Source organism: Helianthus annuus, chromosome 16 (genome assembly GCF_002127325.2).
Source record: "Helianthus annuus cultivar XRQ/B chromosome 16, HanXRQr2.0-SUNRISE, whole genome shotgun sequence".
Lineage (NCBI taxonomy): Eukaryota > Viridiplantae > Streptophyta > Magnoliopsida > Asterales > Asteraceae > Helianthus > Helianthus annuus.
Window position 1 is genome coordinate 10,812,001 of NC_035448.2, and position 72,089 is coordinate 10,884,089.

A 72,089-nucleotide genomic window follows, 5' to 3' on the forward strand; every position below is an offset into this window, starting at 1 on the left:
TTCAGTAGATAGATGTTGATTGGATGATTTGATTTGAGGCCTTATTGTTGATATTATTTTCATACTTCAACTGTCTTTAACATCGATCAATTAAGGGTTTAGACAAAACGAATTGGGAGGTAATTTTGTGGGATGATATAAACCCTAAAAATTTTGGGAAAGAAGAAGATTAAACGAGGTTAAATTTTAATAGGCTGTAGTAAAATTACCTAGTTACCCTCATGTGCTAGTTACATGACTAGAGCTAACTCAGAAGTTGGATAAGGTCGGTGTAAACGGCAAAAAGGGAGCTAACTTTTCAAATAAGGGTGTGCTTTTTACATGCAACTATTTGCATATTGGAATCTAAGATGTTAAGGTATATTTTATGTACATTTCAGAATGATCAAGTTATTTTAGCATAAATAACTTTAAATATTTTGCATAAATTTGGAATTTGTTGTTTCGTTAGCTACTTTGTGTTTTCCAGGTAAATGAGATTGCAAAGGACATAATTTCTTTTTTGAACGGCAAAATACTTTTATTCATCACCACAAAACTATAACACCTCGAAATTTTGTGTCCAATAATGTGTTGACACGTGTCACGAGTTTACACGTGGCATTAACTATTAAATAAAGGACTAAAGTTGACAAACCTTGAAAGTATGTAAATTCGAGGGTTATAAATGTCAACGAAGGGTAAATATACTGTATAGTAGCCCTAAATGATGCTCGTACCTTCAAACGAATAAATCATGGATCGTACGGAGCGAAACGCGGGAGAAAGTGAGAGATTTCAAGCTACAAGGGTTAATTATGTCAACATGTTTAATTTATACCTCTGAGTGACCCTTTGACGTTTGTAACAGTAAAATACGCTCACTAGAATATACGATATAAATTTCGCGAAGTTCCGTTTTAAAACGAGAAAGTTATGATCAAATTCGTATAAGAGGGGTTAAAAGCGTCAACAATAAAAGTTAAGGCTTTTCGGATAGTAATTAAACTAATCGGGGACTTAACAATGCGGGTAAAAGGCACGAGGCCCTTAGTGGTAAATAATCGAGGGCCAAATCGCAAAGTTACCCCTTCGAAACCGAAAGGTCAGGTTAATCATTACAAAAGATTTGAAAATCTTGGAAATCAGGTCTAATGCGGGCCGCGTTAAGGTTATGGGTGATTTAATGCAGGCCGCGAGCCACCTGCTGATTCGTTTTCTGACATTAGGATTCAGGCGGCCCGCGTAAAGGTTGCCTGATCCTAATGCGGGGCGCGTGAAGGTCCCAGATGCAGAATTCTTGGACAGATTCATTGTTTGAGCTTGTAAACGGTCATTGAGGCATTAATTGAAGCATGGGCGCCCCCTACATGTCCCCTAGCACCTTAGGACACCTGCTGATCATCCATGAGCAATCCTAGAGTGAGTTGTAATGATCTTGAGCATGGAAATTCACTATAAAAGGCAAGGCATTGCACCATTGTGAAACACACCTCAAACATGCCTTCAAGTTCATTTCTGGAGCTCTCAAGAATTCTTCTAACATCCTTAGTCGTGCACCAAGCTTCTGTAAGTGTGCCTACCCTTTTGTGGCTTAGTTTTTGCTTAGTTTAGCTTAAAAGTCAATCCGTCGTAATTAACGATTGACTTTGCGATAAATCACAAATGGTCCAGTGGTTTGTCGAATCAAAGATAGTTATATGTTGGTAATCATGTGGGCTTTAAACCCCTAAAAGGGCACCCTCTGATTCCCACTCTAACTAGTCCAAATGTCGAGTCAAACGTGCTTAGAAAAAGTCAACAGAAATGCCATTTTGCGATTTAATGCATAATCAGTAATGTAGATGATGTGTAACCTGTTTAAACACTCATAAAACATGATAATAAGTAAATTAACTAGTCTAAGCTTGTTTGATTCGACCATTTACTGTTTTGACCCGGTTCGGAGCCGAAAGTCGCAAAGCTTTGACTTTTGCATTGACTTCAGTTCTGACCCGTTAAAGTATGATTTAGATTTGCCTTAGGACTCTCTTAGGACCAGGTTACATGATGGTATAACCCTCTGTGACCGGTTCGTTGTTTGTCCGAGTCTTTTACACATTTCCGTTAAATGCTTAAAAGTTGACCGTAACGCCCTTTTTAATTTAAAACGAGAATTTCGGACATGTGAAAGAACCATAACCTTAGTTACTGATTTCTAAGCATGTCCCTAAAATTTCACGTCAATCCGAGGTCCAGAATAGGAGTTATGCTAAGTAGCGCAAATTACGGAAACTTTAGTAATTAAAAAGCGCAATTAGCATAACGCCTATCTAAACCCGGATTTTGACACCAAACCTTTTACACACTGATGTAAAATAATATTTTGGGATTTTTAAAGATTTTTAATCATTTTTAACCTGCTCATAACCTACGGTTATGGCAACGGTTCGTAATTACCGAATATACCCTTTTCGGCCATAACTTGAGTTCAACAATGTCTTTTGACCCGATTCCAGTTGCTACTGATTTTAAATAATAAATAAAGTATTTTGGACTTTATAAACTGATCGGGAAACTCAGATTTCCTGTATAACTCAGAAACCTCTTTTATAATCTTTAAAAAGACCGAAATACCTCTACGGGGCATAATATGAACTTAAACTCGTTACGGGCATTATGGAAGGTATCCTACTGATACCACAACCTCTTTAAAGCATACTGACTTAGGAAACCAGTGTAGGACTCTTACGGTTACCCGTTGCGCCTTTGCGCGCACGGTTCGGCTTATGTAACTAGTTTGCATAAACTAGCCGAAACGGGTCAAACCATATTGTTTTGACCCCAAAATCCAGAGTGTAGTTATTATACCCATATAAAACAAGGCTTCAAACTTGTTGGGTCAAAATCACATCCCATTCCCGGTTTTCGCCTTTCACGCGATTAAACCGTAACCATTCGTTGAAACTGACCGGTCTAAGCTACGGCTAAATTAAAGACCCGTTAGGATTCTAATAGGTTATTTTAAACCTTCGTTCCAGAATAGGAGACCAGTAAAAGCTATCTGCAATTTATTTCGATTAAGGATTTATACTTGCAAAGGTAAATACTTTTAACTTATTTTCCGTTCTACGGGCTTGGGTTACGGTATATAGCATACCGCTTGATCGAGCATCAAATTCTCCACCGTTGAGTGGGTAATTGAATAAATTTGATCGGCTTGTTTAAACAGTCTTGTTACTTAAAAGCCTTTGGGGGGTTAATGACCATGTCCCGGATATCCCTGGCATCATTTGATGAAATGGCCACGACCTAAGCGCGGAGTGTAGGCGTACACTCGTCAGTGCATAAATAGTCGCTGTGGTGTGTCTATTGATCTTTAACCCGGACTTGATCCGGGCTACTGAACGCATAAGGAATCACAAGATTATATATTTAAATAATTCTCCCAAGTTATAAAACAGTTTGTGCCTTGTGCATTCAAATCAATTTTAATAAACATTTTACAAAAGTGTCGGTTGAATGTATTTACCAGTGTAAACTGACGTATTTTCCCAAAAAGACTAAATGCAGGTACTATGCGTAATTGGCTGGATATTCTCCTTAGCATCATAAAGAGTCTCGCAAGCTTAAGATGCCTTCGTCTGTTGAACAAAACTTATATTTTTATTTGATCCCCTGTGGATACCTTTTTGACTATTCGTAATACATTTGATATTACAAACAATGGTTGAAATATAACTATCTTTATGCTTCCGCTGTGCATTCATATATTGTGTGGTTTGACTATATTGTTGCCAACTACGTCACGGTAATCCCCCACCGGGCCCACCGGTGAGACACGTGGAAATCGGGGTGTGACAGGTTGGCATCAGAGCCAACACTAAGTGAATTAAACACTAGCCTTTGTGTTTAATCTCAGTTACACAATTGCACATACTTGAGTCTAGACAAGAACATAGGACAAATTCGAATTGATATTCCAGTTTGTCTTTTTATTGTTTATTGTTATTTAAAGTTTTGAAAGCAGGAAATATGCCACCAGCAATCAGACGAGGAAGAGGAGGAAGAGGCAAAGGGACGATCATCACTCACAATGATCACGAGGCTGGACCTTCGAACATGCGAGCTCCTTCCAGTACAAGAAGTGAGGAACCACAGAGACGAAGAAGAAACCTCTTCGAACCTGCGAGACATTCTACCTCGCATAGCTCAACACCCTCATATCATCATTCTTTTGGACCAAACTCAGAAAATGACCCCAATAACCCTCAGCCATCATTCATACCTCTCCAGCGATCTGCTTCACACCGTTCTTATGGCGATCCTTCACCTTTCTTCGTAGGACAGTTTAACCCGGCGGATTATGTCCAAGAGCCAATAGGGTACAACCCTTTAGGACCAGAGGATCACTTTTCTGAAGATAATGCAGTGGATATGGACGAGGATACAGACCCCGTCGAGCCTGCAAGGGGTACTCCCAACCATCCAATCGAGATCTCTGATGGGTCATCCTTTCATGGAACACCCTATCAAGGTCCCGACAGTTATCAGGCGAGGTTTGACCAATGTAATTGGTACTTCACACCTTCACATCATTTCTCGCCTCACGATCAACAGCAACAACAGGATCCTTCTGAGGATTCGCGGTTCGTGGCAGTCACGCCACCGCCACCACTACCGGTTCAACCAGTAATTCCAGATCCACCAAGGCGTAGAAGATCAGGCGCACGGATGTCCACCCGAGGAGGGGAATTCCATTTCAGCACCCCTCGCCACTCGAGTGCGAGTCACTTCCCGTCAGTGCCTGAACAAGAACCACAATTAGGGGAACCTTCTGGTCACCCTGCAGAGGTGAATTCTGCACCAGTTGCACCACCTCCGCCACCTTTCGGATATGACAATCCGATACCAGCGTACGGCGGCTCCACGGCATACAATCCGTTTGAGCAGCTGACTCACACGCACTACAACTATAACTATGATGCCGATCCATATGTGGTAGCGGCTAATTACAATGCCCTCCATGGAACCTCTTGGAGACCAGATTACTCAGCTCATGGGTATCCAATACCTCCTAGACCTCCGGTTCAACAACCGTCACAGCAGCCACGTTTTTCTCCACCGGAGCAAGAAGAAATACTCCACCGTTTAAACCGTGTGGAACGAGACTTCGAACAAGAACGTAAGAGTAATCATGGATTTCTCAAGGGCCTAGCAAACCTACTAAAAGGGAGGAAGAAACGAGATCATTAGTCTCCTTATGTATTGTTGTATTTACAATTTAGTCCCTGCGTGGACATTTGTCGTATTTCAGTCCCTACGTGGACTTATCTTTTAGTCCCTGCGCGGACATCTATCTTGTATTGGTCCCTGCGTGGACTTGTTTTTCTATAAACCTCTGCGTAGGTATTTATTTATTTAAAAAGTCCCGTTTAGGGCAGCGTGTAATCATATTTGAAATTTATGGAATGTTGTGTTATGAATTTCAATTTTGTTATTATATATGAAATAAATCAGAAATCATTCCTTTTAAATTAAATCTGCCTAAATAAAGAATCTTAAGAGTGAAACCTAGCCAGGTGTCATTATAAGACCCGGCCAAGATGGTACGACCTGATTAAAAGATTCAGATTCCCTCTTAACCTCTGTAAACATGTTAACGTTCATGGCAGATGTGATTCGTTAAAATCGCACACGTCATTCTTATATAAGAATCCTATTAAGGATTCCAAAGCCCAAATTGATGATTTATAAATCATGGGTTAAATCGTCAATAAAGATGATCATTTATTAAACATCCATTAGTGATGCAGTGCCTACAGGCCAAACTTATAAACATCCATTAGTGATGTAAAGCCTACGGGCCATAATTATTCTCATATAAGACAAAAGGCAGTGGTAGTCTATAACTCCCTGTCAGAAAAGGTAAAAGGACTATGGTTCAAACCTTCATGCCTTGATTCTCTGTAATCCCGGCTAATATTATAAAAACGTCCTTGTGACTAGGCTTTTATGCCAATAACAATATTGTTTGTAATTAGGATAAGTTATGTTCAAATCCTAAAATAAAAGTGAGTAACAAATTAACCAGATATGGTCTCTGTTTACCATGGTTGATGAATTGCCATAAAAGACAATTCCATAATAAACTCCTAAATAAAATTTTTCGTTATCTTCTGTAGCAGATTCAAGTTACCATGGCTGATCCAAATGAGGAGAATAGTCATTCGAAAGAAGATGAATATGATAACGCCCAGGTTCATTTGACGGGCGCAGAATTGAAAGCTCTTGTCGACGGTGCTGTTAAGGCAGCCCTGGATCGACAATACGAGGAGTACACAGAATCCCGGAGCAGAACCATATCTAAACCACATTCAAAGCCAAAAACCCACTCAAAATCTCACAGCAAACCACCGTCTAAGCCTAAAAGGGACGATGATAACCACTCATCCAATGAAAACAGTGTTCGTCCAGAAAAAGTGTATACTGATGCATCCCGCGCCAGGGGCTGCACCTACAAGTACTTCGTATCATGCAAACCCCGAGACTTTACTGGGGAGAAAGGCGCGGTAGATTGCATGACGTGGCTAGACGAGATGGACACCGTGGTGGACATCAGTGGTTGCGCAGAGAAAGATGTGGTAAAGTTTGTTTCACAATCATTCAAGGGTGAGGCCTTGGCTTGGTGGAGGTCGTTGGTTCAGGCCTCGGGGAAGGCTGTTTTATACAGCATGACATGGGAGGAATTCATTTCTCTCATCAAGGAGAATTACTGCCCTCAACATGAGGTTGAAAAGATAGAGACTGACTTCCTATCGTTGGTTATGACGAACCTTGACTGTCAAGCTTACCTCACGAGCTTCAACACAATGTCCCGGTTGGTTCCGTATCTGGTAACCCCGGAGCCAAAGAGGATAGCTCGTTTTATCGGTGGTTTAGTCCCCGAGATAAAGGCAAGCGTAAAGGCCTCTCGGCCAGCGACCTTTAGATCTGTAGCTGACATTTCTTTGTCCCTCACTCTGGATGCGGTCCGACAAAGATCGCTGAGGAACAAAGAGGCTGAGAAGAGAAAGCGTGAAGATGATACTTCACGAAGGTCGGGCAAGAAGCACCGTGGAAACGGTGACAACAAGAGGGGGTCTGAGTCAAGGAAGGATGGGCAACAATCTGGTGAGAAGCCCAAGTGCAAGAATTGCAAGAGACATCACTTTGGAAAGTGTAGACTCGAATCGAACTCGCAGACTCAGTCGAAGTCATTTGCTTGCGGGTTATGCAAGTCCAAGGACCACAAGACCGTGGATTGCAATAAGATAAAGGATGCAACTTGCTATAGTTGCAACGAAAAGGGGCACATTAGAACCAACTGCCCTAAGAATGCCAAGAAGCCTGAAGAGGCCAAGAAGACCAATGCGAGAGTCTTCAGGATGGATGCGAAAGAAGCAGTGCTAGACGATAACGTGATCACAGGTACTTTTCTCGTAAATGATATCTTTGCAAGAGTACTTTTCGATTCGGGCGCTGATAAGTCTTTCGTAGATCATAAATTTTGCAAATTGCTGAATATGCCTGTCAAAACCTTAAATGTGAATTATGAGGTAGAGCTAGCAGATGGCACCATAGAAACCGTCTCCACTGTGTTAGATGGATGTGTAATATCCATTAAGAACCACTCTTTTCCTCTCTCTCTCTACTTCCCTTTAAATTGGCCGGTTTTGACATAGTATTGGGTATGGACTGGTTATCTCACAAACAGGCCCAAATAGTCTGCAACAGAAAACAAGTGGTGATAAAGACTCCGTCTGGTGACTCGCTTACCATTCGGGGATATACCCAGTACGGATTACCTGAGCAAGTGACTATGCTCAAGGCTTCAAGATGTCTAAAGAAGGGTTGTGTCATCTACATGGCACAGGTGATTTTGAAGAGCCTAAACCGAAGATAGAAGACATTCCCGTCATTTCGGAGTATCCAGAAGTTTTCCCTGAGGATCTACCTGGTCTGCCACCAGATAGGCAAGTGGAATTCAGGATTGATATCATCCCTGGAGCAGCACCTATTGCTAGAGCACCTTACAGGCTAGCACCAACCGAAATGAACTAGTTGAGGACCCAGCTGGATGAACTGCTAGCTAAAGGCTTCATCAAACCTAGTTCGTCTCCCTGGGGGGCACCTGTCCTGTTTGTCAAGAAGAAGGACGGATCGATGCGTCTGTGCATCGATTATCGCGAGCTTAATAAAGTCACGATAAAGAATAGATATCCCTTGCCGAGGATCGACGATTTGTTCGATCAGTTACAAGGGGCAAGTTATTTCTCGAAGATTGACTTGAGGTCAGGCTACCATCAACTGAAAGTCAGAGATGAAGACGTACATAAAACTGCATTTAGGACTCGATATGGTCACTATGAGTTCCTAGTGATGCCTTTTGGGCTCACTAACGCACCGGCTGCGTTCATGGATCTCATGAATCGCGTTTGCAAGCCGTACTTAGACAAATTCGTCATCGTTTTCATCGACGATATTCTTATCTGCTCGAAGAACCGAGCTGACCATGAGAAACACCTTCGTTGTATTCTCAAACTCCTGCATCATGAGAAACTCTTTGCCAAATTCTCTAAGTGCGATTTCTGGCTTCGAGAAGTCCAATTCCTAGGACATGTTGTCAGCGAGCGTGGTATCCAAGTGGATCCCGCTAAAGTTGAAGCTGTCATGAATTGGCAAGAGCCAAAGACGCCTACAGAGTTTCATAGTTTCCTGGGGTTAGCAGGATATTACAGGCGTTTCATTGAAAATTTTTCAAGGATTGCTGCGCCCTTAACTTCCTTGACCAAGAAGAAGGTAAAGTGTGTTTGGGGCCCTAAGCAGCAAGAGTCCTTTGATATTCTGAAGCAAAAGTTGAGCAACGCTCCTGTGCTGACATTACCCGAAGGTACCGAAGAGCTCGTAGTTTACTGCGACGCATCACACACTGGCATGGGATATGTGCTCATGTAGAAAGGCAAGGTTATTGCCTATGCTTCGAGACAGTTAAAGGTGCACGAGAAGAATTACACCACCCATGACTTGGAGCTGGGTGCCGTTGTGTTCGCACTAAAACTGTGGAGGCATTATCTGTATGGTATCAAGTTTGTGATCTATTCGGATCATAAGAGCCTTCAACATCTGTTTAATCAGAAGGAATTAAACATGAGGCAACGCCGTTGGATGGAGACTTTAAATGATTATGATTGTGAAATCAGATATCATCCCGGCAAGGCGAATGTAGTCGCTGATGCCCTGAGTAGAAAGGAAAGGGTGAAACCCATCCGAATCAATGCCAAGAGCATTGAAGTAAAGAATAATTTGATTGAAAGGTTGTTAGCTGCACAGAGAGAAGCTGTGTTGGAAGCTAACTATCCTAAAGAAAAGTTAGGAGTAATTGAGGAGCAGTTAACTCTTAGCAAGGACGGAATTTTACAATTAAACGGATGAATATGGGTTCCAATTTATGGAAGACTACGAGATGTTATCCTCCAGGAAGCCCATAGTTCCAGATATTCTGTTCACCCGGGAACTGATAAGATGTATCAGGATCTAAAGGCAAATTATTGGTGGATAGGCTTGAAAAAGTCTGTAGCCGCTTATGTAGCCAAATGCTTGACTTGTGCGCAAGTCAAAGCTGAGCATCAAAAGCCGTCAGGCTTGCTACAACAGCCTGAACTTCCCGAATGGAAGTGGGAATGTGTAACTATGGATTTTATTACCAAGTTACCCAAGACGAGGAAAGGAAATGATACAATATGGGTTATAGTCGATAGACTGACTAAATCAGCACATTTCTTACCCATCAAGGAGACTTATAGCTCCGACATGTTAGCCCAGCTATACGTTGATAAGATTGTAGCCTTACATGGCATACCTGTGTCTATTATCTCTGACCGAGATACTAGATACACGTCTCATTTCTGGAAAAGCTTCCAGCAATCTTTGGGCACACGCTTGAATTTTAGTACGGCTTACCATCCTCAGACAGACGGTCAGAGTGAGCGTACTATTCAAACGTTAGAAGACATGCTACGTGCATGTGCTATCGATTTGGGTGGTAGTTGGGATAAGAACCTACCACTAATCGAATTCTCCTACAACAATAGCTACCATACCAGCATTAAGGCTGCGCCTTTCGAGGCATTATACGGTAGAAAGTGTAGATCGCCTGTTTGTTGGGCGGAAGTTGGAGATGTCCAATTATCAGGACCAGAGATAGTCTTCGAAACGACGGACAAGATTGTCCAGATTCGAGACCGTCTCAAAGCTGCCCGAGATAGGCAGAAGAGTTACGCAGATCCAAAGCGTAAAGATTTTCACTTCGAAGTAGGTGAAAAAGTGTTACTTAAGGTATCACCCTGGAAGGGGGTGATGCGTTTCGGCAAGAAAGGCAAACTAAGCCCGAGATATATAGTACCTTTCGAGGTTATCGAACGTGTCGGGTCCGTTGCCTATAAGTTAAATTTGCCAGAAGAGCTCAATGGAATTCACAATGTTTTCCACATCTGCAATCTAAAGAAGTGCTTCGCTGATGAATCACTGGTAATACCACATACAGATGTGCATATAGATGAGAGCTTGAAATTTGTGGAAAAACCTTTGTCGATTGAAGATCGACAGGTAAAGAAGCTTCGAAGGAAGCATGTACCGATTGTTAAGGTCAAATGGGATGCCCGTAGAGGTCCCGAATTCACGTGGGAGGTTGAATCCACGATGAAAGAAAAATACCCTTATTTGTTTCAGTAAATCTCGGGTCGAGATTTATTTTAAGAGGGTGAGGATGTAACACCTCGAAATTTTGTGTCCAATAATGTGTTGACACGTGTCACGAGTTTACACGTGGCATTAACTATTAAATAAAGGACTAAAGTTGACAAACCTTGAAAGTATGTAAATTCGAGGGATATAAATGTCAACGAAGGGTAAATATACCGTATAGTAGTCCTAAATGATGTTCGTACCTTCAAACGAATAAATCATGGATAGTACGGAGCGAAACGCGGGAGAAAGTGAGAGATTTCAAGCTACAGGGGTTAATTGTGTCAACATGTTTAATTTATACCTCTGAGTGACCCTTTGACGAACCCGAGGCTTTGTAACAGTAAAATACGCTCACTAGAATATACGATATAAATTTCGCGAAGTTCCGTTTTAAAACGAGAAAGTTATGATCAAATTCGTATAAGAGGGGTTAAAAGCGTCAACAATAAAAGTTAAGGCTTTTCGGATAGTAATTAAACTAACCGGGGACTTAACAATGTGGGTAAAAGGCACGAGGCCCTTAGTGGTAAATAATCGAGGGCCAAATCGCAAAGTTACCCCTTCGAAACCGAAAGGTCAAGTTAATCATTACAAAAGATTTGAAAATCTAGGAAATCAGGTCTAATGCGGGCCGCGTTAAGGTTATGGGTGATTTAATGCGGGCCGCGAGCCACCTGCTGATTCGTTTTCTGACATTAGGATTCAGGCGGCCCGCGTAAAGGTTGCCTGATCCTAGTGCGGGCCGCGTGAAGGTCCCACATGCAGAATTCTTGGACAGATTCATTGTTTGAGCTTGTAAACGATCATTGAGTCATTAATTGAAGCACGGGCGCCCTCTACATGTCCCCTAGCACCTTAGGACACCTGCTGATCATCCATGAGCAATCCTAGAGTGAGTTGTAATGATCTTGAGCATGGAAATTCACTATAAAAGGCAAGTCATTGCACCATTGTGAAACACACCTCAAACCTGCCTTCAAGTTCATTTCTGGAGCTCTCAAGAATTCTTCTAACATCCTTAGTCGTGCACCAAGCTTCTGTAAGTGTGCCTACCCTTTTGTGGCTTAGTTTTTGCTTAGTTTAGCTTAAAAGTCAATCTGTCGTAATTAACGATTGACTTTGCGATAAATCACAAATGGTCCAGTGGTTTGTCGAATCAAAGATAGTTATATGTTGGTAATCATGTGGGCTTTAAACCCCTAAAAGGTCACCCTCTGATTCCCACTCTAACTAGTCCAAATGTCGAGTCAAACGTGCTTAGAAAAAGTCAACAGAAATGCCATTTTGCGATTTAATGCATAATCAGTAATGTAGATGATGTGTAACCTGTTTAAACACTCATAAAACATGATAATAAGTAAATTAACTAGTCTAAGCTTGTTTGATCCGACCATTTACTGTTTTGACCCGGTTCGGAGCCGAAAGTTGCAAAGCTTTGACTTTTGCATTGACTTCAGTTCTGACCCCATTAAAGTATGATTTAGATATGCCTTAGGACTCTCTTAGGACCAGGTTACATGATGGTATAACCCTCTGTGACCGGTTCGTTGTTTGTCCGAGTCTTTTACACATTTCCGTTAAATGCTTAAAAGTTGACCGTAACGCCCTTTTAATTTAAAACGAGAATTTCGGACATGTGAAAGAACCATAACCTTAGTTACTGATTTCTAAGCATGTCCCTAAAATTTCACGTCAATCTGAGGTCCAGAATAGGAGATATGCTAAGTAGCGCAAATTACGGAAACTTTAGTAATTAAAAAGCGCAATTAGCATAACGCCTATCTAAACCCGGATTTCGACACCAAACCTTTTACACACTGATGTAAAATAATATTTTGGTATTTTTAAAGATTTTTAATCATTTTTAACCTGCTCATAACCTACGGTTATGGCAACGGTTCGGTAATTACCGAATATACCCTTTTCAGCCATAACTTGAGTTCTACAATGTCTTTTGACCCGATTCCAGTTGCTACTGATTTTAAATAATAAATAAAGTATTTTGGACTTTATAAACTGATCGGGAAACTCAGATTTCCTGTAGAACTCAGAAACCTCTTTTATAATCTTTAAAAAGACCGAAATACCCCTACGAGGCATGATATGAACTTAAACTCGTTACGGGCATTATGGAAGGTATCCTACTGATACCACAACCTCTTTAAAGCATACTGACTTAGGAAACCAGTGTAGGACTCTTACGGTTACCCGTTGCGCCTTTGCACGCACGGTTCGGCTTATGTAACTAGTTTGCATAAACTAGCCGAAACGGGTCAAACCATATTGTTTTGACCCCCAAATCCAGAGTGTGGTTATTATACCCATATAAAACAAGTCTTCAAACTTGTTGGGTCAAAATCACATCCCATTCCCGGTTTTCGCCTTTCACGCGATTAAACCGTAACCATTCGTTGAAACTGACCGGTCTAAGCTACGGCTAAATTAAAGACCCGTTAGGATTCTAATAGGTTATTTTAAACCTTCGTTCCAGAATAGGAGACCAGTAAAAGCTATCTGCAATTTATTTCGATTAAGGATTTATACTTGCAAAGGTAAATACTTTTAACTTATTTTTTCCGTTATACGGGCTTGGGTTACGGTATATAGCATACCGCTTGATCGAGCATCAAATTCTCCACCGTTGAGTGGGTAATTGAATAAATTTGATCGGCTTGTTTAAACAGTCTTGTTACTTAAAAGCCTTTGGGGGGGTTAATGACCATGTCCCGGATATCCCTGGCATCATTTTATGAAATGGCCACGACCTAAGCGCGGAGTGTAGGCGTACTCGCTGTGGTGTGTCTATTGATCTTTAACCCGGACTTGATCCGGGCTACTGAACGCATAAGGAACATGTAATTCGTTCACAAGATTATATATTTAAATAATTCTCCCAAGTTATAAAAGAGTTTGTGCCTTGTGCATTCAAATCAATTTTAATAAACATTTTACAAAAGTGTCGGTTGAATGTATTTACCAGTGTAAACTGACGTATTTTCCCAAAAAGACTAAATGCAGGTACTATGCATAATTGGCTGGATATTCTCCTTAGCATCATAAAGAGTCTCGCAAGCTTAAGATGCCTTCGTCTGTTGAACAAAACTTATATTTTTATTTGATCCCCTGTGGATACCTTTTTGACTATTCGTAATACATTTGATATTACAAACAATGGTTGAAATATAACTATCTTTATGCTTCCGCTGTGCATTCATATAGTGTGTGGTTTGACTATATTGTTGCCAACTACGTCACGGTAATCCCCCACCGGGCCCACCGGTGAGACACGTGGAAATCGGGGTGTGATAAAAACTTTACAGGTGGATATTACCAGTGAGGTATTAGCAACATATAGCCATCCCCTTTGATAATCACCCAGTTTGAATATACAAATCACAAATACTTTAAAATACAGATTAGAGACTAAAATTTACCCAACTCTCCCAATCCATGAGCGCATCCTTTGATCTCTGTTTGATCCATGTGAACGCCAAGGATTGTAGTTCCCCGAAAATTCCCTCAACCGCTATTCTCTTCCCAAAATAAAATGGCGTCATTCCAAGCTTTCCAAATCACCCAACATGTTTTCAACACAATTGTTTGCATAGGACATAAATGAGATGTGTTCTTGATTATTGAAAATGGTAAGTTTACTTAATGTTGGGGTACTATTAAATATAGTGGTCTTAATTATGTAACCTTTCATAATGACCTGTTTGGTTGACTGCTTTGTTTTTCAAGTAAATAATAATGTTGCATGGGACATGACTTGAGATGTGTTTTTTCTTGATTATCAAATATTGGTCGCTATACTTAATTTTGGAGTAATTATACTTTCTAAGCATTAAATCTCCTTTCTAGTTTTGTTTCAACTAAGTTAGATTCTGATAGAAGCTATCTATTGTTTATCTTTTGATTTTAACTATTTGAATTGTTTGTTTAGCAAGATAAAAAAGTAGTGTAAATAACCATGTTGGATTCCATGTTTTGTATACCTTTATAATCAATTCTCTTAAAGTTCTTATTAATAAAAAAGGAGTAAAATGCACGGATAGTCTTTGTGGTTTGTCAAAATTTCACCTATAGTCCCAAAATTTCTAAAATTACACTCAGTCCCTGTGGTTTAACAAGTTTTTACTCGGATAGTCCCTAGAGTGGATGGTGGTTAGTTTTCCTTGTTAAGTCCATGTAAAATGACAAAATTACCCTTATATATAAATAAAATACTTAAAACATAAAAAGGAAATACAATTAATATTTATAATTTATGTGGGACCCACTTTTTAATTTAATACAAAACACCCCCACCACACACCTTCTTCACCTTCCTCTTCTCTACCCATCGTCTCCATCGCCGGAATCATCTCCGGCAACGACCACCTCACCAGCACCACCGCCCACTAACACATCACCACCACTGGTTACTTCTGCCCCACCTCTGACCACCCCTACCTCCCCTCACCCTCGACAACCCTTGTCACCCTCCCACCAGCACCTACAACCCTTACCGACGATTTCGTTTTTTTTTTCGGCCAGTCCATCACCGACAGCTGAAGCATCACAGCCGCACCACCACTATCGCCATCCATCACCGTCTCCTTCATATGATTTCGAACAACGACAAGCCCCTTCAACTGAAATCGAATGGCTATGGGTCCCTTTTATCTGCATCTGATCGGCGCATTGGTCAACTCTATCCCTGTCACACCCCAACCGATGGCGGAAACATCGGGGCATGGCATTGAGCGAAACAGATTGTCCATGTGTATCCATAACAACTATTAATTACCAGATATTTAAACGTCACGTCCCATACCATAACATATCCAAATAAAACAGTTATTACAAATAATTGTCCCAAAAACAAACACTGTTTCGACAACTCAGATTTAGCATGACATAACTAGAGCCCTAGCTTGATTCACCAAAGCACAGCATTCCTAGCATCTTAAGCACCGGTCACATACGTTAAAATAGAGGTCAATACACATAGCGTAAAGGTGAGCATACAGTTTAATAGTATAATAGTATTTGAAATCGTTTACGCATAACCAGCATGTAACATGTAGCAAAGTGAAGGCTAGTAGGTTATCGACAATGAAATATGCACAGACGTGACTGCAAGTTGTAGAATGCGCAACACATATCACCACTGTGACATATGAGAAATCCCTTAACAACCCTTGTCCACGACAGGTGCTGAGTCCAAACTATAGTACTATCGTTGCTAAGGTGTCAGGCAACAATCACTGTGTAAAAATAACATACAAGCATTCATCGAATACCACGTAGCATGCAATAACGGTCAGCGTATAAATAGTGTTTGCGTTATGTGTCGATTGTGATTTGAATAAGTAACGTATGTAACACCCAAAAGTGCGTAAAGCAAAAAGGGTTCGAGTATACTCACAGATAGCGCTTAAGTAAATAAACACTCTCTTGGACTGAAGGGAGCGCTGAGAGATTGGTCAAAATAGTTAATGGTAGTATAAGCGAAGAACGGCGCGTTAAACAGTGAGAAGTGACCAAGTGACGAATGGTAATTCGATCGGATGACAATCCGAACGGATGGTCATCCGTTCGGATGGCCATTCGGTCGGATTGACATTCGTTTGGGATGGATATGTTTGTGTATGATGGCTTTGAAGTTTTTGTTGTAGCATTTTTATATCAGAGAAGTATCTCTACCTTTCAGGTCGATCGATCGAACGGGCGTTCGATCGGATAGCGATCCGATTGGCGAGACATTTCAGTTGAGAACAAGTTCACAGCAGGATGATCATTCGATCGGATGGTCTTCTGATCGAATGGCAATCCGTCAGAATATATGATCTTTGAAAATTATGAAAAATGTTAAGTGTTGAACCCAAGTGCAATCCGATCGGACGACAATCCGTCCAACAACCTGATCGTCTTGAAACTTGATTATTTTGAAAAGTTTGCGGTTTGATCGAGACGGTATGACAACGTATTAAACAACGGAACCTCGTCACATCCAAGTCGTCCGATCGAAGTGGGAATCGCCCTAGTCCGTTCAGCTAACTGTTCATGACGGTTGTTCATGTTCATTCCGAAATTGGTTGTCTATCTGATAGGAATCAGATCTCAGACTGACACTTCACTAAGAATTGAGTAGAAGGCCTGAACGAGCTCCGATTCTATCGGTTTTGAGTGCATTGAGTGTAAAAGAATGAGAAAACTTGGGAATATTTCTTTCAACTCTTTTATCTTTCAAAAATGTTTAGATCTATGTGAAAACAATGTTAAATCATGTGGAAATCCTTCAGATCTAAGTTGTTCTTGGTGGAATGAAGCCAAATCTCGAAGTTCATAAGAACTCCATGATGACATCATCCTAGAACACCTCAAATCCACTGATATCACGGTTAAAAGTTAAGATTCAAAGGTGAAAATGATGGAGAAGTGTGTGTAGATGATAGATGTACAAGATTTGAGTTGAAAACTTACAAGAATCGCGAGAAATCGAGAGAAAGAAGGTCTGGAACGCTGGTCGAACGAGAGAGAGCTGTCATATCACTGTTGGTGATGTGACAAGGGTATTTATAGGTTGCCAAAAGAGGAAAGTGGCGCAGTGCAACGGATCGGATGGCACTTCGATCGGATGGCCATCTGATCGGATGGTCATCCGTACGGAAGACCAATCGATCGAATGGTCATTCGATCGAAGTGGCGCTGCGAGTTAGGTTTCGATGTTTCGATTTGCGTATTGAGCGTTGCAGTGCGTTTAAGCGAGGGTCGATTAAGCGATGCGATAGATTGATAATAGTCACACAAATACTATATCTAACATACAATTATTCTAAATACTTGCGTTTAGCGTTTGCAATAGAGTTGCGATTGCGTTTCGATTAATCACCACAAACATAAAGTAAACATGCACAAGTAACATCTAAATGGAACACACACGTAAAACAATATATAGAACCTATCAATCCAGTTGCGAATGCGATTGCGATGCAATTAGCGATAAAGCAATAAAACATGTGATTAAACCTCGATTATTAAAGATACTCAACATAATACAACTAAAGCAAATAAGTAAAAGAATCCGATTACAAGTCAATGACGTACAATCAATAGTTAAGCAAGGAGTAACAGATTGCAATTACCCATCTTTTCTTCCTTTGACTTTGACTTTGACTTGTACTTTGACTTTCTGAAAGCGGGTTGTTACAATCCCCTTCATCTGATTCTGAATCACGCGATGTTGTTAATCCCGTTCTTTAATCTTGTTAATCTGTTATGTGTGTATAAGTAGTTCTGTTTTGTTTGATTTTGAATTTTGTTAGTTGATTGTTATTGTGGTGGTGGTGGTGGTGGTGGTGGTGGTGGTGGTGGTGGTGGAGGAGGAGGAGGAGGAGGAAGATAAAGTAGGTTGTGGGTGGGTCCCACAAATAAACTAAAAGACTTTTTTTTTGTTTTTAATTCATAGGGGTAATTTTATCATTTTACATGGACTTAACAGAGAAAACTAACATTTATCCATTCTAGGGACTATCTGAGTAACAACTTGTTAAACCACGGGGACTAATAGTATAATTTTAGAAAGTTAAGGACAATAGGTGAAATTTTGACAAACCACAGAAACTATACTGTGCATTTTACTTAAAAAAAAAAAAAAAAAAAAAGTCGTACCAAGTTTTGCAACGACGTGAATTGGGATCTAAGTTTGGAGTTGAGTTACGACCACTCTGATTCATTCTATCCATACTTGGGCTCGAGATTCATTACACTTATGTGAACACATCACTAAAATATGTATATACAAAACTTGGGCCAAATTTGTGTTCTCATGGAGCCCAACTTGAAATCTCGTTTAGCTCAAAGCCTCAAACCTAACCCCAAGTTTATCGAGTCAGCCTCGAGAGAATCAAATCCATATTTTATAACCTTAATTTGATCGATTTAGATGCATGAATTACAATCAAATACAAAATCTCATAAAAATAAACTCACTTTACAAAAAAAAAAAAAAAAAAAAAAAAAAAACAATTAAAATCACCTATAAAGTCTTCTTACATTTCTTACAACTTGGAGATTTTGTAGAATAACTTAACCCTTAGATCCATATTTTATGAATAAAATCCAATTAAATTCACCTACTCTTGTGATCAATGTTCTTAGAAAGTCAAAGGTTTGACAAAATAGGGTTTATATATCGAGTAGCATTAGCTTGAACGCGAAGGCAGGTCCAGTTGGACCAATGGTCGGCACCACCTTTTGCTCCCTCTCCGCATTATTTGGACCATATTACCCTCACTTCCCTCACCTTATGTTTATATTATATTTCATTTTGAAAATATCAAAACTTCTATATACCCCATATATATTCTTCCATACATGCAAGTCTTTACTTTATTTTTACCAAGCTTTACCCCTCTTATTACCCTCCATGCTCCCCCCTCCACCATCCCCTCTTTTCCTCCACACGCTATGGTAGCCGGAATTTCACGATCACCCACTACTCTCATCGCTGCAATCGCTCTATCGATCCTCCTCATATGGTGCACCACCACAGCCACCATTGTATGGAAGCCACCACCAATTGCAACCACCTTTGGAATTGTAAAAGAACAAGAGGGCACACATTACCGGTCACTATCAACAAGGCGTGCTTTGACAAACAGCAACACATTGGCACCATTCGACTTCACGCCATTCATTCATGGACATCAACACCACCACCACCATCACCAACATCCCGCAGAGGGATCAGAAATCGACCCACGATATGGAGTCGAGAAGCGGCGCGTCCCAACAGGTCCAAACCCATTGCACCACTGAGGTTTCTTGGACCATACTTGATATATATATAGTTGTATATGTTTTTTATTAGAAAAAAAAAACTCTAAGAGTACTATATTATAACGGAATTTATTCTTAAATACATATAGTTTTTTCAACTTTCTTCTTGATCATCCACCTTGTATATTGGATTAATTTTCTTTACATTTTAATCATATGTGATTGCATGTATAGATACGTTACTTAATTCTGTATATGGTATCACGTTGTTCATCGTTATTCTTTCTAATTTTCATTATATGCATTTTCTAATTATTAAAAATGTCTTTTAAGTTACCATAAAAAGAATTTTTTTTTAAAGTCTACTATTTTATTAAAATAGTAAATTAATTAATTATAATCATACTAATCTGCAAGTAATGATGCATAGAATCGATAAAATCTAACTTTTACATGATCTATGTGATTAAAAAATGTTTTATATAATAAAATGATATAGGAGTATATTTTTAATTTATTACGTACGGTTTTTAATATAACATATTATTATCTAAGAGTAGCACTTGATGCTATGGAGGAGTGAATGTGACGGCAAGGCGTCTCCACGTTTAATTTTTATTTTTTTTTTAAGTTTATTATCAAAAACTTTTTTATAACGAATATGACTTTGATACTTTTGAAAAGAAAAGTTGTTTTGATTACCTTTTCTATTCGGTAAAATTGACAAAGTTATCAAACGGTAAAATAAATGAACTTTTTTCATCATTCTGTATGTTTTTAGTTAAATTAAATATAATCACAACTGAATTTGTTTTTAGTTAAATTAAATATAATCACAACTAAACACAAAATCAGGTAGCCTATAATTTAAGTTTTGCGGTTAAAAAATTATGGAAAGAAAACAGAGTAAAGTTTGGAGACGCGACCAAAGGTAGCATAGATTGAGAGTCGTCGTTAAAAAAACAAGAAGAACTAAGACCATGTGTTATGGTCAAGGATGGTGATATTGATAGTGGAAGGCATGCCACTTAGACGGATGGATGATCACATTCATTATCACTTGAGAGGTGTTATGGTTAGTGAATGGTGCTTTTTTACTTTTTAATGCTTTTTTTAATTATTTTCATACAATTAATATTAATTATTTATAAGCAATTACTTATTATTTGAAATGTCGATCAAGTACGTATCAAAATCACCTACCACACCTTTTCTTTAAAGAAAAACGACTTTTAGTTAAAATGTATATCGGAATATTGAGAAAAGAAAAGGAAAAGAAAGCAAAACTATACATTTAGTTTTTTATAACTAACGAGCACAAATTATTTAAGAAAAACCAGATTCACTCTTATATTAATTTAAATATTATAATGAAAAGGTAAAAAGGAAAAAAGTTGTATAGGTGAATGGAGATAATTGGCTAATTTATTTATAAAAAGGAATGAAGTTCTTTTCACGTCGTGACTCTAGCCATGTAAACCACTTTTACGACCACATCACACACCACCGGTGTGCTGTGTCGTGATCGTTGCGCCAATGTGGCACTGCTTGCCCTCACGATCACGTTCGACAACAGAAGTTCTAATGAAAAAGTTGATGACGTCTTAAAAGTTACATTAGCATTATAATTAAAATGCTTACAATATATAAATTATTCTATTCTCAAATATATCAAAAATTAATTTTTGAGTTAAATGTCATTTTAGTCCCTGTGGTTTGGACCATTTTGCCAGTTTAGTCCAAAGGTTTCATTTTTAACCTGTGGGTCCAAAAAGGTTTCACAGTTGCCATTTTAGTCCACTAGGTTAACTTTATCTATTTTTTATGTTAACGAGAAGGCCAATTCGGTCATTTTATATGGCTGAATTACCCTTTTAGTTAACAGAATTACATACAAAATGACTGAATTGGCCTTCTCGTTAACAGAATAAATGGATGAAGTTAACCAAGTGGACTAAAATGGCAACTGTGAAACCTTTCTGGACCCACAGGTTAAAAATGAAACCTTTGGACTAAACTGGCAAAATGGTCCAAACCACAGGGACTAAAATGGCATTTAACTCTTAATTTTTTTTTTTATTTTTAGTTTAATTTTATACTAAGTTAATTCCACAACTGTATAAAAAGACACATTTAAAAAGTTTATTAGGATACAACTTAATAAAAAAAAAAAAAAGTTGTTGATTATTATGTAAAATAAAGATAGTTGTTACAATCATTAGTTTAGAAAGTGTGGAGCGGGTTGACTTATGAAAATTGACTTAAGGCATAACATAACATGGATCCATCGGTTTTTAAATGATTACATAAATGGGAAACGGGTCGGTGGATGGGGTTAGAATCCATGAGTGGCCCATTAAGTACCGTGTTCGATCAACATGGTTGTTATGACTACTTGTGGAGGGGTAGATTCATCATTGACTTTTGTTTAGTGAAAGGTGAGTGAGTGGGTTGGCTAACACTAGCAAGTGAAGTGGGCACAAATCTCATTCTACATTATTATAATTGCTTTTACTGTACCTACATATTATTACTCTTACCACAAACCCATTAAGCACCGGTCCATTTGTTATCATGATATATCATACGAAGCATATTCTACAATATAGTAGATTTGTTATATGATGTGAGTAGGAAGTTGTAAGTAGTCTTAAGAAAATTCAAATCAAAGAAGTCATAACTTACAAAAAGTTACCGATCCTGATTCTTGTAACACATGGACGAAAATATTGTAATGAGTCGTACGCTATATATTGTAATGGGTCGACGCGATGCCATATGTGGTTGTGCAACTCTCGGAATTAGATTTATTCATGTCGACACAAATTTTAAAATTTTATCTAATTAATTCTTTTTGCAGAATTCCGTTTACAATTGTAAATATGATTCCATAGATATCATTGATTTTTACATTATCTTAGTTATCTAATGGGATTTTTATTATGTCAATTTCATTTTGGATATTGTGATGTAAACACTAAGTTGAACCGAGTTGCCTCGTTTAAATTTCAAGTCGAGTTAAGATCGCTCAGATAATTTTAATTTAACTTTAACCCGAATACTAAACTCATTACCTAATCCTAATCCACCATTGTCATTTCTTAATTCCTTCCATTCCTTTACTTTCATTTCACAACAACAAATGACCATGAGAACCATGAGGGTAGTATTCACGGTGCTTATTGATCGCACCATATCATCGAAGTGGTTGGTGACAATAGAGAAGGATAATTATTTTGGATGTTAACATAAAGATGATGAGGATAAATAGTTTGGAGGGTAACAAAAGGATAACCGACTGGATGATTATGTTTGATAACCAAAATATAATGTGTTGATCTCTAATACCACGTCAAGACCAAAATCCATAATTTCCATGTGAATATTTATCTTGTAGGCAACCTTGATTAGTTGCATGAGGTTGATATGTTTTTTAGCATCATGGATATCCTAAAAGAGAGGAGGAGTTGGGTAGAAAGTGGGTTTTTCCTAGAAAGCATATTCATACAGTTGTGTTTTAGCATTCAGATTCATACAGTTGTGTTTTAACAGCAAGCATCATACAGTTGTGTTTTAGCATTCAGATTCATACAGTTGTGTTTTAACAGCAAGCAGATTCATATAATTGTGTTTTAACAGCAAGCATATTCATACAGTTGTGTTTTAGCATTCAGATTCATACAGTTGTGTTTTAACAGCAAGTAGATTCATACAGTTGTGTTTTAGCATTCAGATTCATACAGTTGTGTTTTAACAGCAAGCAGATTCATATAGTTGTGTTTTAACAGCAAGCAGATTCATACAGTTGTGTTTTAGCATTCAGATTCATACAGTTGTGTTTTAACAGCAAGCAGATTCATACAGTTGTGTTTTAATAGCAAGCAGATTCATACAGTTGTGTTTTAGCATTCAAATTCATACAGTTGTGTTTTAACAGCAAGCAGATTCATACAGTTGTGTTTTAGCATTCAGATTTATGCAGTTGTGTTTTAACAGCAAGCAGATTCATACAGTTGTGTTTTAGCATTCAGATTCATACAGTTGTGTTTTAACAGCAAGCAGATTCATACAGTTATGTTTTAGCATTCAGATTCATACAGTTGTGCTTTGTATATAATCAGGTTGTGTTTTAACAGTTCTTTTGCAATTTAACACTCTGAATGTGTTTTATGTTATTGTCTATGTCACATTACATCACATTGTGTTTTTTGATGATCAGATTACATCATAATGTGTTTTACATCAGCAGTTTTCGCCCCAGCTTTCGATCGGCTTCCGGTAACTGTTCCGCTGCTATGTATCCTTTCCAAAGTTTCCTGCTTTTTGAATCTCTTCCCTGCAACCAACAAAATACCGTCAATGACAAACAAGAATCAGCCGTAATCGCTTTGTAAAACACGTAGTACAATGAAAGCTTGATCTTACGTATATAGAACAAGGAAAATCTCTTATCTTCATCCATGATTTTAGGTATATTTGGTATGATTTGGGGGGTTTCCAAATGTGGGTTTAGAGAGAGGGAAATTCGCGTGAAAATAGGAGTTGTGATGCCTGACAGTTTTTTTGATTGATTAAAAACACGGCCATTGACAAAATTTCCCCTACTCATTTAAAACAATCAATTAATTAAACTCAAATATTACAAGATTGCCATTGATTTAATCTCAACCCTTAAACACACCCATTGGATGGACCAGATCGCTTCCTAGACTTTCTAGGAAAAACACACTTTCCGCAGTATCCCCACTCTCCTAAAAGAACATGTGAAGATCTTGTCTTATATCACTACTAGAGAAATGGGTTTTTGCTATCACATTTTCGGTCGCAAAACGGTGGCAAAAGCCCTTTTGCTACCGTTTTGCCACCAAAATTTCGGTAGAAAAACCACACGTAGCAATTTCCCTATTGCCACTTATTTGCTACCGCTTTATTTTTTGCTACCGTTTATTTGCCACCTGCTACCGTTTTTTTTTCACCCTTTTGCTACCGCTCCCTTTTGTCACCGTTTTGCTACCGCTTTTTGTCACCATTTTGCTACCATTTCCGCTTGTTTGCTACCGCTTTTTTACACCATTTTGCTACTATATTTTTATTGTCACACCCCCAAAATCCACGTGCGGAGTATCACCGCTTGGGAGCGTGACATGACCAGGATCAAGCCACCAATCATATTGAACATGTAATTAAATAGTAAAAGTTATCCATCAATACGAAAGGTGTTTATCAAAACCAACATAAGTAAATGTAGCGGAAGCAATTATATAAAACCCAACATAAGTATTAATGTTGAAATGTCATAAGTGTTTAATAAGTAATCACGATCCATCTGCCCACAACGACCTGCTCCTCCTTGTGCAAGCTCCGTTAGTACCTAAGGTCCTGCAAGGCATGCAGCAGAGAGTCAACAACTAGTTGAGCGAGTTCACAGAAAGTAAATGCGTAACAGTAAGTTCATGAGTATCAAGTGGCTCTACTGGGCCGATAGTACGTTCTATAGGTGGGGGCTTCCCAAATATTAATCCACTAGACTATGCGTGACCATAAGTGTTCTTCACAACCGAGAACAGTAATACGTACAAGTTTACGCAGGATTTACGTAAGTATCCTTCATAACCGAGGATAGGGTACGTGGGGGTTTACGTAGGTTTTACGTAAGTGCCTTACACAACCGAGGCAGTAGTGAGTATCCATTCATGCAGGCTTTACGTGAGTATCCTTCACAACCGAGGATAGCGAGTAACATAGTTATACGTAGGTTTTACGTATGTGTCCTGCACAACCGAGGACGATGGTGCGGTAGTCTAGTAACAGTGTCCGTATGAGTCTATTCAACCTTATCCTTATCAATCCCATTCCCAACACCCCGGGAATTCCATGCCTTGGTAAGAGTGTGAACTCACCTTGGTTTGCTCGGCAGATACACAAAAGAGGGTTTCTTGAACTACGGTTGGTCAACCACGTCCTAACAGGGTTACCATACAAGTCAGGTTTTGACTTAAGTAATGCACGTATGATTCACATAAGCTAGCAGATAAAGAACACACACTGATCATGGCAACATACACTAACACGTTCAACAGTCTATAACATATGTAAGATTTGGACTCGCACAAGCCCAACAACCTTGTGCGGTCCACCCGATGAATTCAATAGTTCCCGGCCCAAATAAAACAACATATAAATGATTTTGTGCGATCCGGGGATCTTGTACGATCGGACTAGTCCAGCCCAAAATGCACACCCGGCCCAATTACTTATGACATTGTGCGATTAGCCTATTACCCAGCCCACTTCACTCATTCGGCCCAACAGTTAATGGACATAACACTTTGTGCGATCCATGAAGGCTTGTGCGATCGGCCCTGTTATACGATGGATGGTTTTGGGTCATTCGGCCCAACAGTTAAGCTGATCCGCTAACCTTGTGCGATTTAGGGGATCTTGTACGATCAATACCCCTTGTGCGACCGGACCAGACTTGTGTGATTGGACCTCTTGTACGCTTGAGAGGTCTTGTGCGATCAGTTACAAGTTTCCGTGAATTAAGCAATCAGTTACAACAATCAATTGTTTCCAAATTCAACATTCTATCAATTAACACAATTCCTATTATCTGCCTAGCAAACCATCGATCAAACAGGACTTTTATTGCCAATTCACATGAACCCTAACATCATATCATATTATCATCTAACAATTCATATAACCATATAGCCGAGAACATCAATTAACCCGATTTACCTAGCTCATTAACCAGTTATAATCCGATTAAATCTAGACACACACATGGCCGGTTATCATGAGTACTACCATTACGATTTAACAAGAATACCAACATCATCACGATCATGCAAACCGAACATGTAACCATACATCAATACTAAAATCACCATTCAATATCAACCCTAATCATTCAAGTCTAAGCAATGAAATCATGTAATCATTCAATTAAACAAAACAATACAAACACTAACCGATTAGGAGGTAACAAAGGTGATCCGAGTAGTATGAATCTTCGGTTAGAAAGGTATGTGTGCCGTCGGGTTTCCAAGCAAGACGAGAGAAAGAGAGAGAGAGTCTAGGGTTGTTGTGTGTTGTGAGTTTTTGGTAACAAATGAGAAACAAAACCCCCAAGGTTGTTTGTTCACGTGAAAGGGGAGTGGGCCGAGCCCAACTCGGTGCTTACTAATCCGAATGCAAAGTGTAGAGCCCAAAAGGCTTGTGCGGTCCGAAAGGTGTTGTGCGATTCGGGTTGTCTAGTGTTGTGCGGTTCAATACATACATGCACACATAATACACATAAAACAAAACATTCATTAAGTTATATAATTCAGTTCTCGTAAGCACGTAACGTTACATCAAGGTAAGTCTAAAGTTCGAGTTGTCCCAACTAAATAGAAATTCCGTCCCGAAATTTGGTATGCACTCACTGAGGAAGCTAGGTAAGTTCAATCGTTCACTGGTTTTCCTGGGGTGTCACATCCTCCCCCCGTTGATCTGGAATTTCGTCCCGAAATTCCGAAGTAGTAGCTTCAGCCTCAGTAGTGGTTGTATTGGTTCCGAATAACTGGGGGTACTTTTCTGTCATCCTGTCTTCGCGTTCCCAGGTGTACTCTGGGCCACTTTGGAGTTCCAACGTACTCGAACAAGAGGGATTCTCTTGTTTTTGAGGACCTTCACATCCCGGTCCGTGATTTCAACTGGTTCCTCGACGAACTACAACCGCTCGTCGATAGTGAGTTCTTTGAGAGGAATGATAAGGGTCTCATCTGATAGGCACTTCTTCAGATTCGACACGTGAAAGACATTGTGAACTGCACCGAGTTCAGCTGGTAGGTTCAATCTGTAGGCTACTTTGCCAATCTTTTCTATGATTTCGAATGGTCCGACGTATCACGGATTCAGTTTGCCCCGTTTGCCAAAACGAACCACACCCTTCCAGGGTGAGACTTTAAGTAAAACCCGGTCCCCGACCTGAAATTCCAATGGCTTTCTACGCTTATCCGCGTAGGCTTTCTGACGGTCGCGTGCTGCCGCCATGCGTTGTCGTATCTGTGCAATCTTTTCTGTGGCGTCCACTACAATCTCTGGACCCGTAATCTGACTATCCCCCACCTCTGCCCAACAGAGAGGTGACCGGCATTTACGTCCGTACAATGCCTTGAATGGAGCGGCTTGAATGCTGGTGTGATAACTATTATTATACGAGAACTCCACCAAAGGGAGGTGCTTTACCCAGCCGTTGCCGAAGTCTATAACGCATGCCCTAAGCATGTCTTCAAGTGTTTGAATCGTTCGCTCAGACTGCCCATCCGTCTGAGGGTGATATGTTGTGCTCATGTCTAACCGTGAGCCGAAAGATTTGTGCATTGCTTGCCATAGTTCTGACGTGAATCGTGCATCGCGATCCGAAATAATGGAGGTGGGCACTCCGTGCCTCGAAACAACTTCTTTAAGATAAACGTCTGCGAGAGTGGAGAACTTATCCGTTTCCTTTATAGCCAGGAAGTGTGCAGACTTGGTGAGTCGATCCACGATCACCCATATGGTATCATTCCCACGCTGGGATCTAGGTAGGCCTGTAACGAAATCCATGGAAATTTCTTCCCATTTCCATTGAGGTATTTTAGGCTGCTGAAGTAGTCCCGCTGGTTAATGGTATTCAACCTTGACTCTCGCACAGGTCAAGCATTTTCCAACGTACGTAGCGATGTGGGCCTTCATGCTAGGCCACCAATAAGTAGTTCTGATGTCGTGGTACATTTTATCCGACCCTGGATGTACCGAGTAGCGAGACTTGTGAGCTTCGTCCATCACAAGTTCGCGTAGACCGCCATAAAGTGGGACCCAAATGCGCCCCGTTACATAGTAGGCACCGTCTGCCTTCTGTTCCATTCGTTGTCGTGAGCCGCGTAAGGCTTCAGCTTTGACATTTTCGGGTTTCAATGCTTCTACCTGAGCATCTCGTATCTGTGCAGGAAGGCTAGACTGAATCGTAAGCTGCAGCGCTCGCACGCGCCGAGGTAAAGTGTCTTTCCGACTGAGGGCGTCAGCCACAACATTGGCCTTGCCTGGATGGTACTTGATAGCACATTCGTAATCGTTCAGTAGCTCGACCCATCGCCGTTGACGCATGTTCAAATCCTTCTGCTTAAGAATATGCTCGAGACTCCTGTGATCGGTGTAAATCGTGCACCTGGTACCGTACAGGTAGTGTCGCCATATCTTAAGCGCGAAAACAACAGCTCCCAGCTCTAAGTCGTGCGTCGTCTAGTTCCGTTCGTGAATCTTAAGTTGGCGTGAAGCGTAAGCAATAACCTTGTCGCGCTGCATTAACACACATCCAAGACCCTGAATGGATGCATCACAATAAACCACGAAGTCGTCTGTGCCCTCTGGCAAAGAGAGGATAGGTGCACTGCAAAGCCTATCCTTTAGGTGCTGAAAAGCAGTTTCCTGGGGATCTCCCCAACGGTAGGTGACACCCTTCTGTGTCAGTAGTGTAAGCGGCTGAGCAATCTTTGAGAAGTCTTTAATAAACCGTCTGTAGTAACCCGCCAAACCCAAGAATTGGCGTATTTCCGTTGGCGTACGTGGTGCAGGCCAGTTTCTGATCGAGTCTACCTTGGATGGATCGACATGGATCACATCCTTGTTCACTACGTGGCCTAGAAAATGGACTTCACGAAGCCAGAAGTCGCATTTCGAGAACTTAGCGTATAGTTGTTCCTCCCGAAGGAGTTCCAAAATAAGGCGTAGGTGCTGCTCGTGCTCCTCCTGACTCCTGGAGTAGATCAGAATGTCGTCGATGAAAACAATGACGAACTTGTCAAGATAGGGTTTGCACACCCTGTTCATAAGATCCATAAATACGGCAGGCGCGTTCGTTAACCCGAACGGCATGACAAGAAACTCGTGGTGGCCGTAGCGAGTTCTGAATGCTGTCTTGGAGACGTCCTCCTCCCGGACCCTCAGCTGATGATAACCAGACCTCAGGTCTATCTTCGAATAGTAACACGATCCTTGCAACTGGTCGAATAAATCATCTATGCGTGGAAGAGGATAACGGTTCTTCACCGTCACCTTGTTCAGTTCCCTGTAGTCTATGCACATTCTGAACGTACCGTCTTTCTTTTTCACAAATAGTACTGGAGCTCCCCAAGGCGAAGAGCTTGGACGAATGAAGCCCTTTTCCAAGAGCTCTTGTAGCTGTTTTGACAGTTCCTCCAATTCCGATGGAGCTAGACGATATGGTGCGCGAGCTATGGGTGCTGCTCCTGGAGCGAGCTCGATTTGAAATTCGACCTGACGGTGAGGCGGTAAGCCAGGTAAGTCTTCAGGGAACACCTGAGGGTAGTCGCGTACGATTGGAATATCCTCCAATTTCTTTTCCTTTACTGATGCGTCTGTAACGAGTGCCAGAATAGCAGTGTGCCCCTTTCGTAAGCATTTCTGAGCCTTCAAGAAAGAGATGATGCCAACCACAGCACCACTCTTGTCGCCTTGAACTTCAAGAGGTTCTTGACCAGAACGAGGAATGCGAATTATCTTCTCACTGCATAAGATTTCTGCCTGGTGTTGGGATAGCCAATCCATCCCAATCACGACGTCGAAGCTACCCAATACTATGGGAATGAGATCGATAGAGAAGGCTTGACCAGCTAGGATAAGATTACAACCCTGAACTACGTGCGTGGCTTCTAGACTTTTACCGTTAGCTAACTCTACTACATGTTTGGTGGGTAAAAGTGTTGGTGCACGTTTTAGTAGTTGACACATTTTCACAGACATATAGCTTGTATCCGCACCCGAACCAAACAAAACAGTAACGTAAATATTGTCGAGGAGAAACTTACCCATAACTACGTTGGGATCGTTCACTGCGTCGCCTCGACCTAGTACGAATGCACGACCCCTTGCCTCGTTGTCGTTGTTGTTTCCCCCGTTGTTGTTGTTGCCATTACCCTGATTGTTATGGTTGTTGTTCTGGTTCTTGTTTAACTAAGGACAGTGCCTCTTAAAGTGGCCTTCTGCCCCACACTGAAAACATACCTTGTTGCCCTGTTGCTGATTCTGCTGTGCCTGTGGCTGCTGCTGGTTCTGGTTCGCAGGACGAGGGCTTCTACAATCCTTAGCCTCATGACCCATCTTGAGGCATCTTTGACAGCGACCCTTGTTACACTGGCCACCGTGGTGTCTACCGCAGTTGTTGCACTTTGGAAGGTTCCCTCGATATCCGCCCTGCCTGTGACTACCTGAAGAATGCTGGCTGGGACTCTGATGACTGTCAGTCTTTCGCTGCTGGGCCTGAGACTGAACTGAAGCTGATCCCCTGCTGGAATCCCCATCCCATTTTCTCTTGCTGTCACTGGGAGTAATAGGAGTAGCTGAAGTAGTAGCGGTAGCAGTAGCGCTGATGCGTTTAGGCAGTTTGTTCTGATCCACTGCCTAGTCTGTGATGCGGTGAGCGAGGCGTTGGATATCCTGGATGTTATCAAGATTAGCCGAAGTAACATGGCTCTGGATCTCTGGCGCCAACCCTTTGAGATACAACTCAATGCGCTTAATCGGAGGGTCCACTATAGTTGGACACAGTACGGCCAGTTCGTTTGACCTTTTGGTGTAAGCTTCAATCTCTGATCCAGTCATCTTCAGATGGTAAAACTCATCCTCCAGCTTATGGATGTCTTCCCGAGTACAATACTTCCTCTTGATCAGTTCCTTGAATTCGTTCCAGGGTGTGGCGTTAGCAGCTGCCAACCCTAAGATCTGAACTTGGGCGTTCCACCAAGTTAGTGTTATTCCTTCTAGCGTGCCAGTGGCGTATTTCACCCTGCGAGCCTCAGGGCATTCACACATTTCGAACACAGACTCGAGCTTCTCAAACCAGTGGAGGAGTCCAACTGCTCCTTCAGTGCCACTAAATGTACTTGGACGGCAGTCCATGAAGTTCTTGAAAGTGCAGACAGGTTGCTGCGCGTGTTGACCTAGTGTGTACGAATAGGACGAGATTAAATACGAGAGTTAATGCAGGATCTAAGGATCCTAGTATGAATCTATACTGCAGGGTATACTACCTGCTTGAGCAGCTGCAAGTGCCGCAGCAACTTGAGCTTGAACGAGAGCCTCTAGCTGGGCTTGAGTCATGTTGATTCGTCCAGACATGATCTTCATAGTAAAAGTAACGTAAGTGAGAGTGGTTCGCGAGTAGGGCGATGACAGAAAAGCGTAAGCACGTAGGTATTCTCATGAGATAAAGTCATGTGTATCTAAACGTAATGCGAGCAAAGTTCTAAGCAGTTCTTGCAAACAGGCAATAAACATAAACCTTATTACCTAGGATGTCGAGTCTTGCACGTGGAGCGAAGCGTCGTTGTGGATCGTTGAGAGCACTGTTCTGGTTATAGTCTGGTTTTAATAAAAACGTTTTCCCATATTAGAACCAAGTTCTCTATAACCAATGGCTCTGATACCAATCTGTCACACCCCCAAAATCCACGTGCGGAGTATCACTGCTTGGGAGCGTGACATGACCAGGATCAAGCCACCCATCATATTGAACATGTAATTAAATAGTAAAAGTTATCCATCAATACGAAAGGTGTTTATCAAAACCAACATAAGTAAATGTAGCGGAAGCAATTATATAAAACCCAACATAAGTATTAATGTTGAAATGTCATAAGTGTTTAATAAGTAATCACGATCCATCTGCCCACAACGACCTGCTCCTCCTTGTGCAAGCTCCGTTAGTACCTAAGGTCCTGCAAGGCATGCAGCAGAGAGTCAACAACTAGTTGAGCGAGTTCACAGAAAGTAAATGCGTAACAGTAAGTTCATGAGTATCAAGTGGCTCTACTGGGCCGATAGTACGTTCTATAGGCGGGGGCTTCCCAAATATTAATCCACTAGACTATGCATGACCATAAGTGTTCTTCACAACCGAGAACAGTAATACGTACAAGTTTACGCAGGATTTACGTAAGTATCCTTCACAACCGAGGATAGGGTACGTGGGGGTTTACGTAGGTTTTACGTAAGTGCCTTACACAACCGAGGCAGTAGTGAGTATCCATTCATGCAGGCTTTACGTGAGTATCCTTCACAACCGAGGATAGCGAGTAACATAGTTATACGTAGGTTTTACGTATGTGTCCTGCACAACCGAGGACGATGGTGTGGTAGTCTAGTAACAGTGTCCGTATGAGTCTATTCAACCTTATCCTTATCAATCCCATTCCCAACACCCCGGGAATTCCATGCCTTGGTAAGAGTGTGAACTCACCTTGGTTTGCTCGGCAGATACACAAAAGAGGGTTTCTTGAACTACGGTTGGTCAACCACGTCCTAACAGGGTTACCATACAAGTCAGGTTTTGACTTAAGTAATGCACGTATGATTCACATAAGCTAGCAGATAAAGAACACACACTGATCATGGCAACATACACTAACACGTTCAACAGTCTATAACATATGTAAGATTTGGACTCGCACAAGCCCAATAACCTTGTGCGGTCCACCCGATGAATTCAATAGTTCCCGGCCCAAATAAAACAACATATAAATGATTTTGTGCGATCCGGGGATCTTGTACGATCGGACTAGTCCAGCCCAAAATGCACACCCGGCCCAATTACTTATGACATTGTGCGATTAGCCTATTACCCAGCCCACTTCACTCATTCGGCCCAACAGTTAATGGACATAACACTTTGTGCGATCCATGAAGGCTTGTGCGATCGGCCCTGTTATACGATGGATGGTTTTGGGTCATTCGGCCCAACAGTTAAGCTGATCCGCTAACCTTGTGCGATTTAGGGGATCTTGTACGATCAATACCCCTTGTGCGACCGGACCAGACTTGTGTGATTGGACCTCTTGTACGCTTGAGAGGTCTTGTGCGATCAGTTACAAGTTTCCGTGAATTAAGCAATCAGTTACAACAATCAATTGTTTCCAAATTCAACATTCTATCAATTAACACAATTCCTATTATCTGCCTAGCAAACCATCGATCAAACAGGACTTTTATTGCCAATTCACATGAACCCTAACATCATATCATATTATCATCTAACAATTCATATAACCATATAGCCGAGAACATCAATTAACCCGATTTACCTAGCTCATTAACCAGTTATAATCCGATTAAATCTAGACACACACATGGCCGGTTATCATGAGTACTACCATTACGATTTAACAAGAATACCAACATCATCACGATCATGCAAACCGAACATGTAACCATACATCAATACTAAAATCACCATTCAATATCAACCCTAATCATTCAAGTCTAAGCAATGAAATCATGTAATCATTCAATTAAACAAAACAATACAAACACTAACCGATTAGGAGGTAACAAAGGTGATCCGAGTAGTATGAATCTTCGGTTAGAAAGGTGTGTGTGCCGTCGGGTTTCCAAGCAAGACGAGAGAAAGAGAGAGAGAGAGTCTAGGGTTGTTGTGTGTTGTGAGTTTTTGGTAACAAATGAGAAACAAAACCCCCAAGGTTGTTTGTTCACGTGAAAGGGGAGTGGGCCGAGCCCAACTCGGTGCTTACTAATCCGAATGCAAAGTGTAGAGCCCAAAAGGCTTGTGCGGTCCGAAAGGTGTTGTGCGATTCGGGTTGTCTAGTGTTGTGCGGTTCAATACATACATGCACACATAATACACATAAAACAAAACATTCATTAAGTCATATAATTCAGTTCTCGTAAGCACGTAACGTTACATCAAGGTAAGTCTAAAGTTCGAGTTGTCACATTTATCACCATGTCACCATTTTGCCATATATTTATTATACTTGCTACTTTATATCTATTTATACCTACTAGATGAATTTAAAAATGTAACCAATTATGGAATAAAATCATAACAAATATCCTATGTTGCTCATAATAAAACATCCAAATCGAAACATCAAATATGTTGGAACTGCACTTTTGTAACGAATCACACAAGCCAAAACCAATCACTCCATATTTCTCCTTTTGATCTAGTATCAGCTACCCCTGCCCTAGCAAGAAGATCCAACGATGGAGGATCGATCCCTTTCTAATTTATAACCACAAAGAAAAATGGAAAGTTCAAATATCAATTAGTACCTTATTTTTAGTTCGATTCTTTTTTCACTCTTTCATCAACTACACGCCTCTCTGCCGCAACTATCGCTTTTCTTTGCTCCACATTTGAATAGAAAACTCGAGCATTTATTTCGCTGAAAGAAAAAACTTAATGTTGTCAAGTGTCAAAATTAGTAGCCGAAAGAGATAAACAAACGCATACGACATATCTTACCTTTCTACACGGTCAAAATGTAGCAATTTTCTGCATGCCTCTTCATATCCGGATGCCTGGAAAAGAATAGTAAACAAATAAATAAAGGTTAAGCTAATCCTCATTGTGAAATGGCAAAGAGAAGTTTAAAAGACATAAATTTACATTAGCCTTAAAAAGAATAGTAAAGTATACAGAAGGTCCCTGTAGTTGACCAAATAGTTGCAGCCAAATAGCAACTGCTTGAGACAATGGAACCACGAGGCATTAGCATAGATTTCCTTTTAAATATTTCATCAAAAAGAAGAAAAATTACCTGTTACCAAGATTGGTAAGACCTGTATACCCAGGCCCATAAAGTGGTTCAACTTATGGTTCACTTTCTTGAATCCGATTCCAGTCAAAATTGGTATTCTAGCCCGTAAACTCTGAACCACTTCAATTACCCAAGCGCATTGCTTTATAAATCTACAACATAAAAGAAGCCTAAAAAGTTTTAGACACAAAAGCAGCCGATAGTATATCAAGAGAACTATGAAGCCTAAAAAGTGATGTTTTAAGCTCATTCAAAATGATAACATATATACAGAACTTAATCTTAATGACAGGCAAAAGAACAGTGAGAAACAAAGAGAAAACGGATTTTACTGAATACTAGAACTTCAAGAGGATTGTCTGGACGAGGCAGCGTTGCAAGTCATGAACCCTGCAATAAAGATAACATGCTGGATATATTTTATTCTATGAACACCAACACAAATATTAATTGAATAACAAACTGAAATTTTCCAGACCATGGTCATGTACCTCTCGACAATGGTAATTTGGACCTAGAAGTTGAGTCGAATAGAATGTAATGATACGAAGAAATTGGCAAGCCTGTAATGTAATAAATGAAGTTTGTTGATACCATACATGAGATATGTAAATTCATTTAATACACAAATTATTAATGATCTGTTGTGTTGGCTATACTCTCATTTCCCAAAATCAATCACTTTTATGGATTATGCTCTTCTCAACAACAATTTATATGCGTGCGTATATGTATCAACAACAAAAACTCCAAACATGACTTACAACTAAAAAAGCGAGGACCCTGCACCATATTAGAAGAGTGTAGATCTTTTTGGTCTTGAATATGAAAGGATGTAAGGTCCACTGTATCAGAAGACTAGTTAGATAGAGACGACAACTAACTGATGTGTAATGCATTATACTTACCAAAACAAAAGATAGAAACACGAAAGTGAAAACAGTCTCACTGACGTAAGCTCTCCCTTGTCCAAGCTCCTAAACAAACAGACTAAGAATTATCATTGATAAAGAAGAAGTGGTATATTAAGAGAGACAGACAGACATACAGGAAGTAGAAAGAAGCCGGTGTCCTGGAGAACGGGCCCGGGGCGATGAAGATAGTGGACTCCTCGAGCTGCCAGCCCATGAATGTACTGAACAAATATAACATCTTATGAAAACAAAACAAAACAAAACAAAACAAATCGCAATAGCATATATAGAAATTCTAAAATGAAAAGGAAAGAGACCTGGCAAATTAAACCGGCGAGAATATACTTCCAGTTGTCCGCGAGAAGATTGAATTCAGTTGTGGTTTCTGCACAAATTCTTTTCCATAGCTTTTGAAAAAGAGATGGGTAACAGATCAACAACAATAATTATATTATTATTATTTTGTTTGATAATAAGAATAATAATATTATGGATGAATGGAGGGATGGATACCTTTGAAGCCTCGCGACCAATGTAAAGCGACATCGTTTGATCACATTGCCAATGCCATACCACGCCACCAACCAAACATCGCCAGAAATAAGTAAATTCGTAAAACTATACTTTGATTTGGGGAATGGCTGTAGTTAACCTGTATATCCTCTGATGAAGTTGTAACTATGAAATCTACAACAGAAAAAAATGTATTAGTTACATCGAGTTTGTCCTTTAATATCAAGATAAGGTTGTGAAATTTTAATTGAAGAATGTACAAACCTTCATCCTCTCGACTAAAGCCTTAGCATTCTCATCATTCTTGAAATTACGCAAACAGGCTGCATTTCAGATTAATAACTATCTCAGCCAACTCTTTTTTCGAGTGTTAAAATGATTGAAATCGCAATTGGCTTCACACAGAGTGGTGTTATGTAGATGGAATAATAACATGGTGTTAGAAAACTTACAAAATTTTAATGCCATACCTTTAGAATCCTATTTAAGGCCTTTGATAGAGCAGGTGTTAGGTCATTAGGATGTAGATCCCCTTTTACATAATTAGCACTTAGCTCTTCAAAACATGTAACGGTCCTGCTTTTAAAAGAAAATAAGTATGAAAACAGTTCTTAACTAAAAACGACGATAGTAAGATATTAAACTTACTTACCTCAGTGATGCACCAACTGATGACCAAAGACTGTTTTGAACTTGTCACATGAAGCTTTATTTCTCAAATTATTGTATTTAGAACCTAAACCATAAATAAAAATAAGAAGGAAGATTAATAACCTCGGGAAAAGGATATAGGATTCTGCACAGTGCACACCACACGCAATCTCAACCATGGCAAGATTGGTTACCCCAGCTGCACATAGATTATAATAGTGAGATGTTATAAACATGCTCATTACACAAACACTCTTCTTTACTCCAATAAGCAAAAAAAGACAAATGAAATACAATCTCTATCTCCCTCTCTTTCGGTTTCACTGTGATCTTTCATAACAGGGTAGTACATTTTACTGGGGTTATTGGGCTCACTTATTACTACTGATAATTACTCTAGTTTAACATAATCAAATCCTAGCCCAAATTTTACTTTTCAACCCTTAAGTTCCAATTTCTAAAATCTAGTTGCAATTTTTTTATGCTAAACCGTATAGAAAAAATATTAATAATAAAAGTATCTCACTAACTGTAAAGCATGTCTTAAAACCACAAATTATTGAAGCATGATACTCGAAACAACAAATCGCAACTAACCATATAATTATATCAAATGAAACTAATAATTCTCATAGTTAAAAAACGATTACTGAGAAGCTGCGAATCAAAACCTACAGTCAAATCGAATAAGAACACTGGATCGATGGATAACAACATCATATGATGAAAAGCATAACAGGATCGAAGGATCGAACAACATACCTATAAGTTGAATTATATTGTGTGGTTCACGAAGATGATGTTATGAATTTATATCGAAGCTGTTCGATCTTAGGTAGAAACTAAAACCCTAGACTCGATGTCCAGCAGTGACGTCTGCGCAAAGGAGATTGAAACCAAACACTTTACCAAATTCAACATCTACACAACTGAAATCACAAATCATAGATCACATTTTCATAAATTAACCAGGAATTAGAGCATTTTTGTGACAAACGGTACTTAACGCCTCGTAATTACGCAATTAACCAACGTTTAAGCCGATAACAAATAGTGTTTAAGACACGAATTAACTTAATTAGGCTATTGGGATGCCTAGGAACGCTTATTAGACGTTACAGAGCGCGTATGGTGATTTCTGGATGAATCTGCGGAACGATAAACGGAAACGAACCGACATAGTACAAAATACTGACCACACCGACAAATACAAGCTTTATACGTATAACTTATATTTATGAATGTGGTTATGTGAAAATATTATTCTTTTGAACAACACAAAACGCAAATGAAAAACGTGGAAACAGTAACGCACCGACAGTCAACGACGAAACGGAAGCACCGGATTTGAACTTCGTCTCAATATTAATATATATTGATATATTTAACGTTGTTTTTAATTTTGCTATCTATAGTTGAAAACGGATCCAAAAATGGATTTAAAGAGGACAAATAGAACATTTCATGTGTTTTAACGCAATCGACAAAATACGCGTCAAACCTCAATTCCCGATGTATTTCTTTTAGCATTCTAGACTTAACGTTATATTTTACGACACTCGGTTGCGAATACGGGCTTTGAAAACGAATCGGGTCGTACGGAATGGGCTTGTGGGCCTAGGGCCCAAGCCCATTTAAGAAACCTAAGTATAAATATGAACTCTACACCTCAAAACCGTAAATCCCCTCATTTTCTTCTAACCGCACACAATCACAGTTCCCTGTCTCTCTCCCTCTCAATACAACTCAAACCATACACACCCACGTGAAGAACTTCATTAGACACAACCAAAGCAACCCAAACCCCTTCACTGCTCTCCCCCTCTCGCCCCACTCGGCTCCGACGGAAAATAATCGGCCACCACCCTCCGGTGGTGGCACACGGCGATGAGGAGCCCAACACCCACCTCCTTTCTGACTGATCGGCGGCCGGTCACCACCACCGCCTTCCGGTGGTAGCGTGAGGACAAGATAGAGAGGGTAAGAAGATGGCAGATCGAAGATTTTTAGAGAGAGACTGGAGAAGAGAGAGAGATCGATGGGAGGGGAAGGCCGCAACAGCGGCGACGGGTCATGTCGGCGGTGGAGCTGCAGCGACGGTGGTGCTATTTTCTCCGACGAGTTACTCCGGTGACCAGTTTCACGGCGGGGGTGCTTTATTTTTCGACAAAGTTATATGGTAACGCTTTCAAGTCTCCGGTTGCTTTTATTTCTTTATTTTCTGATGTTAATGTCGATGATGCTGATGTTGATAATGAATCGATGAAGATTATGTTGTAGTGTCGGCTCAGTTTCGGGCTATTGACAGTCAAAATGTTCGGGTCAGATGTCGTCTCGAGAGTCCGGGTCAGCTCATAGTTCAGGATAACAGTCAACAGGTTAAAGTGGTCAACAAAATGGTTCAAGTTCGCGACTCAGTTCGGTGTTCGGGTCAAGGTTTGGTTCAACTCGGTTTGACTCGGTCAAACCGAGTCAACTCAGTCAACGACGTGGTCAACACGCAGTTAAACAAGTTAGCTTTAGTAGTCAACGGTCAACAGTCCGGTCAAAACCAGTCAATGCTTAACTCGGTAAAGTTCAAAGGACGCGAAAAGTTAGTTTTGGACCGATATAGTTTTTTTTTAGACTTTGTAGTTATACGCGAACCGACCTCGAACCGACATTTCGTTACAAGATTTTATATTTAGTCGATAGTTTATTACGCGACAAAAGTTTTATATTCGATTACATTGATTGAATTATTGTTGAGTTTGACAAATACGACAACTTTGATTGTCGGGATCGTCCAAAAATAGAGGAAACTCTGTCCGTTTTCCGTAAAAACTTGATATACGAAATATATTTTGTTATATAAACGAAACCTATCGGAAGTTAAAGTGATTCTTTCAAAGATAAACATGTACGTATATTATTTTGACAAACACTAGTTATAACTTAACGAAACCCGATATAACATTTATATTTATTTGGAACACCGATACTTATGAACGCTTTCATAAAATAAATATAACTGTTTATATTTATTTTAAACGACGTTTCTTCGTGTTAGATTATAAAATTAATTTAAACGCTTATATTTATTTTAAATGTCGACTTTAAACTTTCTTACGAACTAAATATAGTTTTTATATTTAGTTCAAACGACTGAATTCGGAGTTTATATTTGAAACTCACAACTTAAAATATATGTATATATACACACACCTTTATTTCCATCTTACGACAACTACAACGACACGAACCGCTATCCACCTACGTATGTCTATTCACGACGACTAACACGATATCGCAAGTATATATTTATATTTGAATATGTATATATATATATATATATATATATATATATATATATATATATATATATATATATCTTAATCACTCGAAAACTAAGTCGATCTCGAGACTTTGTTTCTATCCCGATTATAAGCGGGACCAAATAACCATAGATTGGTTATTCTAAATCAAAACAACAACACCTTCGTAGAGTCGTTTTATTTACGACTCGGTAGAGCTCGGACACGTAGTTTAACTACGTTGTTATACTAGAAACTTATAATTGTTCCTTCATAGGAATGTCATAGTTGCACGCTAGCTATTTCATGTTCTTGGAACGGCACTACGAAATCACGCTAAGCTAGCTTTGCACAGGAATATCCAGGTGAGTTCATAACCCCCACTTTTTACGGTTTTACATTTTTACAAATGTTTTCGGGGGTGGAAAGACATGCAAGTTTTCGCAAAAGCAAACACTATTTCGATGAATGAAAACACATATTTATAAACCATGTTGCAAATGAATTTCAACGAACTCGAAAGGTTTACGAAAGGTTTATACTAAACATACCGGTTTTACAAAACATGCATGATTTTCATGACTAGTGACAGGAATGTCCTAGTTACTACAACGGGACTGGGTTGTTCTGCGTACGAACAATGAGACAACCCAATGGGTTTTTGTCCCCCTTTTTCTTTTGAAATACATATTAACTAGGGTATGATTAAGCTATGGAATGAATTCTTGGATCACGTGCGAATAGGTGCTAACTTAGGCACCATTAATCCTTTTAAGGACCACGGAACAGTGGGTAGACCTATCGGGTACGGGCGAGCCCCACTCACGGTACTTGTGCGGCCACTTAGAGTGCTTTTGTGTCCCTGTCGAAGTGAATCGACACTTAAATCGTCTACCGGGTTGAGTGCTTCCTATGTCGGCACACATATTAATGTCTTAGCTACACATTAATGATTAACATGTTCATAGACGCATTACGTACCTACTTATAAACTGAACTTTCAAATGTTTTTAAGATTCATTTGATGTAAAGTTACAAATACATGGATTTACAAACTTTGGTAACGTTTTTCAAATTATACCTAATTAAGAGGACGCGCTAATCCTTCTTATAAAGGTTCGTTTGGGCTCGGCCCACTCTCTCTCGTGCAATGCACAAAGACTATTGTGGGCTAGACTCATAGTATTTCATATATCATGCCAAGAAAATAATTTTACTATATTTTCTCAAAAACTTTAAAATCGGTTATCAAAAAGATTTATTTTAAATCTTTTCAAGACAAACTATGAACTCGCTCAACTTTATGTTGATTTTTCGCATGTTTCTTTCTCAGGTCGCATTTTAAAAACTATGGAACGGTTGGAATAGGAGAACCCATGGGAATTCGAGTACTTAGCAGGCGTTCAATTTCTAGAAGTCTTTGCTTTTTGCTTCCGCTGTGCAATGAAGATACCGGTCCAGTCACGCCATGCTCTGATATTTCGGGGTGTGACAATTTTACGAAGATAATTGGCTTGAGAATCGGTTGATTTAGGGTTAAAGCGGCGTCTGGTGTGAATTGTGATACTAATCAGTGTGAGAATCGGTCGATTTAGGGATTAATCGGTGTCTAATGTGAATTGTGATGATAGATGGAGATGATTTAGGGTTTAATCGACATATGAGGAGATCGGTTAGGGAGTATAATGTATTCGAGCGTTAGGGTATGTGTGCGTATGATTTAGGGAGTATAGCATCTCTCCTTTAAAATTGTTAGTTATTTTGCTACCGGTTTATTTCGGTAGCAAATTTTGGTGGCAACTGCTCTATTTTGTAGTAGTTATATAAGCTTCATAAAATAGTAGAGCCCATGGAGGACTTAAAGGAGTGGATAGGATAATGAAGATGCTAAGGATGTGACTTATAGTAGAATGGTCATGCATAGGGAGGATGATTAAGGTCAAATTCATACAATGTCAGAAACATATAATGTATCAACACTACCATAGGTGTGTGCAGGAACACGCATTTTTTTCGAGTACTCCAATGAATTTCTATGACTCTTAGCAAGACGCATTATGAGTGAGAAAGGGGAATGATCATTTTTTTGACATACCTATCCGGGAATGTGAAAATGCTAATGTATATGTCCATATAAAACCCTAAATGATCCGCAGTAAAGATGCCTACTGTGACAACTAATCTAAATCAACGCCCGACTATGAACATTAGTTGGGCCTTTACAAGTCAAAATGCACTTAAGGCAGCTAATAGTATTGGTGTTGAATAAACTAACACCAACCATCATATTTGCTAATAAACTATATGCATTCTCCAATGGAGTAAAATGCTTCTTATATAGTGTGTTTGGCCATTGTCAAACAAGTGTATATAGTGAGGACTAGCCTTTCTACCATAATTTGATGATGACGATATGGGTGAATACATAGAGAATAAAGAGGTTGGAGTGGTTATTGGTATGTTGAAGTGGAAAGGGGCCTCGTTATCTTTGTGGTGAAATAGATCTTTTGTTCCCAAAAACTTCAAGATACCTCACAGAGAAACATCTTCCACAACAAACAAAGTACGGTCATACATGTAAAAGAGTATGAGCAAAAGAAGTGTATGAATCGCATTATCAATTATATGAATCATGTATTATGACTTGTCTTTATGTTGAGACATGTGAGATCATAATAAATAGAATTTGAATTCTTGTGGTAAAGAGGTTGTTAAGTGTGGTGTTTCTAATTTTTTTTTCAACATGATCACATTGGAATGATTTCATTTCATAGTTAAATTGATTCTTAACATAGCTCTAAATTGTAAAACTTGGAGATGATTAACACATTTATTTTGCAATGGTTAAAGCATCAAAAAGGGACTTATTGAGAGATTTTAATTATATATGTTAAAATGGAAGTTTAATCTATTTTCTTAACCAACGTCGATGGCAAAGCATGGGAGGTTTGCTTTTATTACATGTAATTAAAAGACTTGATACCAACGATTTGAATGCAATATCATCATATGACCAAACTATTGATGCCATATATAATGTATTTGGGAGAGAAGAGCAGAAGCAACTGTAGGTTAATCTTGATAGGTCAAAGGCGAGTCATGGAACTGGAATCGAGATGGATACGGGTCATACGGATCAATGGGTCTTATATTTTAGTCACATGTTTCTAATGTTTTTAACAAGTTATTGGTCAATTAGTTTGTTATATGAAAGTAATGTAGTGGGTAAGTTGTTTTACCTTTTTTTAGGTGCAAGTGTTTTCTCGCTATCTAATGCAAGGCTTCAGAATGAATGAACGTGCATAACTTTTTAAAAATCACGCCCTTCTTTGTATCGTTCAGCTCACTTCTGTTTTAGTCACAATCCGTAAGCTTGATCCAGTAGCAACATGTGAATAAGTTGAAATAAAAACATCAATGACGTCATATTAGAGGAGGAGGGGGAGGAGGAGGAGGAGGAGGTGGTGCCGATTCTATAAATCCTTCACAGATGTAGGTTGAATTCAATAGAAACTTCATTATGAATTGTATGTAACAAACAAAATAAGATTTTTAGTGATGTTAAGGGTGACAAGGACCTCTTTAAGGTACAATGGACGGTATAGGTTAGAGATATGGATGTGTTTCATGACCTATTTTTGTAACTTATATGGTGGATCATCACTTAAAAAGTTAAATTAAAAAGTGCTAGTCTTAAAAAGGGAATTAAAATTACATGTGTCCAAAGTGAGATTTGTGATCGACTCTGGAATCTATATGTCACCTAGATAATGGATGTTGAAGTGACACATTGGGTAGCGTTTGAGGATGAAATGGCATATTAGTGTGATCCAGAGAGAACCATATACATGGAAGTCACGTATATGATCTAAAACATTTATGGGTTATGGCGTTAGGAAGTTGTAAAGTATGAGGTATTGTCACACTTATAGATTAGGAGTTTGTGGACCAAAAAATGGCCCATAATACTACAAGCGAATATGGGTGATCTTTTTGAGTTTGTTGATTAGAGAAGCAAATACTCGCACGTCTAATGGGACTGAAGCACGTAATTCAACAGAGTTGAATTTCGAGCACTTCTGGACAAGATTAGTTCTTTGATCCTTCAAAACAGAATGTAGTTAGTCTTGCCACATAAATGAATTATCTATGTGGTCACCCAATGTGTGGGAATAAATATCGGAATATGATTCAATTATTAAATATGTAAGAGGGGGAGTTGTAAAAAAAGTGAATGACCTGAATTACATGTCATCACTTGTTATATGCTATGTAATGTTGCTTTGTAGTTATCAAAGAATAATGGGCCCAATAGGGATCATAACGATATTGTTGGCATCCTAAAATCTTATAGGTCTTATAGGTGTCACGTAATCATGCACTCCATACAATTCGCACATAGGTGAAATACCATGGGTTTACCACTATCTAGACCTCGTGGTTAGGATACCTTGAGTCAAGTTAACCCGGTTTCATAGGCTTGGTACCATATCCATTCATTGAGCCTAAATGTTTGGTGCATGTATGCGGTGGTTGTTAATAAAACTACGGGGGCATCCATGATGAATTTACGAAGTGCCATCATGGTTGATTATGGCTTGACTGATAACGAGAATGGATACTAGTGATCGATGAGAGACTTTATAGCAGGGCTGACAAAACGGATCTTATCATGTTTAACAGGCCAGAGACGACACGATTAACACAAGTTTCAATCATGAATATAACTCGTTCAACTACTTTTACCTTATGTCTATAACATAGTTATTTGTTTTGTGTACCAAGAAGGAGAATGATGAAGCCTAGCCTCCTAATTTTAATTATTTAAAAAAAAGTATAAAATTACATAACGTATTTTTTCTTAAACAGATTTTATCATATCTTAAATTGGTCATGAGTTGCCAGCCCTACTTGATAGCGATGAAGGTTAGAGGTCGTTTTTCTTCAAGGAGTAGCATGGATCTAGCTTCAAGAAAACTACGAACGGGTTGTAATGATAATTTCCCGTTTATCATATATATGACGTTGTTATGGAGTGAAACCATTGTAAGATATAAGTTTTCTCACAAAAATTGTGTAGGCAACAAATGTAGAGTGTGTAGACCAAACGAGTTCTCTTAAGGAGGGCTGAATGTTACGAATTAAAATCATTGCAAGGCATTAGATTTTCCCTGAATTCGTTGTATGGGGAAAAAAATATGCAGTTCATACTTATAGACCAAATGTGCTTCCTCATCTACCAAACTAGCCTTTGGAAATGGTTCTCCTACTTTGGTTGTAACATATTAATGTTTGAAAGAAGAATAGTTTGTTGTTGCACCTTAAAGCATGAGAGTTATATTTGATAACAATCCAATGTTCTAAAGTTTGTTAGCCTTTGGAAATGGTTCTCCTACTTTGGTTGTAACATATTAATGTTTGAAAGAAGAATAGATTGTTGTTGCACCTTAAAGCATGAGAGTTATATTTGATAACAATCCAATGTTCTAAAGTTTGTTATCAGAATGTGTCTTATGCTAATTAAATGTTACTTTTATATGGTTAAGTTACTGTACAAATTAGTCTTAACGTATAAAATACCCTTAACGTAAGAAGTAAAAAAGGAAATTTTATTTTTTCCCATTTTATTAAACATCTATTATAGTCCTATATTTTTTTAAAAAAAAAATCATAATTTTACACTAGTAGAGTCATTATAATTACCCTACAATAATTATTCTACTACTGTGAAATCACAATTTATTTTACATTTTGCAATTAAACGTCATTCTTAAGTAGTATGGAAAAAAATTTAAAAAAAAAAAAAATTTCTCCCCTTCACTTTTTACGTTAAGTGTGTTTTGTATGTTACTCGTTTATATTTGACCTTTACACTACTTTTACGTTGTTAACCTTTACACTACTTTTACGTTGTTATAGCTCTCGCAACACAATCCCATTAAATCTATATATAATGCCCCAAACATGAGCATCTTAAAATATAATGCACCAAACATGAGCATCTTAAAATATAAGCAATACAACTAGAATTGCATAAGGTACATCAACACATAATGCATATGTTAAAAACTTTTCAGTAGTAGATCCGTCTTTAAACAATATATACATTATTCTTAACCCCCTCAATTTTACTCAACGTTTATTTGTTTAAATAATAATAACACTTTTGTCCCTTTATTTTAAAGCAACTATCCCACAATTTTTAAACATTAATCACTTTTTGATATTTTAATACTTAAAAAAATTACACCATAAAAATGAGAATTTTTATTCTCTTTAATTTAAGTATAGTATTGTTGTAGTTATATAACTGTTTTTTTTTTTAAGTAGTGTATTACGTAATTAACAATGTCTAGATGTGAGCAATAATCAAACCATTAACCGAAACCAAACCAAAATTAACAAAAAAGTGGTTATCGTCTTTTTTTTACCCTTGTTCAACAAAAATTAACCGAGTCGATCCATTTATATATTCATATATTTCTAACTTTTATGTATAACTCCATTTTATGTATTTCATTTTTTATACTCTCATTTCATGTATTTCTAAGCAAAAATTTTAACCTATTTAATTTTATGTATTTCATTTTTTATACTCTCATTTCATGTATTTCTAAGCAAAAATTTTAACCTAAGTTTGATGTTGGTTATTAACCAAACTGAACAGAAAAGTAGTAATCTAACCAAAGAAACCGAACATATTAACTAAAAACTGATTGGTTAATAAAATAGATTAACCGATGATTTTTGTTTCAGTTCTGGTGGAGGCTAATAACCGAATTGTGCACACCGCTAACAATGTTTGTGTTCACGGGACACACTTCTAGTTATAGTTAATATGGTTCAATACTTCAATTGTTGATGGTTTAAATATAAATTAATGCTAGTTTTAGCATCCCATAGCAGTTAAAACATATATAAGAAGATTAAGTAAACATGCACTGAAGCGTCATTATTTTCACAAAATGAACAAGCTAAAAACGTCTTTAATTACTTGTACATATGTTCTGATCAACGACCATCCCCACCCGTCATAAGTAACTGGACAACCAAGACCGCAGCCGCAGCTAGACCCACCCCGCAAACCGACAATACCATAGCCACAAAGAAGAACAGGAGGATACCAGTCGGAACCCAATACGGGCTGGTGATGATGATTATGGGTGTAAAGAATATGAAGCTGATAACCGCACTTGTAACGGTGGCACCAGAAAGAACCAGCAAGATTCCGGTGGATATGAGTAAGGCCATAAGACCCGTGAGTTGGGTTGACTCGGGTGACCGGGCTGGCCGTTTCTTACGGATGGGTGATCCTCCATGGCTGATGATGATGGTTTTTGGTTGTTTTGCAAGTGGGTCTTGACCGGTGAGTTTGTACCGATCGGCCATTATTGAGACTGGTGTGTGACGGTGATAAGTGTGGTTTTGAAGAGGATAATCGGGAAACAATAGGGGGACACGTTAACTTGTGACTTGTAACAAGACATGGATGAAGTAACACGTGTGGTAACATAGTTTAAGATTTTGTAACCTAGGTGGTACTCATATCATATGGTGTTGGTGTTTTCTAGATGCATTGTTATAATTATTGTGTTTTTCGTTTTTGTTTGTTTGGACAACGTCGTATGATTCAAATTAAGAAGTGTGAAATAAGTTTAAAGTAATTTAGTGAGTATTTTTGCAAATCTTAAGCTTAGTTATAAGGATGGAGGGGAACCGTCAAAACTACATGATGAACCTAAATTAATCAACCAATTAAACATCTAGTGATACCTCGTTGTAAAATAAAAGTATCTGAATGAACCTGATTCAATTACGGCAGGGGCGGATTCAGGCTGGTTCACCGGGTTCCCAGGAACCCAGTCGATTTGGAAAAAAACGTTTTTTTTGTAGTGTAAACCTTGTATGATTTGGAAAAAAAACGTTTTTTTGTAGTGTAAACCTTGTATGATTTGAAAAAAGGAACCCAGTGAAAAAACTGGCTGGATCCGCCACTGAATTACGGTGTTCCTATGAACCTGAACCTAAATTTCAACTCTTTTCTAAAGTTCTTCCTCGCGGTCACGAACCCAGTTTTCTTACTCAGTTCCGCTACCGAAGGTGTTTGTGGCCATGTACCTGAATTACGAGATAGAGTTTCCCGATTACGCCCATTCTCCCTAATTAATATCACAAGTTTCTGATTAGACGTTATGTGTTTAATATGTACGTGTTTGCTTTCTTGTCGGTTTACAATTATAACCAAAAAACTATGGATGAGATCGGTATTGGTATTGTACCAAACCGCATAGTATTGATGCCGAAATTTTGCTAAAACCAAAAACAAATATTGTACCGTATATGTTTGATCGGTGTGGAGCCGGCCAAACCGGTACCCAAACATGCGGGTTGGCAACAGTAATCCAGTTTTATTGTTGAAATATCAAGCCAGTATACAAACCTACGTGTTGGGTTGGGTTAGCACCAATTTGGGTCAAAACAGTTTTTCATGTAGTACCAAGACGAGTTGGAAACTGTCTCTGTTTATAAAATTAAAAAAAAAAAAAACCAAATTAGAGGTGCACAACTGGGTATTTTTAATAACCGATTTTGGTTTCTCGTTTTAAGGATTGGAATCGGTTATTGCTATAACCGGTTCGGTTCTGATTCCAAATAGGGTTTTCTATACCCTATTTTCATGTTTTTAATAAACTGTTGCGTTTTTATCACCCATATTTCTCATCTTTTTATTTATTATTATTATTAAATATGGATCGTATAATGTAAAATAAAATAATAAATGCACTAACATAAATTTAAAATATAGATATTAGAATCATGTATTAGGTATAGTCGGGTATAATTGGTTCCAATCCTTGTTCTTGTCCGGTTTCGGGTATTAATCAGGTAGGATTGGTTCCTGTTCCAGGTATTGAGATCAAAATGCATACCCTGTATACCCTACGAGTAGGATCGGTTTCAGTTTCGGGTATAAAATCTATACTATATAATAAAAGAAACCTGTTTTAGAACACTTGTCATTCTCTCATTTAATTGATTAAAATTATTAATAATACTAATAATAATAATATTTAATCTAAATTAATACAAATTATTATTATTAATAATATTTAATCAAATCTAAAAGAGTAAACTTCCGTTTTGCTCCCTGTGGTTTGGTCACTTTAACGGTTTTGTCCCAAACCTTTAAAAATAACCATTTTCCTCCAATAGCTTGCTATGGTTTTTTCATTTTGCTCCCCGCCTCTAACTCCATCCAAGTTGTTTGTTTTTCCATTTTGCTCCATGCAGGGAGCAAAATGGAAAACCCATAGCAAACTATTGGTAGAAAATGGCTATTTTTAAAGGTTTGGGGCAAAACCGTTAAAGTGACCAAACCACAGGGAGCAAAACGGAAGTTTACTCAATCTAAAATCTAATCTGATACAAATTTTTATTATCAATAATATTTAATCAAATCTAATAAGTTGGTTAGTGACGATAAGGATTTGCTATTTTATTTTAAGTATATCTAATTTTCTTTTCTTTTAAGTTGGTTATGAAAGTTGACGGATTGGTATGATTCGAAATATATAAATTTTCCATAAGTTATAGATAAGGTTTATTTTATATAAATTGATTGACTGTATTTTACTTATTTAGATAAAGATTTACTATTTTATTTTAAATATATCTAATTTTCTTTTCTTTTAAGTTGGTTATGAAAGTTGACAGATTGGTATGATTAGAAAAGCCTTTAAAACACCAAGGTTGGGAAGAGGGGGTCTTGGGTTCACGTCCCACAGACGATAGGGGATTAAAGAAATTAGCCGTTCAAAAAAAAAAAGAAATATATAAACTTTCCATAAGTTGTAGATAATGTTTATTTTATATAACTTGATTGACTGTATTTTATTTTTTACTTATTTATTTTCCTTCCGTTTGTTAGTAACATATAACCAAAATAAACTCATTTAATTAACTATTCGAGTCTCAAGCATTATATCTAATCCATTAACAATAATTAAAAAACTTTTTGAAGATTCCTTATTAGTTTTGTAATTGTAATTGTTTTGTTTTTAAAGGAAGATAAACAAAAAAAAAAAATTAAAATCCCTTCTGAAACCGATGCAAACCCTTACGACCACCGATATATTGCCTACAAACAAACTCTTGGGCCGATGCATGCTAACGAGTTTAAAAATTAAACTTAACAAAATTTATAATTGTTACATCAATGTTCATTTTTTGAATACATATCTTGACAAATTTATATGTTAACAAATTACATTATACTTTATTCAGTTATTATTTACCAGTGCAATTCATCTGTTTTATTTAAGACATTATTTTGTATTATTAATTATATAACATTACATTTATAAACCCATGTAATACACGGGATTGTAACCTAGTAGAGGATTAAAAAAATCTATTCTAGAACGATTTCTTTTTTTGCACCTCCACCCCAAATAGTCAAATCCATAAATTTAGGCCCATTTAACTAGTTTGCACCTCTCAGGGCTCAGGCTCCTCTGCCATGGATAATCCGACCCGGTGCTTGGGCGGGTCTTTATGATCCGCACACCAACGAGCTGAGTAGGGTTTAAGCCTCGTAAGGTTTTTGAACACGAAACTAGCACACTTCACTCATCACCTGCTACAAATCTACTTCAAAATGGCATCTTCCCTCTGTAGAAGAATTTATCATTCTTTTCTTTCTCAAAACCCTAATTTCAATCAACACCAATCGCTACTAATTTCCGCCCACCGTTTCTCCACCGAAACCTCTTCCGACTCTACCTCCGATTCCGATTCGGATCCCACTACCCACCCAGAATCCGATTCTGGTCCGTTATCCCAATCTTCCGATTCCAGTTCCCGCCAAAAGGTCCCCGTAGACCGCCCCTTAGAAAACGGTTTAGATGCAGGCATTTACAAGGTACATAATATATGTATATCTTAGTAATTGAGTACATTAAGTTGTTGAATTTGATTGTTTATATGAGTTGTGGGTTTTTAATGATTTGGGTTTTTTGTTGTGGGTGTGTTGAGTAGGCGATCTTGATTGGGGTAGTGGGTCAACATGCTATAGAGAAGAAGCTGAGGAGTGGGAGGGCTGTGACTATGCTGTCGATAGGGACCGGAGGGATGAGGAATAATCGGAGACCGCTGCAGAATGAAGAGCCCAGGGATTATGCGAATCGGAGTATGGTTCAGTGGCATAGAGTCTCGATTTATGCGGAGAGGTTGGGTGCGCTTGTAGCAAAGAATGCAGTTCCTGGGTAAGCTAATGTCTGTTTTGAAGTCGTTTGTTTTATTGCGGTTTAAGTTTTCGGTGTGGGTATATGTGGTTGAATTTGAGTATGAACAGAAGGTTGAGAATTTAGCTCTTGCGATGATGATTATTGATATATTGTATAATGGCAATGAGGACGAGTGGCTTGCGCTTATTATGGGCGGCAGCTATTGCACCTGCTTTTTGTTATCTGCTGATTGTTCGTCTTGCTTGTAGCTCTACCTTATATTTGGAGGGGAATCTAGAGACGAAGATTTTCAATGATCCGATAACAGGTCTAACACGTCGTGTAAGAGAAGTGGCCGTTCGTGGAGATGGTTAGTTTCTTAAACGCTTAATTTAACATATCATCTAGTGCCAGTGAGCTTATATGATACCATTGTAGTATTTTGAGCGTTAATCCCCCCCCCCCCCCCCCCCCCGGGTTTAAGATACAAGTTAGTTTGTTGCTGTTGTAACTTGTATGATGAGTAAGTTTTTCACGTGATCTTACAAGTTTCATAACTGAATTGCAGGCCGTGTTGTGTTTCTTGATAAAGGGAATGATGGCCAAGAACCCCAACAAGCGGAACTGAAGGGGGTCGGTTATTACTGAAAGATTGAAGGCAAACTGCCAAGTTTGTTGCTTTCTGTTCCTACGATATTAGTTACTACTTGCACGACAGTCGGAGGTCATTGTTACTGTCTTAAAATTGCACTTCCAGGTAGGCGATCATGATTTATTTTGACCCTTTTGTGCACCTTGTTTCATGACATGTGAAAGAGTGAGCAAGTGTACACACTGTTTGGAAGAATGCAGGCATGGTGGAAATTATCAGTTAATTAAAGACTCTTCTTTTCTTTGATTCATTCCATATTTCTAGGGATTGCAATTTACAGACTTGTTTATAGATAAACAGTTTAGTTTATAGGTTATGTTTTATTTCTAATGGGTATGAGTGAAACTGTTATCTTTTAGCTCGAATGGAAACACGTCTAAACAGTCTAAAGTTGCCCAAAGTGATTTAAATACATAAATTGTCCTGAAGGGAAACGGGGGAAGACTCTAAATATCTGCAGATGCGCGAAGTATGGGCCAGAAATTCATTTTGCAAATGTCAAAAGCATATCAGCTTGACAAAAGCACACGGTTAAGTGGTTATATCATCCTTTTGAAGTTTGTCATAATCTTGCGGCGTACGGGTTGATATAGTTTTGTTTTTGTTTCTTGACCAAAAGTTACGTGGGTGTAACTCAAAGGTATACTATGCTAAGGTCGCCATATACTAACAGAAAAGTTAAAAGGTTATTTTAAGTATACTAATCTCAGTAAAAAACATCTTAGGTAACAAACAATTTCGGTCAAGTGATACGCATACAATAACTAATATGCTTGGTGTAACAAATTCCACGATGAGATGATTTGTTTGGCATCCGCGTAGCCTCTATGATGCAGTTTGTCTTTGAAGAGGTAAACTATTTGTAGTCTGCGGATCACATCTGTAGAAGAAGAGGTGGACCAAACCTCTGCAGTCTGCAATGTTTGTTTTTTAACGTATGTGGACTTCTAAAATAAATTGGTGGTGGTGGGTGGTGGACGTCAACGGTAGATGGTGGTGTTTAACCCTATACAGATCTTAGAAGATCTTAAAAGTGGTTAGGCCAAGTCTTCACAAAGACGAGCTCGCGCAAACGTTTTTTTTTTAATGGAATGTCTTCGGAAAAACAAACAGTCTGCAGATGGCAATGTATGTGCGTGGTCTGCGTAACGCAGACTCAAGAGTTGCGCAGATATTTTTTTAGAAAAACAATCAGTTTTTAAATTTTTTAGACGTTAAAAAATTATGAATATGTTTGTAGTTTCTACTTACATAGTTGCATTATCTTTTTAGTTTCTTTATTTTGGTTAAACATGAATATGTTAGTGGTCTCTACTTACATAGTTACATTATTTATTATAGGATAAATTACACTTTTCGTCCTTTATGTTTGTAGCTAGTTGCAATGAATGACCTTTACCTTTAATAATTACAGCCACAGTCCTTTATTTTGAAAACTCATTACACCATTCGTCCTTTAGTGCTAACCAGATTAAAATTTTGAGTTAAATCTAGCCATATGAGGGTATTATGGTCATTTCATGTTTTTATTTAATAATAAAACTAAAACATAACATATATACATAATACAGCTTATTTAATCTACTCAAAGATCTTGTAACTATATCTGTAATCTGAATCTCTCTTGTATCTACTCAACCACCGCCTAAGTCCACCACCGCCACCACCTGTAACATCACCACCACCATCATCGGAGCTATTTAAAACCCAGAAAAACCCTTTGTATATAGATCGATGCACACCCCTATTTAAAACCCAGAAAAACCCCCAAACAAAATCCCACAATCCATGGTTTCTTTCAAAGAAGAAAGCAACATGATCAAAGATCTTTCACATCTGGAAAAACTTCACTCAATGAGCTCAAACTCATGGTTCAAGAAGTAATAATCAATAAAGATTCAACCTTTACACCTAATCCAGAACAACCCACTTAAGAAATCTCAATTTGGGGGATACCCCTGTTCAAAGATGAAAGAGCTGATGTCATCTTGCTTAAGTTGTTGCGTGCTGTGGCGGATCTGAATCCACTGGTCGGTCTAAATCCAACAAGGTGAAACTGGATCTATGAAACTCGTTAATAAATCTCGTATTAAACAAAGTGAAAAACTCATTAATAGTTGAGTACATGTGATTATTCTCAATCGGTTCCAACTCTAATACCCCCATTTTCTTCTTCCTTAACTTTTGCAAGAGGCAAAAAAAACTAGAAAATAAACAAAACAAGTGGAAAATAAGTTATTCCAATCAACGGTGGTGCGGTTGGACCATAGAGCTTCGATTCCGGGCCAAGAATCATCAGATCTGTGAGTCTTCACAACCGGAGAGCTTCAATTCCAAGCCAAGAACCATCGATTCTAGTCTACCATATGAAATCACTTTAGTTTCTTTGCAGGAATCGAAATCCACCAGATTTGTGTTTAGGGTTTGACAAAATCCCACCAGATCTGCGGCTGTGATGTTATGAGATAATGAGTTTAGAGATAGATAGAGAGAGAGAGAGTGTGTGTGTTTGTGGCGACGGTGTAGCTCCGATGATGATGGTGGTAGTGATGTATCAGGTGGCGGTGGTGGTGATGTATCAGGCGGTGGTGGTGGGCTTATGCTGCTATCTTAGAGAGAGGAAGTTAAATGGGGATGAGTGAGAGTTTAATGGGGGATGAAATTATATATCTGATGAACTTTTGGTTTTATTTATTAAAAATAATTAAAATAAAAGCGTGAAATGACCATAATACCCTCCTGTGACTAGACTTAACTCAAAATTTTAACCTGGTTAGTGGTAAAGGACGAAAGATGTAATGAGTTTTCAAAATAAAGGACTGTGGCTGTAATTATTAAAGGTAAAAGGCATCCATTGCAACTAGCTACAAACATAAACGACGAAAAATAATGTAATTTATCCTTATTTATATCTAAATCTTCTGTTACGAATCTCAAATGAAGCCATATAAAGGCAAACTACACGATTGTGGTTGATAAATGGAGATTTCTGGCCATTGTGGATGGGATTACCGTCTCTTCTTGTCCACATAACTCATACCAACCAGCCCCACACACCATCTCCATCTCTATCTCTATCTCCATCTCTCTCTCTCTCTCTCTCTCTCTCTCTCTCTCTCTCTCTCATACACAAGAGAGACACCATTGATGGAGAAGATATGGCAGAACCTGAAGACCCTGCATTCAACAGCCGAACACCTTCATCGCCAACCACCACCAACACAGATTCAAAGCATCCCATCTTCCCCTGCAACCATCAAACTGTCACGTAGACAACTCGCAACCTGCACGAAATCGTCTGTGTTACTGCTCCTCACTTCCCAGTTTCAAGACCACTTCCATCTGCCCAATGCAAGAGCCCAAGAACAGAACCTACTTACACCCGAGAATCCTCAAAACCTCGAAAACGACATTCCAACTGAGAATAACACGACCGCAAGTCCTGCAGAGGAGAATGCGATCGACACTAGTGACACCACCACTCCAACCGAAGAGGACACTAGCGACACCACCACCACACCAACCGAAGAGAACCCGGTGGAGACTAGCAGCTCCACCAGTCCCACCGAAGAAAGCCCAGCTGAGAATACTGAAACCACGGGTCCCACCGAAGAGAGCCCGCCTGACACTAATGCCACCACCAATCCCATTGAAGAGAATCCAGCAGAAACTAGTGCCACTGCCAGCACTAACACTGAAGAGAATCAAGCTGACAGCAGTTCTGACACCACCACCACCACCACCACAACTGAAGTAGACAGTTGCACGGACAAAGTTCTTACGAAGCGGGCTTTTCTAGACATCGCGATTGACGGGAAGCCCATGGGACGAATTGTCGTCGGGCTGTATGGAAACAATGCACCCAATGGAACTACTAAGTTCAGCGATTTCGTAAGTGGAGCAGCAGGTAGTTTCTATATTTTGGACTTTCGGTTATAAAAATTCAATATTATCTCGAAAACTACACTTGGCTGAATGTATTTTTGTTTGTATGCTTGATAGGTATCAGTTACCGAAGGAAAGAATTCGTAAAGATCACACCAAATTACATACAACATGGCGGGGTTAGATCATACGGAGTTGATGCTGAACTTGCAGCTCAAACCGGAAGGAACTTTGCAGTCGAAAATCTCGTTGCTGAATTGGAGCGCGAAAATGGAAGATGTCCCGGGACTAAGAATGTTGCAGGGAGTGTAGGTATTATTGTGCGAGACCCGTTTAAACCGCCACCTAAGCAAAAGCTGGTGGCCCGAAATGGTAAGTTGGTGATTGATGAAGAGGAAATTGGGAAAGAACCAAACGGGACGGAGTTCGTTATCTCAACAAAAGATTCACCAGAGTTGGATGCATCAACATTGGTTATTGGGAAAGTGTTAGAAGGTATGGAGGTTGTAGAGAAAATCGGTCAGGTCAAAACCGTGCAAGAAAACACCAGTTCTCCTTATTTCAGGTACGAAAACACTAGTTCGCACACATTTACGAGTGACCTATAAAAAACTGATGTAGTTCACTTGCTTGTTACACAGGGTGGCGAAGTTGATCGGGGATAAAAGGGCAGTGGTTGCAGAGAGGGGGTTCAACCGACCCTATTCGAAAGTAATTGTAACCAATTGTGGGATAATGATGTAATTTGAGATATGTTCATGAGAGTTGTAAATCAACGCGAATCTTTCTATGTTTGATTATGTAAAAGCCCAAAAGATTTTGTGTCCATCGATGTGCTACGATATAAATCTTCCGTTTCTAGCTATATCTTAAACGGGCGGGCGCCCCTCCCGCCCCAAGGAAGCTGCGCCCATGTTTAACGTTACTTGGTGCGCGTTCTTTTAGCGGATTGGGTTCTTTAGCAACATGTACCAAATGAATATAGACTGATTATATGGTATTCAATAGTTAAATTAAAATATTAATGCGGATTCCAGCTTGCTATAACAAAACATCATGTAAATAAGAGTTAATTGCTCGGATGGTCCCTGTGGTTTCAAGTTTTTTCACGTTTACTCCCCACCTTTTGAAAATAGCAGGTATTCTCCCTATGGTTTGTCATTTTGTTACTCGGATAGTCCCTAAGTAGATGTCAGTTAGTTTGAAAATAGCAAGTATGCTCCCTATGGTTTGTCATTTTGTTACTCGGATAGTCCCCATAGTAAATGTTGGGGGACTATCCGAGTAACAAAATGACAAACCATAGGGAGCATACATACTATTTTCAAAAGGTGAGGACTAAACGTGAAAAAACGTGAAACCACAGAGACCATCCGAGCAATTAACTCTGTAAATAATGGAAGCAACCTTCTATTTCATTTCCCAGTCAACAATAAATCATCCAGCCACATCATGCCTAACAAATGAAATGCAGCTTTGACTTTGACTAAACCTTACTAATCAGCAACCATATAGACATAAACTAAGAGTACAAATTACACTAAGATTCAAACTGGTAGCCGTAAAGTAAACTAAGCCAAAGGGACTTTGTACATGATAGGAGTTGGGGTTAACGAAGCTTGCCTATTCTTATAATTTAAAAGGGTTCTAAGAGTTGGCCGTTCAAACTTGATTCGGCTTCAGGCGGTTTGGGGGCGGTTGCAACACCGTTCATTCTAGCACGTGCCTCTGCAAACATCCTCTGTTGTTCCGCTAATGCTTCTTCTTCAGTCATCTCTGCTCCATTTGTGCATTTTCCACCTCTAACAGTATCCTGTTTAATCATTTGGTAATAAATGATTACCAATGTTTAATCATACTGTTTTTCATTATTTAACATATAAAATTAAATTTACTCAACCCGTACAATACACGGGGTTCTTAAAAATACAACATTTTTATTATTTAATATATAAAATTACATTTATTCAACCCATGTAATAAACGAGATTTTTAAATATATATTGTTTTATTATTTGATATATAAAATTACATTTATTCAACCCGTGTAATAAACGAGATTTTTAAAGATACATATATATTTTTATATTATTGGTATATAAAATTACATGTATTCAACCCGTGTAATACACGCGGTTCTATCCTAGTATGTTTATATAAGGTTAAAAAATAAATGATTACCACTGTTTCGAGTTTGTGTTGTTCGTACGCAGCATAAACCTCTTCTATGTAATCCCCAAAACCAAGAACCTTAAAAAATATATAGATCAATATTGAACTTTATCAAGTGCGAATAGTGAGGTGAAATGTGGAAAATATATGATTAATAGTGATTATATGAGTGATTAACAAACCTCTAACGCCTTGAGAACATGCTCTGGTGCGATGGTTCTTCTATCTTCTTTGCCACAGACTTCATTTGATTCTGATGAAACGAGATTAATGAACTCTGCAAGAGAGAAAATAAGAACAGTGAAGTCTTGAAGCAACTATTTTTTTATATAAGGATTTAAACTATCAAAAGAATCTCACCTACGCAACACTCAATCAAAAGATCTTGAGTGTCTCTTGCAACACGTACATCTGGAGGCAACATCTCCTTAATTATTTTAGTCATAGTAGCTGCAAACAAAATTTAACAGAAAAAACTTCCATTAGCATGAAACCAACGCTCGTATGATATAAAATTACTGCAACAAATTTGGCAACAGCATACGACAGTTAGGCCTATGATTCAACACGTTTTATGCAATTAACATAAACTATATTTGGATTAGCATCCAAGTAACTCTATACAATGGTGTTGCAAGAGCTAAATAGATATGTAATTCAACTTGGAGAAACAATGTTAAACTCTATGGTTAACAGAGCACTAGAGCAGCATTTGTATATCGAAACACAAAATCACAAGTACGCTAATCATCAACTTCCAGTATGCAACACTTCCACCAACATAAAACGAATACCGATCAGCATATCACATTTTTTACAGAACAAGTTTTTACACAGAACAACTAATTGACGTAAGATTTTTTTACTAAACTTTCACGGCTCAACAGATGGCAATCTTCTGAGTTCTGTGATTAAAAAAACTGTTGGGCATACATCCAAAAAGATAACTTTGCAGCAGGCAAAGAGCCTAAGATACAAGCAGACCTGGCGACAAGCTGGTTTGGGTAGCTGGCCCATGTGCCTCATACATACAAGTTAGCAAAGTATGCCCATAAAATTCAAGAAAATTCACATAACTACTCATTCATCCATAAAAATCGTCGACAAAATAATAAAATAATGTAGAGTAACACAACAGCGATTTAGTAGGCACAATAAGCCAAAATCAATAAGCAAAATATGGTCAAAAGAGCATCACAAGTTAAGTACCTTGGCAAAGAGTTGTTAGATTTTGAAACATGAAATTAACCCCAAAATTAACCGCACTCAAAATAAACTTTTTAACACACACCGACAGGTACGGGCTAATTATCCGTCTAGTCGACATTAGATATACAAAATCACTCTTACTGCTATTTTTAACATGTATACCATTATCTATGAATACATCATGATCAAATAATAAAATCAATTAAAAAAACTGATACCAGCTCTGACACTCAGATCTCGCACAGATGATAACAAAACCTACTAACAAATCTGAACAAAATTAAGTCACACAAAAGCTATTGTTTATCACATAATTTATTATTATTTAAAAAAAACAGAAAAAAAATCAAATCAAAATTAAACAAATAGATACACAAATAGGTAAGTAGATATACAACAAAATAGATAATCAACCCTATAAAATCAAATCAAACAACAAAAACCTAAAATTAAAAGCTTCAAACAACAAATTATGAGTACAAAACGATAGAAATCAAACAAACCTTTCGGTAATGAAGCGTCTTCTTTCGTCTTACCAACAATATCCATCGGTTCCATCTTCAACTCTTCAAATTAACCTAAAAACACTCATAATCATCAGATCTAAATCAATTTTCAACAAATTCACACATCTCAAACACAAATCGAATCAAACAACCACCGATCTAAACAATAACAAAATTTAGGGATCTGAAAACGATAAAAAGGATAAAAACTCACCGACGAAAACAAAGCAATCAAAACGACGTCGTGTATCGGACCGAATTCACCGATAAAAAGAGGCAATCAAAACGGCGTCGTATGACGGATCGAATTCAGAGATCGAAACGACGTCGTGTATACGGAAGTCGGAGGCGGAGACGATGGTGCACGATATAGAGAGTGCAGGCGACTAGGGCAAAATTCTCCAGGGCGCGTGGGAGAGTGCGCGTGGAGTGTTGACTGAGGGTGGGACCGGACGGGGTGTGAGGTGGAATGGGCGCGTGCGTTTGGGGTGAGAGTGGGGGGGAGTCATGGAGTTTGGGGTTTTATAGGTTTTGATTAAAGGTATTAAAGGATGGCCGTAAATGAAGAGTGGGTGTTTGATCATCGGTGAGAGGGATGATAGGATGTGTTCAGTGGTGCGTTACTTTCGATCACGGAGTCACCGATGGATCACGGGTCGTCGTATGTTGGCCTCTGGGTTTTGGGTTACGGCCCAAAGGTTATAGGGCCCAGTTGGGGGTCGTGGGCTTCTGGGCTTGTGGGAAATGGTCAATTGGTTATGGGTCATGGGTTTTGAAAATAACTAGTAACATAATACCCTTGCGCTATGCGGCGGGAATTCAATATGTAGCAGTTCGTTACGATACCGTCACTTAGTACAGCAATCGAAAGAAAAAAAAAAGATGATGGTACATATACCAGTAGTAATGTTGTTCGTTAAGAATTGTAATAACCCAAAACTTTAAACATCTTTCTATGCTAATAAATGAAAATCTTTTTTGGCTAATAACCCAAAACTTTAAACATCTTTCTATACTAATAAATGAAAATCTTTTTTGGACACGTGTCACTCCCAGGTGCATTCTCACCTTATTTTCCTATTTATCTTCCATATTAATTTTAAACAAAAAATTAGATAAAAATAAATATCTGTTTTTTCTATAAATAATTTTAAACAAAAATTTAGAAAAGGATAAACATTTGTTTTTATTATGATCATATAATAATTAGATAAGAATAAATATTTGTTTTTCTATAAATAATTTTAAACAAAAATTTAGATAAAGATAAAAGTTTGTTTTTATAACGATCATATAATAATAATAATAATAATAATAATAATAATAATAATAATAATGTACATTCGAGTTGGGTCGGGTCGGGTCATTTGTTTATTAAATGTATCCCGTGTGGGAATTGAGTTTGATTAGGATGATAAGTAGTGGAGTTCTGTTTTTCTTTACTTTCTTGATTGGACACGTGTCACTCCCTGGTGCATTCTCACCTTATTTTCCTATTTATCTTTCATATTAATTTTAAACAAAAAATTAGATAAGAATAAATATCTGTTTTTTCTATAAATAATTTTAAACAAAAATTTAGATAAGGATAAACATTTGTTTTATTATGATCATATAATAATTAGATAAGAATAAATATTTATTTTTCTATAAATAATTTTAAACAAAAATTTAGATAAAGATAAAAGTTTGTTTTTATAATAATAATAATAATAATAATAATAATAATAATAATAATTTTAAACAAAAAAATAAGATAAGAATAAATATTTGTTTTTCTATAAATAATTTTAAACAAAATTTTTTATAAGGATAAACGTTTGTTTTTATTATGAGTAGATTCAAAATTTATTTTTAAAAGATAAATCTTGACAACTATATGTGTTAACATATGACATTATATTTTATTCAACACGTGCAATATATGAGTTTTTTTAAGATATTTTTTTTTTATTATTTATTACATAAAATTACATTTATGCGAAACAAAAAAAACAAAGTAAAATGTTATAATAAGTAAATAGTACATCAAAGTTCATTTTTAAAAGATAAACTTGACGATTTATGTGTTAACATATGACATTATATTTAATTCAATACGTGCAATATACGAGTCTTTTTAAAGATATATCTTTTTTTATTATTTATTATCTAAACTCACATTTATGCAACCCGTGTAATACACGGGGTTCTAACCTAGTCTTTCTATACTAATAAACGAAAATCTTTTTGTACACATGTCACTCTCTGGTGCCTCCTCCCTTTTAATAATATATTACATATTAATTTTTATACACAAAATATAATATAATATTAATTAATATAGTTAGAGATAAACGTATAAATTCAAATTTAATTAATAATTATCTATAACAAATATAAATGTATCAAATAATATAATAAGTATAATATTATTTAATATATTTAGAGATCAAAAGTATAATTTCAAATTTAATTAATACTAAATTACTTTTTGAGTCCCTATGTTTTAGTGGTTTTAACCATTTGAATCCAAAATCAAAAAGTTTAACGTCCTGAGTCTCTAACCGCTCATTCACACCCCCTGTAAAAAAAATTCAAAAAACCTTTTGTAAGGCCAAGTTCTCTAAGTTTTCACAACTTATCGAAATTTTCATTTTACCCTAACTATATATATTTGTTAAGATAAAATATATTATTTGGATATAAACAATAATTAGTACTAAAGTTTCAAATCACATGTACAAGTAGTTATAGTATATAACTTAGAAGACTAAAATTACAAGCGGATTATCTAAATAAAGTACCAATTTATCTTAAAAGCGAACACTAAATGGTTTTTAACAGTGGTTCTAGGGAAAGAGTATTATACAAGATACTTATATGAAATGTTGTACTGTTATTTGTATTTGGAAAAGACATTTTTTTTGCTATTAAGTATATAACATTATATTTACTTAAGCCGTGTAATACACATGTTCAATATTTTCTTCCAGTTTTAAATTTATGTTACTATCAATATGTTTTCGTCTTTAAAAATTGTCCAACTTCCTAATAACATTGACTTTTAAATATTAAACTTAATTTCAATCATATTACGCAACTAAAGACATTATCGTCATGCTAAATAAAGACATTATATAATATTATAAAAAAATTAATTTGAATATTTAAATGTCAACTACTAACTAAAAAAGTTGTTACAGACGCTCAAATTTATGGTTTAAAAAACTTTTGTCCTACTTTTTTAAACGTATACTTTGTTTTTAGTATGATTTTTTAATATGTAATATTTTCTATATAATGATGATATCTGTATCTTGTCTCATGATCCATATATCTAAAAGTAGTATTTATATCAAAGTATTTATTATATCATTAATATACATAGTAGAATTTAATTACAATTCATTTACCATAACCTCATAACTTATAATTATTTTTTAAAATAATTACAATTTTATGATCATTATTATTTTTATTTTTTAGTGTTACTTCTTTTGAAGACATAATAAAATGGATTGTAGTATCTCAAAAGAGAAGTGAAAACTTAGAAAATTATTTTGAATAGCGAAAATATAACTGTTCTTTTGTTTTACTATTTTATCTAAATAAGTCATTTCATTAATAAAGATTATATACAAGTTTATAATTTACATTTTTTTCGTCATTTAACCCGTGTAATACACGGGGTTGTAAGCTAGTTTATTTATAATAAAAAACGGGGATCTTTAAAATTGATTCATGTGGATTATTATATATGATTAATTAGGTTAAAACCCCGTGTATTACACGGGTTGCAGAAATATAATTTTATATAATAAATAATAAAAAGATATATCTTAAAAAAACTCGTATATTGCACCTAGAGAGAGATAGGTTTTGTATTTTTCTTTAATAAAATATAATACTATTTACATATTATAACATTTTACTTTATTAAATGTGTTCTTAACTAATTTTTTGTTTAAAATTATTATTATTATTTAATATGATCATAATAAAAATAAACCTTTATCTTCTAATCTAATTTTTTGTTTAAAATTATTATTATTATTATTATTATTATTATTATTATTATTATTTAATATGATCATAATAAAAATAAATGTTTATCCTTATCTAAATATTTATTCTTATCTAATATATTTGTTTAAAATTATTATTATTACTAGTATTAAACCCTTGCGTTGCAGCGGTTATTGTAAAACTGTGTTAATTAGTACCAATGCTATACCACTGTCAGCAACCACTAACACCAGAAAAACTTGTAAAAACAAATTAAATAAAGACGAAAAAAATAACGTCGAGCGAAAAGCAGACGTAAAATCTTTGAATCACGAACGCTCGTTACAGAGAAATTAAAGCGAAACGTAAAACACAGAAAAAAAAATAACTAAGTCAATCCAGGACCCGCACGTTGGTCGAACTTGTTAAACAGAGAAAAATAGATATGTTGCGACGGGCCAGTCAAACGGGGAAAAATATATGAAAAAATATTGAACCCCACACGCATATTGCGGTGCATTAACTCACAAAATTTAGAATGAAACGAAAAACTTGGGAAAGATGATAAGTATGGTGGACCAAAATTGAAAATAAAAAAGAGTTGAGATTAAATTGCAAAAGATGAAAAACTTTGGGTTAAAAGTAAAAATACAATGGGTCTAAATTGCAAAATTGAAGTTATTTATTAATCTTAGATAATGATAAAAATAAATGATATGTATATATTAGTTAGTAATATTATTATTAAAAGAAATTTATTAAATAACTATAAATAAAATTTATGAGGTTGAAGGAGAGAATGACATGTGACATTATTTGTAGTCTTTTATTATAAGTTAGATTAGATTAGATTTAATATGAAAGATAAATAGGAAATTAATGAACTTTAATGTACTATTTACTTATTATAACATTTTACTTTTTAAATATGTATTCTCAACTAATTTTTTGTTTAAAATTGTTATTAGTATTATTTAATATGATCATAATAAAAAAATAAATGTTTATCCTTATTTAAATATTTATTCTTATCTAATATTTTTGTTTAAAATTATTATTATTATCTAATATGAGATATAAATAGGAAAATAAGGTGAGAAAAAAGATTTTCATTTATTAGTATAGGAAGATATGATTTTTAAATTTTCAATATTTTAACTAAAAAATCAACAAAATAAAATGTGTTTTAAAGAAAATAAGGAAACTCAATTTAAAATTTGAAAACAATAAATAATTTTAAATTAAAGAGATAATAAAACTAAATCAACTTATATTTTAAAATAAAAAATAAGAAAACTAATTTTTTTGAAATGTTAAAAGATGAGTCACGATTTCAATTATTAAATTAATTCGAAATGGTGAAAGATAAAATTGATATTTTAAACAAAAATACATAAATATATAACTTTTATTTTAAATTAAATAAATACATATATTAAATAATGGGTTTAGCGAGGACTCACCATATAATGATGATATGTGTCCTCAATTGAGTTTCTTTTATTATAGTAGTAAGATAGATAATCTATCAAAATTTAAAAATTTAAACATCATATAAATAAATTTACTTTATATGTTTAATCAATAAAATATTTCAATTTTAGTATTCTGTTAACTACAAATCTGATATGTATGGATTATTTTGTTTATTTATTTACGTTATAAATTCTAATTGTAGCTGACTTTGAGTTTGGGGAGTTTGGAAAGTGTGTTGGGTGCTTGAAGTTATCTTGTGAAATAACCCTAAGAAAACACAAAATAGTAGAGAAATGTAGACCAATCTGAATCAACAATATTGAATAGTAATTTTCCCCCCAAAGCAAATTTTGTAAATTAATATAGAGGAAATTACATGGTACCAAATGAATAAAATCTGTGATAAATTGTATTACAGATATACTGTTTGAATATGTTTTTCATGTTTAATATGATAGAAATTAGTTATCAGATTTTTAGTTTTTTAAATAGTCTTTTATAAATACTCGTGTTCAAAATGTTTACTTTAAACTATTTGGCTCCAACTGTAGCATCTATATGTTTAATCTAGGGGTGATTTTATACTTTTGCATTTTACCTGTATAGGTGATCTTGTAGCTTGTATGTATTCATACTATGATTTTTATGGGGGTAACACTCCAACTCTCGCGTCTCGACCTTTATCTTTAGGTTAGAGATAACTTCAACGCAATATCTAAACCGAAATTGCTATTATCAACCCATTTTAACACGAACCCATTTAACCTGATTTTTAAAACGGCCTACGCAAACAGGCCCACCCCGCTCATTTTATCGTTGTTTATGCATATCAAGAGTTTAACCATACGAAAAAAAACTAAACGATGATCTTGTGTCCCCAATCTCAGAACTATTCCAATTTGAGACCTAAAAATGTCTTGAATTTGTGAATTTTGTTCGAATCATTTAAAATATTAACAATAGAAAGAAAATACACAAAAAAAAAAAAAAAAACAAAATAACCATTTTACATTAACGTATGCATGTACCCTTCAAGCCCAAATTCATTACAACGAGAACCCAAGTGAATCAGCAGCCGATCTAGCCATGATTCGTTGAAACTCCGTAAAGCTAATCACACCATCCCCATCCGTATCCGCGTCTCGAACCATTTCAGTCAGCTCGCGATACGTCAACGGCTGGCCCATTTTCGTCATGGATTTCGCAAGCTCAGCAGGCGTAATAAACCCGCTCCCATCCCGATCAAACGACTTAAAAATCTCAAGAAGTTGATGTTGATTCATTAATATATCTTCGGTCATCATTTGGGATGACATAGCATTCACCAACTCATCAAACTCGACTGTCCCGCTCCCATCGGAATCCATGTGGTTGAAGAGTTTGTGGATCTGGTCGCCGGAGGGTTTGAGGCCGAGCGAGCGGAGGAGGGCGGCCACCTCAAGGTGGGTGAGGGACCCGTCTTTGTCCAGGTCGAACCGGTTGAATATTTCTTGGAATTGTTTGAGTTGGTCCTCCGGCAACCGTGACATGGTGGAGATGGTGGTGGTGGTGGTGGTGATGTTGGTGATCTCTAAATGATTTGATTGGATTGGATTGGTGGTGATGTTGTTGATCTCTAATGGATTTGATTTTATTGGTGGTGATAGAGGGCGGAGGGTGGTGGTTAATGTTGGTGGTAATTGGTAAGGGGAATAATTTCGGGGTATGCATGCATGTATTGATGGAGAATTATGCAATGGATGATCACCGTTCAATAAGTTGGGAGTAAATAGTAAATAGGTAATAACCATGATTTGTGGGAGTTTATTACTAACCATGATTAGGAAAGTTATTCTAATAAATTATCTATCCAGTTAATATCGGTTATATCGGTCTCCTAGTAAAATATCGGTCAGGATAAGGATATCGGTACGAATATTATCAGCGATATTGACTGATATAATCGATATTTAACCTATTTAGCCGATATATCACCGATAGTTGATTGATATAACCGATATATTACTGAATCATTAGTGTTAAATTGTTATATATAAATTCTGCATTATATTAAAATTACCGATATCTCACCGAGATAACCTATATCTCAAATATCGGTCATTCACTGATATCCGATGACTGTATAGTAAATTATGTCGAAATGAAGAATTCATATTTCTCAAAACTTTTAATTATGTTTAATGATTTTGTCACAAATTTGCCCTGCTTGTAGTGTGCACATATAATGTCTATATGTGTGGGCGTTCGAGGGGCAAAAGTGAAATGGTACAAAATTTAACGTTATCTTACCAATTTCGTGAAAATAACATTAAAAGCGACGGATGGTTAATCATGCATCATGTGGTGGCGTTGATAGCTGAAAGACACGGGGGTACATGCACTAATCGGTCTCTGTCCCGATGGTTTGAGTGTTATGTGCCTTAGGTCCAAGGCTTGATACAAAACTACAATCGAACCGGAGGTCTCACTGGAAGCAGTCTCTCTATTCCTACAGGGTAGAGGTAAGGCTGTCAACATCTACCCTCCTTAGACCCTATCTTATCTTTGTTATTTGTGGGATTTAGTGAGTATGAGGATGATTTTTTCAGAAATCAGTTTGTTTGACTTTAGACCCTTGAATAAAAAGTGAGGTATACATAGTTGATGCATGATGAGGATACGTCCTTGGTCGGACCGTATCATCAGCAGACATAGAACCGAGTCTCATCGCATAAAGGTCGGATCGCATCACATACCGTAGATGGAACGACCAAATACATTGGTACGCCATAACTAACTGGGCCCCACGGCCATAACCGCCATGACAGTGACTGGTCCGGCCCTAACTAACTCGCCACATCAGCATACCCAAAGACTATAAATACCCCACTTAGGACTCCAAAAAGGGGTAATCACTACTTTCTCTCTCTAAACTCTCCTCTCTCTCTCCCTGACCTACTTTCTCCTCACAAATACTTATTCTCACACCCGAGCTTGGTCACAGAGAAGCCCCCCTTCCTGTGACGAGGCTAACGGTGTGCTTGTTTCCTTGTGATCTTGCAGGTTCTTGCTAGGTGATCTGAAGTTCTCACTCTAACCAGGTCTGACCAACTGGTTTTGAGTCTTCAGTGGCGCCATCCCCTCGAATTCACTTAATTCGTTTTGTTAACTCTGTTTATTCCAAGACATGGAATCCACAACAGCTGCTCCCACAAACACTTTCCCGTCGTTCAACGACATCTGGGAAGGAAACGTTGCCCCCACAACTGCCTCAACAGCAGTTGCCACCGCAGCGACTTCAATAGGAACAGCGTCGGCACCTCCAGCTGCAAGTTCTGTAATCACGAGCTCTGTCACTACGCTCTCGGTTACTGCTCCGGTTGCTACACCGCTACCTACTTTTGACAATGCTTTCCTATTGCGGAACGCCGACCTGTTACGACAACTACAACAGCGAGAAGAAATGTTGCAGAGTCTCCGCACGAACTTGTTCAGCAATGTCTATCCAGAGAATAATCCCGTCTCCATCGGAGCTTTCACCTCTGGATCTATGGTAAGTTCTACAATCTCCACTCCCATAACATGTGTTGCACAATTCTCCTCGTTTACGAATGCTTCGATGAATAACGGTCTCAATGACCTGTTTCGCCCGGGATCTATGGGTCTGAACCCTCAGGATCAGGAGTTGATCATGCCATATCATCCCACATCTATGACTTCTCAGTTAAAGTTCACGATGCGGATTGTTAATGCCCCACTCCCGGCTAAGTTAAAGATGCCCCCCACACTGAAATTCTATGATGGTACGTCCGACCCGGACGACCACATGTTCGCATTCGCCAGAGCGGCTAAGGTCGAAAAATGGCCCATGCCGGCTTGGTGTCACATGTTCGCTCAAACTCTCACCGGATCAGCAAGAGTATGGTTCGATGGGTTGCCAGAAGGATCGATTGATCACTTTGAGGATTTCCGGCGTATATGTTTGCAAAACTTCTGCCAGCAGCATCGTTGCAAAAAAGATATTACCGAGGTTCACCACATAAAACGCTGCGACGGAGAATCCGTAGAAGATTTTATAGATCGCTTCAATCGGGAAAGCATGCAGATAAGTGGAGCGGTCAACCAGCTCCGAGTCTCCGGATTTTGTCAAGGAGTACGGAACAATCAGTTAGTGGAAAAGCTCCATGAAGATCTCCCAAAAACCATGGAGGTACTTATGGAGCGAGCTCGAGCCTTTGTTCGGGGAAAGAGTGCATGCGGTCAGCCGAACGAAACAGCAGCAAGAAGCGCCAAGGCTCGAACCACATCATGGAGACGGAACGCGTCACCACCGAAAGATAGAAACAATAACTGGAACAGGAGTCGTGGTCCGTACCAGAAGTCAGATCGAAGCAATTTTTGAACCGGAAACGTGCGTTTTAACACCTTCTCCGAGCTAACAAAGTCGCCAAGTGAAATCCTTAGTACGGAAACCACCCGGTTTCCTACACCGTCAAAGCAACGACCTACCTCGGATAAGCACTCCAAGAAATATTGTGAGTATCACCGAGACAAGGGGCATACAACTGATGAATGTTGGGCATTAAAACAAGAAATCGAGAAGGCCGTACGATCCGGAAAACTCTCTCATCTCGTAAAAGAGGTAAAAGATGGGAAGAAGTCCGCAACAACGATTGATAATCCAAACACCGAGGCTGGAATCAATATGATTCGGTCTACCGAACCAAGGGGTAAAACGATCAAACCAACATATGGCAGCTTGGATGCACCAACCAACATACTTTCCTCCGATTGATCCGGAAGATGCTCGGGACGGACCAATCATGATATCAGTCGTAGTCGCAGGACACTTGGTCCGGCGAATTTATGTGGACGGAGGAAGCGCCTTTGAAATAATGTATTTACAGTGTTTCCAACAGTTAAACCCCCAGACGAAGAAGAGGTTAATCGAGGTGTCCACACCCTTAATAAGTTTTTCGGGAGAGGTGGTTCGTCCGATAGGGCAGATTACCCTTCCGACTACATTTAAAGATAGTGACAGGAGCAGAACCGTTCAACTAACCTTTCTGGTTGTTGGAACTCACTCATCCCATAACATAATACTCGGACGACCTGGGCAACGAGCTCTCGGGGCGATTAGCTCGACAATACATGGTGCCATTAAATTCCCCACCGAAGCTGGAGTCGCCACTATACTTTCAGAATCAAATTCGTTTGTAGCTGAAGTAAGACACGCAGCAGAAACAAGCTCCAAAAAGTCTGAAGTACCCACAGAACTCGGGGCGATCAACCCGGATTATCCCGAACAGCAAGTGGCTATCGGCGCCCAGCTCCCAAAACGAACGAAGAAGCTCCTGTGGGAATTGTTGAGTAACTCGATAGATGTTTTTGCGTGGAAGCACTCCGATATGCAAGGGGTTCCCAGGTCCATGGCACAGCACCACCTGAATGTAAATGTAACAACCCGGAACTTTGTGCGTTGTTGCTACTCGATACACTCGTTACGCCTAGCACCAGAGATTCGGATCATAATGTAACTATATCAGATATATCGCTAAATCGAAGTATAATCGAATGATTACGCATATTCTATCGCTATTACAAACCTATTTTCATAAATTATAACACTCACGATGATGTTGAGTGAGGGCTTAACCTACCCTCCTCGATAACCGTGAGGTGTCAAAACGTAAACAGGCAACGCTAACAAAGACTATCGGGTGAGTACCATGTCTCCAGCCATCGTGACGATGACGGCAACACGAGCAAGTAGTGCCCCGATAATCATTGTGGCACATCACATCGAAGAACGCACTCGAAGGCACGCGTAACTCGATCATCACACCGAATATTGGATATATAGATGCGTATATGCGACCCTTTCTGTGATTAATTATAATAAATAAATAAATAATACTATAAATATATGAAAACGTGGCCCAAACTATCGCAACGCACCAAAAAAGAGGATCGAAAGGCTTCCGTACGGACGGGCCAGCCAAACGGCTGGGCCAGTCGATCGAACGGACCAGCCGAACGGCTGGGCCGGCCCATCGAACGGCCAGCCGATCGGCTGGGCCGACCGATCGGACAGGCCAGCCATTCGGCTGGGCCGGCTGATCGAACGGGTCAGCCGATCGGCTGGGCCGGCCGATCGGATAGGCCAGTCGGTCGGCTGGACCGGCCGATCGAGTGGGCCATCCGATCCAGGCCACCTCTCCTCCTTCTTCCTTCCCCCTTGCCTATAAATACCCCATTCACCTCTCAAACACTTGTTGTTGTTGCTCGACCAGGACGTTCTTGACCACTTTTCTCTCGATTTCACCTGATTCTTGTAAGTTTTCAACCCAAATCTTGTACTTCTATAATCTATATTCAATCCTACACCTTTCTACCTTTCAAATTCCAACTTTCAACCGTGAAATCTCTGGATTTTGGGGCATTCTAGGGTGATGTCACCATGAAGTTCTTATGAACTTCAAGAGAAATGTCATCCCAAGCAAGAATGAC

The 72,089-nt window shown here is 38.0% G+C and overlaps 7 protein-coding genes across 7 annotated transcripts; 3 read left to right on the top strand and 4 right to left on the bottom strand.

Annotated features, from left to right (window-relative positions):
- The first annotated feature begins 19,200 nt into the window (after nucleotides 1-19,200).
- LOC110918953 (CLAVATA3/ESR (CLE)-related protein 12) lies at nucleotides 19,201-19,551 on the top strand. The gene has a single exon (XM_022163231.1). It carries the CDS (start codon nucleotides 19,201-19,203, stop codon nucleotides 19,549-19,551), a length of 351 nt encoding a protein of 116 aa, XP_022018923.1.
- A 14,926-nt stretch (nucleotides 19,552-34,477) lies between these two features.
- On the bottom strand, nucleotides 34,478-36,597 carry LOC110918952 (phosphatidylinositol:ceramide inositolphosphotransferase 1). The gene is given in 10 exon segments (XM_035985373.1): nucleotides 34,478-34,579; nucleotides 34,658-34,742; nucleotides 34,823-34,878; nucleotides 35,457-35,507; nucleotides 35,609-35,680; nucleotides 35,882-35,962; nucleotides 36,026-36,094; nucleotides 36,166-36,252; nucleotides 36,349-36,438; nucleotides 36,545-36,597. Coding segments are annotated over 10 exon segments (726 nt in total). The 5' UTR covers nucleotides 36,578-36,597.
- Nucleotides 36,598-47,414: 10,817 nt separating this feature from the next.
- On the bottom strand, nucleotides 47,415-47,933 carry LOC110916183 (oleosin-like). Its single transcript, XM_022160942.2, has one exon. The coding sequence runs from the start codon at nucleotides 47,875-47,877 to the stop codon at nucleotides 47,500-47,502; it is 378 nt and encodes a 125-aa protein (XP_022016634.1). The 5' UTR covers nucleotides 47,878-47,933; the 3' UTR covers nucleotides 47,415-47,499.
- Nucleotides 47,934-50,989: 3,056 nt separating this feature from the next.
- On the top strand, nucleotides 50,990-52,730 carry LOC110916516 (single-stranded DNA-binding protein, mitochondrial). The gene is made up of 4 exons (XM_022161232.2): nucleotides 50,990-51,409; nucleotides 51,526-51,752; nucleotides 51,983-52,083; nucleotides 52,282-52,730. The coding sequence occupies exons 1-4, from the start codon at nucleotides 51,146-51,148 to the stop codon at nucleotides 52,359-52,361; spliced, it is 672 nt and encodes a 223-aa protein (XP_022016924.1). The 5' UTR covers nucleotides 50,990-51,145; the 3' UTR covers nucleotides 52,362-52,730.
- Nucleotides 52,731-55,372: 2,642 nt separating this feature from the next.
- On the top strand, nucleotides 55,373-57,078 carry LOC110915504 (peptidyl-prolyl cis-trans isomerase CYP26-2, chloroplastic). The gene is made up of 3 exons (XM_022160221.2): nucleotides 55,373-56,272; nucleotides 56,368-56,815; nucleotides 56,892-57,078. The coding sequence occupies exons 1-3, from the start codon at nucleotides 55,513-55,515 to the stop codon at nucleotides 56,992-56,994; spliced, it is 1,311 nt and encodes a 436-aa protein (XP_022015913.1). The 5' UTR covers nucleotides 55,373-55,512; the 3' UTR covers nucleotides 56,995-57,078.
- A 560-nt stretch (nucleotides 57,079-57,638) lies between these two features.
- LOC110916141 (protein Dr1 homolog) lies at nucleotides 57,639-60,705 on the bottom strand. Its single transcript, XM_022160897.2, has 6 exons — nucleotides 60,352-60,705; nucleotides 60,135-60,209; nucleotides 58,783-58,872; nucleotides 58,605-58,699; nucleotides 58,432-58,500; nucleotides 57,639-58,063 (listed from the first exon to the last, which is right to left on the bottom strand). The coding sequence occupies exons 2-6, from the start codon at nucleotides 60,187-60,189 to the stop codon at nucleotides 57,887-57,889; spliced, it is 486 nt and encodes a 161-aa protein (XP_022016589.1). The 5' UTR covers nucleotides 60,190-60,209; nucleotides 60,352-60,705; the 3' UTR covers nucleotides 57,639-57,886.
- A 5,885-nt stretch (nucleotides 60,706-66,590) lies between these two features.
- On the bottom strand, nucleotides 66,591-67,202 carry LOC110916866 (probable calcium-binding protein CML15). The gene has a single exon (XM_035986028.1). The coding sequence runs from the start codon at nucleotides 67,127-67,129 to the stop codon at nucleotides 66,647-66,649; it is 483 nt and encodes a 160-aa protein (XP_035841921.1). The 5' UTR covers nucleotides 67,130-67,202; the 3' UTR covers nucleotides 66,591-66,646.
- Between the last annotated feature and the right edge of the window lie 4,887 nt (nucleotides 67,203-72,089).

Bases quoted from the DNA above. Each gene is read 5' to 3' on its own strand.
- LOC110916141 (XM_022160897.2), bottom strand. From the start codon at position 60,189: ATGGAACCGATGGATATTGTTGGTAAGACGAAAGAAGACGCTTCATTA. The intron at 58,700-58,782 runs GTGAGATTCTTT...TCTCTCTTGCAG, and splicing joins TTTGATTGAGTGTTGCGTAG to AGTTCATTAATCTCGTTTCA. The intron at 58,064-58,431 runs GTAATCATTTAT...ATGATTAAACAG, and splicing joins AACACAAACTCGAAACAGTG to GATACTGTTAGAGGTGGAAA.
- LOC110916866 (XM_035986028.1), bottom strand. From the start codon at position 67,129: ATGTCACGGTTGCCGGAGGACCAACTCAAACAATTCCAAGAAATATTC.
- LOC110916516 (XM_022161232.2), top strand. From the start codon at position 51,146: ATGGCATCTTCCCTCTGTAGAAGAATTTATCATTCTTTTCTTTCTCAA. The intron at 51,753-51,982 runs GTAAGCTAATGT...TCTTGCTTGTAG, and splicing joins GCAAAGAATGCAGTTCCTGG to CTCTACCTTATATTTGGAGG. The intron at 52,084-52,281 runs GTTAGTTTCTTA...ACTGAATTGCAG, and splicing joins AGTGGCCGTTCGTGGAGATG to GCCGTGTTGTGTTTCTTGAT.
- LOC110915504 (XM_022160221.2), top strand. From the start codon at position 55,513: ATGGAGAAGATATGGCAGAACCTGAAGACCCTGCATTCAACAGCCGAA. The intron at 56,273-56,367 runs GTAGTTTCTATA...TATGCTTGATAG, and splicing joins TTTCGTAAGTGGAGCAGCAG to GTATCAGTTACCGAAGGAAA. The intron at 56,816-56,891 runs GTACGAAAACAC...CTTGTTACACAG, and splicing joins ACCAGTTCTCCTTATTTCAG to GGTGGCGAAGTTGATCGGGG.
- LOC110916183 (XM_022160942.2), bottom strand. From the start codon at position 47,877: ATGGCCGATCGGTACAAACTCACCGGTCAAGACCCACTTGCAAAACAA.
- LOC110918953 (XM_022163231.1), top strand. From the start codon at position 19,201: ATGGTAGCCGGAATTTCACGATCACCCACTACTCTCATCGCTGCAATC.